This window comes from Musca autumnalis, unplaced genomic scaffold, assembly GCF_047663935.1.
Source record: "Musca autumnalis isolate F117 unplaced genomic scaffold, ASM4766393v1 scaffold_2, whole genome shotgun sequence".
Taxonomy (NCBI): Eukaryota; Metazoa; Arthropoda; class Insecta; order Diptera; family Muscidae; genus Musca; species Musca autumnalis.
In genome coordinates this window covers 152944950-153017038 of record NW_027411755.1, presented here as the reverse complement: position 1 = coordinate 153017038, position 72089 = coordinate 152944950, and the positions used below count along the sequence as shown (strand labels likewise).

The 72089-nt window shown below is 35.7% G+C and overlaps 3 protein-coding genes across 3 annotated transcripts; 1 reads left to right on the top strand and 2 right to left on the bottom strand.

Moving 5' to 3' along the window:
* Positions 1-16257: 16257 nt before the first annotated feature.
* On the bottom strand, positions 16258-20047 carry LOC141392424 (zinc carboxypeptidase-like). Its single transcript, XM_073965367.1, has 4 exons — positions 19880-20047; positions 19667-19803; positions 16624-17405; positions 16258-16547 (listed from the first exon to the last, which is right to left on the bottom strand). The coding sequence occupies exons 1-4, from the start codon at positions 20045-20047 to the stop codon at positions 16258-16260; spliced, it is 1377 nt and encodes a 458-aa protein (XP_073821468.1).
* A 30987-nt stretch (positions 20048-51034) lies between these two features.
* On the top strand, positions 51035-59838 carry LOC141393135 (zinc carboxypeptidase-like). Its single transcript, XM_073966090.1, has 6 exons — positions 51035-51295; positions 51373-51509; positions 58561-58939; positions 59012-59105; positions 59185-59481; positions 59580-59838. The coding sequence occupies exons 1-6, from the start codon at positions 51128-51130 to the stop codon at positions 59771-59773; spliced, it is 1269 nt and encodes a 422-aa protein (XP_073822191.1). The 5' UTR covers positions 51035-51127; the 3' UTR covers positions 59774-59838.
* Positions 59839-64357: 4519 nt separating this feature from the next.
* Positions 64358-69382, bottom strand: LOC141392422 (uncharacterized). The gene is made up of 4 exons (XM_073965366.1): positions 69317-69382; positions 64658-64948; positions 64476-64583; positions 64358-64399 (listed from the first exon to the last, which is right to left on the bottom strand). Exons 1-4 carry the CDS (start codon positions 69380-69382, stop codon positions 64358-64360), a joined length of 507 nt encoding a protein of 168 aa, XP_073821467.1.
* Positions 69383-72089: the final 2707 nt, after the last annotated feature.

Below are 72089 nucleotides of genomic sequence, written 5' to 3'. Positions count from 1 at the left end.
TTCGAAGAAACTTCGAAGTTCGGAAAATTTGTGCGCACTTGAAAGGAAGTAACTGATTTAGCGCATACTTTGCACATCGTGGAATTTCTACCAGACATAGATGAGGTTCCAATATGGACTCTATCGGTCCATGCCTTTGGGTACCTCCCACCGACGTAGCCAGAGGGGGCCCGGGGGGCCCGGGCCCCCCCGAAATGATTTTGTCTTGCATATGATATTAGCTTATGCTACACACTTTTTTAGTTTTTTCCTAAAATTTTATACTGTTTTAAATTTGTCGAGAAATTTGAAAAGTATTGGAGGAAGTATTACTGAGTATGTTTATTTAGCCCGAAGGACCAAATGTTTATTCGGCCCGAAGCGACCAAATGTTTAGTCCGCACTATAGGGACTTGGGGGAACAAGTGTTGCCGAGGCTCCCCAATGGAGCCAGTACGCCCAATGCGTACGTTTGGCCGTCGGTAACAATGAAAAGAAAGAAGTAAATAAATAAAATAAAGCACGATAGTTTTATGAGTAAAAAGTTTGGCTCAACTGCCGGTGTTTATTATTGGTAAACAATATTACCATTACTAATTAATGCACAACGATATGTACAAAGGCTTACGATAAAGCGCGGGAGTTGTTGCTTGCAAGTCAAGCTGTCGGTCGATCTTTTCCTTGTTTATTATGTTGTGTGTTGACATCTGCATGGATGCTTGAAGAGGGCGGTTGTCAAGTGAATATTCGTTGAAATCTCTCATACTATTACAGGGGTGTAATAAATGGGCATGAGGAGATTTCAACGAATACACCTATGCAATTCATAGGGCCAATTCAAATTATATGATCAATTCTAACTTAAACAGAGTATAATTTAACTAAATCTGTATACTTATTATCCAAAATATATGATTAATTTTCTGCACAGTTGATTTCAAGTTTAAAGTCGTTTTTGAAGGGTCTAATCGTAATTTGGACCGACTATAGTGTTACTGACTTCAGAACAATGTAATATTAATTGAACGTTCGTGGTATAAAACGTCCAATACTTTAGCTTATGAACAACATCATGGAACAACAACTAGAAAAACATTTCTTGTAATTTTTTGATTTTCTTATTTTTGATAACATCAATTCAACAATCAATGAACTCGTTTTTGTAATGAGCTATTCTGATTATTTTAAAAATTACAAACTCTTTATTGTACTTAAAATTTTTAAAAAAAATATATATTTACCATTTTTCATGATACAACTTATGTTCCACCGCAGTGATGTCTGTTAAGATTATGTTCAACTGGTCTATTTGTTTTACTTCGAATAAGTTTCAGAGATACAGCGTACGTTAGAAAATAAGCCCTATTTTGAACTCTTCTAAAATGTCTATTGAACGAAAAAGGAATTTTCTGCTGATTATTTTTTTTTTTTTAATAAAGGCAGAAGAGTTGATTTAAACCGACTGCATCTAGCATTGAAAAATAGGACGCTATGGCCGAGCCGGGTAAGGCTGTATCGCTCTAAACAGGGAGTACCTTCTGTAAAAATGTCTAAAGGATCCTCGAACAGACTGCACTTAAACAAAGATGTTGAACTTTAGTAGGGGAGTTACCCTAAGGAGCGCCCCGATATGGCGAGCTTAAAATAATTTTTCACAAAATATTACTAAATCCAAAGCTTGGACCAAATCTGTTGCTCCGTTAAAGAAATATCGTGCCTACCATTTTAGCGAAAAAGTTTGAACTTTTGTGGTGGAGGTGCCGAATGTAGTGGGCCATCTTCGAACTTTATTCAAGACTCGCTGAAATATTACAAAGTTGGACCAACGCAGAACCCGGCTCGAAAGGTGTCGTGCACAACAGCCCCTCCACAATGTGGCAGTAACGGGTTTTTATAGCGTCTACGCAGTTTTTTCGGGAAGCGTGGGCTTGCCCCTGAATAAAATATAACGTCGTAACAGGGGCCTCGAACACAACCTGTTTTAAATGGGGGGTTACCCGAAATTGATCTACTTTTGTACAAAATATTATGAGGGCCAAATTTTGGACCCAATTGGTTGATCCGATCAGGGTGGACCCCAAATTGTCTAAATCTGATTAAAAACAAACTTGGGGGCTAAGAAAATGATTTGGATGAGGCACATTTAACGCAATTTTGGCCGTGGCGTTTTAGTACACTATTTCGGGAAGATTGGATTTTCTATGAAATTTTATAGTTATGTGCTGTGGATACTCACAGCGCTACAACCGCTTTGGCTAAATTCTCTGTGCTAAAATAAAACAAAGAAACAAAGAAAACATTATTTTTAAGATATTTTCTTTCTTTTGTCATTTAACTACATTGGTCTTACCGAAGTGATATAACTGAATTGAATGATACTTAAATACTCTAGTTGTGATTTTAAGCCTACTTCTGAAGTATTTTGACGAGGATCTCCAATTTGATACATGACACCAAAAATATATACAATTATTAATATACCCATTGTTTTGAACATATTATATTATCAGTAATATAAGTCTAAAACAAGGTTTACATAGTAGATAAATAAAAAGTTTTCGCTAACATGAACTTTCAAAATTTTCGTCGGGTGGGCCCCCCCCCCCCCCCGAAATGAAATCCTGGCTACGTCCCTGGTACCTCCCACACAAAATTTCGAAAAAATTCAGTTTAGGACCTGCTCACGGATCGTTTTGATTTTTGTTGTAGCAGCTTGTATTCACTGCCCCCTATACGAAGGTGCAAGTTTCATCTGGGGCATGTCCATACTGCCTGAGAAAATAGCCGGAAAGTTGCAAAAAACCCCTATGACACCGTGTATAGTGGTTGGAGCGCATGATAACTCTCGAACGGATCCGCCGATTCAGTCCAAAATGTGGCCTTCATAATATTTTGTTTAAACTTAGTTTAAGTTCGAATATAATCCATATGGGTACACTCCTTCAGATACCTCCCCCACAAAAGTTCAAAAATGTTCGGAAAAAATGTGCGCACGATATCTCTTGAAGGGAGTAACCGATATGATCCATACTTTTCGTATCGTAATATCTCTACGGGACATAAATCAGGTGAGAATATGGCCTATATAGGTCCACTCCTTCGAGTACTTCCCACACAAAATTGTTGAAGAGTGCAGTTTAAGGTCTGCCCTCCAATCGTTTTGATTTTTGTTGTAACAAATTGTTTTCGATGCCTCCATTACGACAGTATACGTTTTTTCAACGGAAAGTCCATACTTCCTGAGAAAATAGCCCGAAAGGTTTAAAATACCATGTGTGGTGGTGGCTGGAGCACACGATAACTCTCGAACGGATCACCCGAATCGGTCCAAAATTTGGACTTCGAATCCCTTTGGTTTTTATTGTACAACTTGTAACGCTTTCCCCATTACGACGGTACATGTTTTTTTAGGTAAGTCCTTACTTTTTGAGATAATGGCCCAAAAGCTCCAAAAAAGCCTGCCGGTACCAACTAAACTGGGTAGTGCGTAAGATAACCCTCGAAGGGAGAAACCAATTTGGTCCAAACGTTGTACATCGTATTATATAGACGTCAGAAGTATTGTGTATTACTTCTTTTCTTTAGGTCCGAGGGTGAGGCTATATCTCTGTCGGCCAAGCCAACTGATACTTTTTTACTTGTTCCACAAACATCCCAGATGGGACAAGGGAGATGTCGTTCGGACTCGGCGGTAAACTTTAGGTCACATATCATTGAGCTAATATGAATCGGGGTGCACTCATTGATATAAGAGAAGTCGCCCTTTGATAGCAGGTTTTGAAGATGAAATGTAAACGATACCGTCCGATATGCAGTTTTTAAAGATTTTTCTACTAAAGTGGCTCTAACTTGACTTCTCATAGGAATAACCTTGGCGTGACGGAAAAGCTTAGTATTTTGATATACGATGTGGAACTAATTTTTCCATTTTACTTCAGTACAGTATATACAAATTTCAGCCCGGCCGTTCTTACTTGTTAGATCCATTTTTTGGCTTAATTAAGGCATTTGGTATATCTGTGGTCGAAAGACTTCTCCATCCAAAGTTGCGGACTGAAAAGGGAACTAACTGTTCCATTTTAGTTCAGAATATTTTATGGTGAAGGATGAAAAGTTCAGTCCGGATTTTTTATTGTTAATATTACAACTTGTAAACGATTCATTTTCCAGATGACAGCAGATTGATGACGTAGGAGATTCGGATCATTTCTTTGTAACACAGGCAAGGTTCACATTTTTTTGTCGAGTTCTTTGCAATTGTGGGCAGAATCTGTGCATACTTTTGACGATTCTGACTTTGCATGCAAGTCACTCGATCTTCTCTATAACGTAGCACTTGGAGACCAATGAATTACTAGGTTATAGAAAATAATCGTTATAGAGAGATTATTTTGTGTGAGAATTTCCACTTGTGCCTTAAAAACAATTTCATTATAGAGAAGTTCGACTGTATGTGAAACTGTTTCTCGAATGGGAAAAGTTCTGACGGAAGAAATTCGGAATAAACATTAGACTTCCCTTACAAATTGTTTTTATATCCTCAACTATAATGTGGAGGGTATATATAATTAAATTTGGTATTCAGTTTTTACTAAATATTCGTCGATGACCTTTTGAAGCATATATATTCTTAAACAGCATAAAATGCGAAGTCAATATGACCATGACCGTCCGCCTGTTAAAATTATGATACAGCTCTTAACATTTAAAGTAGAGCTTTATTATTTGGTATGGAAGTTTCTACTATTCCTATGATTTTTGGTATTGAAAATTAGCTATATCGATCATCGGTTTGATATAGCCCACATAGAACGGTACCGCCCAATTGTCGGTATTGGCAAGGTTTTGTCCTCATTATCACGCTGAAATGACTGAAATTTAAAATTTAGTCCTCTTAGGAACTACAAACTTTCCCAAAAAAAAAAAAAAATGTCAAGTGACCCAATTTTACACACTGAAATTCCCAGCACTTAAGGTAGAATTAATTATGACATAACCATAACGCCATAAGGCCATATCAATCAGTTGATTTAACCAAAATTATAGAAATCAATGTATTCGATTAGTAGTAAGAAAACATAATGACAGAGCCATAACCATAAGAACCAAATGGTTTTTAGTTTTCTATGATTATGGCGTTATGGGCTATGTCATGACTAATTCTACCTTTAGTCTTGTTTAGGCCTACAAAACTTTCCCCCACAAGTTTGTCAATACTGGTCCACGTTTTGATGTAGCATCCATTCGATTTATGGTATTTTGAAAGTAATAGTTTGGATATTTACAATACAGTATCCATTAATACGACCTATAACTAAACAATAACTTATGTTTAAAATAATTTCGATTGTATTGTCACCTGCTGCACTCAGATAGAAATATTTGAGATTCCCTGCAGTCACGAAACTTCTCCACCAAAAATGCTCGACATAGGCCCATGTTTTGGAATAGCTCCCATATAATGTTAGGGTTTTAACAAAAAAAAAATTACTGATCTACCCGTAATGTGACATTTGATGTTTCCTGCATTTACGAAACTCATTCACAAAAACTGTCAATAAATTTAGGTATATCGCCATATAACGGTTACTCCAGCTTTTCGATTTTTTTTTATTGATTTAGGTATAGTTCGTCCGATTTTATCTGACCGAATTAGCTAAAGTCTGGTATTTGGCTCTCACAATGCTCAAAAAAACTCCACATAAAATTGTGAAAATTAGTTATTCCATTAAAGTTCCGAATATTTCATGGTGGAGTGTATAAATTGTTTGGACCGACCGACATAATGTCGTGTCTAAGCTGGATAGAACCAAACTTGTTCACGTTTAATTTGTTGCATAATTAATATTAAATCGATATAAAACATTCAGATCATTTTATACAGTACTTTCAAATTTGTCAAGTAAAGCATATTTTTAGGCATGTTCATTCTTTACTTTTATATACTGGTAGCACTGTAAGAGCGCGTAAAGTTCACGCCGTGAACGAAGGTACAGTTATATGAGGACTATATCAAAGCGTGAACTATACGATCAATTCTTAGCAGGAATATTTTAGCCTCCCAATGAAGACCAAATATTAAATGTTAGCCATTATGGTGGGAAAATGTGGCTAAAAGCTTAAAAATATCAAACATCGAAAGGCGCCGTTCTATAGGGACTATATCAAAACGTTTAACTGCACCTACAATTCTCAGCAGGAATGTTTTAAGGGGTTATCCCTAGTTATGCTGGCCAAAAAAAAACTCAATTTTCATACTTTTTTCTGAGAAAACTTTTATTCCTATGAAAGAGGACATCTTAAACTGCCTTTGGAATTTTTGTTGTTGTAAAATATTAAACAGTTTTGTGGTAAATGGCTACCTGCGAAACCCATTTTTTGTAAAAGCATTTTGCGGTGCCAACGCTTGCTCGAAAACGAATGGGCCGATCTTCAAATATTTTGGTGCGCGTTTTAAGAACCTAATAATCTTGTCTATAAGCGAGACAGAATTTTGAAAAATCTATTTTAACAAAAATGGTGACCTGTAAATGTCAAAATTTCGATTTTAACGAAAACAAGTGAGAAAAGGCTATAGTCGGTACGGGGCCGACTATGTGATACCCTACACCACTACCTCTGTGCATAACCTTTTCACTCGAAAACATTTCTTTTATGGAGATGCGAAAGTTTTCACCTATCTGGCTTTTATATTAAATGACTTAAGGCGAACTGATCCAAAATAATTAATATTTAATTTTATATTTGATTACTATCGACATCACCAACATCAATAGGTTTCTATCTCTGTGAGAAAATTTCGTGATGATCCGATCAAAATTCCGACCTGTAGTGTGATTGCAGAAAAAGTGGAAAAAAGGGATGCATTAACGACTATTGCGATATATGTATTATTTGACTACCTATGCCAACCTACTTTGCATAATTTTAAAGATGGGATTTTCTACTTTCTTAGTCAGGCTTTGCTTTTAGAAGGTCCCCAACCATTAAAATCGCAAAAATGAAAAGTTGGGTTCTATTAGTGACTATTGCGATATCTTCGTTTTTTGACCACCTATGATAACCTACGTTACATCGTTGTAAAGGTGATATTTTCTACTTTCATTGCCAGGTTTTGCTTTTTGTATACCATTATAGACGCTGAGATATTTGCTTTGGAATAAAATGTTGACTTTTTCTCCAAATAAAGTTTTTGCTCATACCGACCGCTGAATATTATCCGACCATAACCAAAATCAATTGGCTTCTTCCTCTGTGAGACCCTCAGTAACCCTCGAAATTTCGTGACGATCCGATCAAAATTGCGACCTGTACCGATCAAAATTGCGACCTGTAGCGTGATTTCCAAAAAAATGGAAAAATGGGATGTATTACCGACTATTGCGATATCTCCGTTATTTGGTCACCTACGGTACATCGTTGTAAAGGTGATATTTTCTACTTTCATTGCCAGGTTTTGCTTTTTGTATACCCCTTATAGAAGCTTAGATATTCGCTTTGGAAAAAAACGTTGTCTTTTTATCCACATCAGTTTTTTGCCCATTCCGACCCCTAAATATTATCCGACCCCTAAATTATTATCAATAGGCTTCTTCCCCTCTGGGACCCCCATCAACACCCAAAATTTCGTGACTCTCCGATCAAAATTGCGACCTGTAGCGTGATTACAAGGTTTAGATGGACAGACGGAAGGACGGACATACATAGATCGACTCAGCTCGTCGAGACATTCATTTTGGTATATATAAACCAAAACCAACTTATAATACCCTCCCCACATAGTAGTGTAGGGTATAAAAATGGACCGTTTTTCGCCCAAAAAAATTTAAAAAAAATCTGTCTCGCTTAAAGACAAGGTTTTTATGTATTTAATAATATATAATAATATAATAATAATTGTTCCACAAACATCCCAGATGGGACAAGGGAGACTTCTCTCATATCAATGAGTGCACCCCGAGTCATATTAGCTCAATGATATGGGACCTACTGTTTATTGCCGAGTCCGAACGGCGTGTCCTAAGACACCACTTGTAGAGAAGTTTTACAAGGCTGAAATACTCAGAAAATGTCGCCAACATCACTGAGGGGAATTTGCCACCGTTGAAAAATGTTTGGTATTTAATAAGCACACCAAAATATACGAAGATCGGTCTATCCGTTTTCGAGCTATCGTTGGCACCGACTTCAAAAATGGCATTTCGAGAAAAACTCGTTTTAAGTTTTAATTTCGGTTTACATGAATAAAAAATGTATTTTTGGTATAATTACAAGGAGACATCTATTCCTGGTCCGTACAGGAGCTCTTCCGCCGACTATGCAGCTTGTAAAATGGAAATTTGGTGTTGCCTTCGCAACATTCTTCCTTCACGAGTACACTCGGACGCACGTCTCTCTTCCAGTGCAATTCATGCTTGGTCGATTTTTTAGCATATTCGTGTGCGTTTTGTACACAGCTCACTTAGATCGAGCTCAACTAAAATAACAATGATTTTTTACCTTCGTTAAAAAGACCAATCGCAATGGAAGCTGCTAAATTTACAACGAGTTCTCCACTTGAAAGAGTTTTGGGGCAAATTTTCCAAATAAGTTGATTGAAGCTTTCGTTGCTATTTTGATTGAAGCCGCCGATGCATCTTTCGAGTAAAGACTCTTTACTTAGATCGTTGTATATAGGTCTAATAGCATCCAAAACATTTGATGGAAGTGGTCTGTAATCGTGTATGAATGCCTCTTTTCTTGCCCGAGCCAGTTGATATGAACACCACGAGTCTCTCGTAACGTGGATTTGTATCGCTTGAACTGTAATGATCAAATGTCGCCCATATTGCCTCATGCATATCGTGAATTGGATTCGTGAAACTTTTTTCCTATCCATTTTGAAAAGTATAATAAAATACACTGTTTTTTGTTATGTAGAACAATCTCTTTCGTTGACACTAATTGACAAAAAATAATGAATGAGCGGCTTTATAATATGAAAACGCCCATTCACAGGTACAATACTTCTATACCTGGACCTGGAAATGAATGAATGACCGTCCACATGTTTCATTCATAGGTTACAAGGGAATTCATTTCAGGAAATTCCCAGCAGGTAGCCAGTGTGAGGTACATTAACATTATGCAAAAAGAAGTGGTATAATAAACCAATAAAATACGCCTTAACACACAAACCACTACGGGTTCTCCACTTTGAAAGGTCATATCTCAGCCAATTTTGCTCCGATCGACTTGATTGGCTTATTTTGAAGTACAAGAAGTACAAGTAGTACATACTTCAAAATAAGCCAATAAATGTTTTTTGATTTTCTGAAATTGACAAGTAGGGATAACCCCTTAAAACCCTAAAGAAGAATAAATTCAAAATTTCATCTACTTCTGTTGGATAATTTGGTTAAAAGCTAATAAATGCTAAAAATAGGTAATTACTGTTCTGTGGAAGCTATATCAAAACGTTGACCTATACCAGCAATTCTCTGTACAAATAGTCTCTAAAACTCTAAGGGCCATTTTTATATGTGTTCTTTTACTATCTGATGGATTTTAAAACGCAAAATAAACTAATTTGGATACATTAAAAATATAATTTTTACATTGAAAGTTAATGCCACGACGCTCCTCCTTGAAATTCAATCATCACTTTCAACTTTAAGTTAACCGGAACGCTATAAATCTGTTCGGTAAATCCAAACTATGACAAAAGAAGGCTCATAATAATGGGGGTAAGTCGATATAACCATGTCCGTCTGTCCGTCCGCCCGTCTGTTGAAATCAAGATACAGCTCGCAATTTTGAAGATAGAGCTTTGTAATTTGGTAAAGATGTTTCAAATGGTATTTGGTATTGCAAATGGGCTTTATCGGTCCTCGTTTTGATATGGCTCCCATATAACGGTACCACCCGATTTACGTTCTTTTGAAAGTTTTGGGCTCAATATTCCACTGAAATGACTCAAATTAGGTATTTAGTCTTCCTTGTGGGTATAAAACTTTCCCCCGGCAGTTTGTAGGTAGAGGTCTACGCCTTAATATAACACCCATCGAACGGTCCCTCCCGATTTTCGGTATTTTGAAGGTTGTGGTCACAATAATCCATCGAAATGGCTTAAATTTGGTATTTAGTGTTTGTTTGGGGTATACAACTTTCCCCCAGAAATTTCTCGGTAAAGGTCCTTGTCTATAATAGCCCCCTTAGAACGGTACCCCCGATTTTCGGTATTTTGGAAGCCTTGGCATCAATATTGCACAGAAATGACTGACATTTGGTATATAGTTTTTCCGCAAAAATTTGGCCGTACAGGTACACTCCTTAATATAGCCCCAATAGAACCTCCCGATTTTCCGGATTTTAAAGGTTGTGGCTACAATAACCCATCGAAAAAGCTGACATTTGGTATTTAGTCTTCGTCGGGGGTATTCAACTTTCCCCTCCTATAGAACGGTACCTCACGATTCTCGGCATTTCGAAGTTTGTGACACAAACAACCCACCGAAATGCCTGAAATTTTGTATTTAGTCTACGTTGGAGGTAAAAGCCTTTTCGATTGAATTCGTCGGTATAGGTATAGCTCCCCATAGAACGGTACCTCCCGATTTTCGTAATTCTGAAGGTTGTGACGTCAATATCCCACCGAAATGACTGAATTTTTTCTTAGTCTTCCATTGGGTTATAAAAATATCCCAGAAGAGAATTATCAGTCCACGTCTTTCTATATCCACCATAAAAACGTACCTTTTGATTTTCGGTATTTTTAAGGTTTTTAGTACATTATCTTACCGAAATATCGGAAATTTGGTATTTAGAACGGTACCCCCCGAATTTTGGTATTTTGAAGGTTGCTGAAATTTATTTTCATTTCATTTCATTTTATTTATGTATAATCTAAAGCCTTCTTGGCCATAGTCGATTACACAAGGCAACAGTAGAGACGTACAAAAATAATTTTACAATATAATTTACATTATTAGATATTAAGTTTACATTACATAAAAAACCAAACTTAAATCTAAATAAGTTTATATTTAACACGAATATGGATGAATATAATATACATCTAAAAGCAGTTAAAAAAAGATTGATTGGTACCAATTGATCATTAACAAACACAATGCTAGAAATTATATATATTGTTTTGCTAACTCTATAAATTTGCGGTATGAAGCTGAAAAATGTCTCATTTCATACGGTATGCTATTGTTCCAAATTCTTACTGCCCTCACGTGAAATGATCGTCGCATAATTAATGAATGGAAACGAGGAACGGGAAAAGAATGAATGCGTTCTGAGATTCCGAACTGAAATTTCGAATAAAGCTGTATCGGTGTTCGGGTTTGCATAATTTTGTACAATAAGGATAAAATTCTTAAGTTTATAAAGTTGTCGAATGTCAAACCTAAGAAATCAATGGTGCAGGGTGTTACATGATTGTTACGTTTTATGTTGTAGACATATCTTACAATACGGTTTATACACAATTTCAAACGTTTTAGACTACCTGAACATGTACCAGAATACACTTCTAAGCCATATGTGATTATTGGTAATATCAAAGATTTCCCAACAATTTTTCTCACTCTGAGAGGAAGAGGGGAGCTAGTATTGTACATTTTCCGCAAAAGAAATGTAGTTTTCATAACCACATTGTTAATGTGGTCATTGAAATCCAGCTGGTCGTCAACATGAAAGCCCAATATTTTTAAAGACCGTACATTCTGTATATTGCAGTTATTAAAGGTGAAAGTGATTGGATAATGCGACAATGGCTTAAAAATAATAGATTTTGACTTAGTAGGATTTGTACTTATATAGTTTTGCAAACACCAATGGTTTATGGTTTCTAACTCAGAGTTTACGCAAGTTTCAAAATACGACTCGGAGCCTTCACATCCATTGGCAATTAGCTGCAGGTCATCTGCGTATAAGTGGCCATCCATAAACTGTATAGTATCGAATATGTCATTGATATATATTGAGAATAGAAGGGGCCCCAAATAGATCCTTGAGGCACCCCTCTATATAAGGGACGTATTGCAGAAGTGTTTTCCTTACTTTGAACGTATTGGTATCTGTGAAACAAAAATGATTTAATTAAACGACAAGCTCCTAGTGAGAATTCAAATGACCGATGCAGCTTATTTAGTAATACTTCATGACTTATAGAATCAAAAGCGCGACTAAAGTCTAAGCTAATCAATGCCGTAATTTTCTTCTCGTCCACGGACTTCCTAATTTTGTCAACAATATCTATCATTAGAGTAGTAGTACTGTGTCCTTTCCTATATCCTGACTGCTTCTCTGAAAGTAACTTTTTCTCAGCCATGTGATCGTTGATTTGGTCCTTCATTAAAAATTCTAATATTTTTGAAAGAGCTGGAAGAATGCTCACTGGCCGAAAATCACTGGAATGTTGAGGAGTATTAACTTTTGGTATAGGTATTACCCTAGCAAAACACCATGTTTTTGGAAATGTTGATGTTGTTAATATGGTATTGAAAATATGGCATACATGATCAGCTACAACAGGAAAAATAATTTTTAAAAATTTTAAGGGTATGTCATCTGTTCCAACTGCATTTGAATTAAAACTACACAAAGCTCTGCATATTTCCATTGTGTTGGTACATCGAAATGAAAAACCATCAAACATATTTGCATTAGATAATTCAAACTCTATTGGCGGTGGATTGTCCAATCTGGGTAAGGCAAAGAATTCATTAGCTGAATTAACATCGACGTCTACATTTTCAACATTACTGCTGCAATATCCCAAATTTCGAAGTTCGGTCCACATAGCTTTTGATGATGCCAATGAAAAGAAATTACGGAAAAATATAGTTCTCTCTCTGCGCATAATACTTTTTAGCCTATTACGGTACTTAGTGTAAACTTTCCAATTAGTTTGACTTCTATTTTCTAGATAGGCACGATAAGCTAAATCTTTCAATTCTGCAGCTTTACGAATTCTTGGCTGATTTAGCCAGTTAAAATCTTTCCTCGGCTTCAAAGCTTTAATCGGAACATGAGTATCATAAGCATTACGAACAATACTATTAAATATTTCCACTTGGGCATTGCAATCATTAGTTTCATAAATAAGACTAAAATCTGATAACATTAAGTCCTCAAAACAATTATCAACATTGAGCTGAGTATAGTCCCGTATTTCTCTAATGACTGGAACTTCAGTTTTGCTTAAACCATAGGACAAAAATATTACAGCGTGATGTGAGTTTAATGACGGTAAGAGAAATTGGCCTTTAGATTTTACTAAGTTTATGTCACTGACCAAAAAATAATCAATTAGTGAAGTAGTACTTGATTGCACACAATAGTGGGTGGGAACTGAATTATGCACAATCTCCAATCCACTATGCCTAAGATGGTCTCGCATTTCAGTATTTCTTGTTAAAACATTAATATTGAAGTCCCCCATCAACACTATGTGTTGATATTGAGACGAGAGATCACAAATAACACTCTCACAACTTAAGATATTTCCATATGGAAGATACAACACACCTACAAGCACCTTTAAACCCCCATTCATTTGAATTTCAAGAAACATACCTTCAGATACGCAATAATTTGTTATTTCGCAAACAGCCTTAACTTTTAGCGTTTTTTTGATATATATGCAAACGCCTCCGCCGCGTCCTACGAGTCTATCCATTCTAAACAAGCAATACCCCTCAATATTAACAGCTTCATTTGCAGTATACGGCTTTAACCACGATTCTGACACTCCTATGACGTCAACAGAATTATCAGAAAAAACAGATCGAATTTCATCTATTTTATATGAATTTCTACCCGGAACCAAACTTTGGGCGTTTAAGTGTACGAAATTTAAATTCTCTTTATTAAGGTATTTAGTCTTCTTCATAAACGAAAAGAAACTAATTGTTCCATTTTTCTGTAATACAACTCGTGGTAGAGGGTATAACTTAACGCCGTACATACTTGTTTTATTTAAAAGAAGTAAGAAAGTATCAGTCAGCTATGCTGACGGAGATATACCCCCAGCAACTGACAAAAGAAAAGAACAAAACCAAACCAAACGTAATAATTATGCCGTATATAAAATATATTGATATTGTGTCACGAATTTGCTTCAAAATCTGTACGTAGCGTAATCTGGGGCTATAGCAAATCATTGACATATACCAAACATTTTTAGTAAACAAACATCTTCATAAAGGACTCGAAGTATTAAATTACGTTAAACTAAGTTTAGAAGCAATTTTTGAAAAAAGTTTTTGAGGTATATGTTTTGGTATATTGTTTCATTATCTCAGGAAGTATTGACTTACTCCTAGCATCTACAGAAAAAATAATCAAAATGATGCGAGAGGGGCTCTTAAACTTCACTTTATCCGAATTTTTTGTGAGAGGTAGCCGAAGGAGTCCATATTCCATTCTGATACATGACCGTAATAATTTAAATAAAAAGAACTAATTATACTACTCCTTACTGAGTACGGGGGGACAGAACGTGTGTGTCCGACTACAAATCGGAGGGTTGTGTGTTCAACGCTCATCGTCGGCTGGGTACTTTTTGTTCAAAAAAGAACAGTTGATGGTGCACATGTAAGCATTTAAGCAACCCTTAATGATCGTAAGCGATCGCATGATCAAATCCAGCAGAGAGCGAAATAAAATAAAATAAAAATAAGAATTGTGTTGAAATTGAAAACAAATTCCACTTCAAATGTTCGAAAAAGAACGTATGTTTTTTAGCTTATTTTTCAACTTCTAGTGGCCTAGAATAACTAACTTTTCAGTGCGACATGCCCTTGTTAAAATAATGGGTTAGTAGGGGGTTTTGTAAGTAGTTATGGCTACCGATAAGTACTATAAAAAACTCATTATTTAGTAAGATTTTTTTGCTGGGGTGCGTCATTTTTAGGTCAGGGCCGTTGCTTGGTATCTTTCATCCCCTACGTCAGGCATATATTATTCCCATAGATGGAGATTTCAGCCAACGAAACTTTTGAAATCTGGCATTAAGTCTCTTCATTGGGTAATAAAATATTCTGGCAGAGAGGTGTCGGCCCGATTTTTGGTTTCAATATACGGTGCTCGTTAGTTTTACCTTTTCTCCAGCGTACGTAAAAATACTTTAAATAACATTTCCAATGGTTTCGTATTTTCCATAGGAACAATACAAAACGAAACATAACCCACGTTGATAGAACTCGCTGTTTAGTTTTGTTTTGTTTACATTCGTGAGTGCGAACAAAACGAATAGCGAAAAGTTCTCAATTCCACAACAACAGATAAAACGAAAAAGTTGAAAACACATGAACGATTCAATGAATGAATCATTCGTTTGGTGGTTGAAAACATCAACCACATCAACCGTAGTATGTTCAGTATGTTGATGTTAGCGATAGGAGGGTTGTTAAGCAATCAAATGTGTGTGTGCTAAGTGTGTCGTTGATCATTTCGCACAGTAAATGTTTGCCAAAAATTCTTTTTGTTTCGGTGGTGAATGAAACAACTCGGAAAAGCATAGCCGAAGTACATTTCAGCAATCATACAGTTTTCATCTTTTTACATTGAAAAGTTTGTGGTTTTGTTTTGGTTGTGAGAATGAAACGATTCAGAGTAGCTGAAAAGTTTGTGGCCTTGTGTGATTGGCACGGGAATCGTTTTGTTTGTTTACGTTCATTGCTTTTCTCACATAAAATCAAATGAACAGAAGAATACTGTGAAAATGTCATCATATCCGTTTTCTGCTTCTAATTTTTTAAGGAACAAACAATTATTGAAAATATGTTTTTGTAGTGCAGTGTTTTACATTGCATAGATAAATATTTTTTGTTTTTTATTTTATCGAAACTGACCATTTTCTATAATCAAAAACTGTTTCAAATTTATTGATTTATGTGATTTTTTTCTACGAAGTTTTTATGGATATCAATAAAATACCGTGGCAATCTTTAAGATACAGATATCTTTATGATGTTGACAAGAATCATTTATTCGAAGCTAAAATATTTAACAATTAAATGAAATTGTTTCGATAAGGAAATTTGTATGCAGAATTTTGAAATGACATTGAAATTCATTTTTATATGGTCGAAACGAGATTTGGAGGTTTGTTTGTAACTCTCCCAGGGTTAGTAGTTACGACCATTGTACTAAGTGGCAACTGGTAAGCTTTAGTAATATTAAATAATGATAACTTTAATAATATAAGTTTAAGACATAATATAAGTTAAGACAAGGAAGATTTTTCGTTTATTTCTTTCGTTTTTTTTTATTTCTTTACTTTTATTTCAAAAGAAATTTAGTTAGGAATTTCAACAAACACAACAACATCATAACATTGACAATTGAGGTTAAATTCTTTGGTCCAGAATTACGGAAGAGTTCTTCTTTTTCAGCAGCTGCAACCATGGCAATGATGCCATCTGTAACCTCTTCGCAAACTTCTTTGATTTGATTGGGTGGCAAGAAGAAACCATATTCACCATAATCACGCAATTCAATGGTACCGGTGTAGGGTATTTTTTTGACACCATATGCCCAGTCTTTTGATGCACCAGATACATAACCAGATACTGAAAAAAATATATATAAAATATACACAACTCTCATTGTGTCCCAGTATTTGGATGTTTCGTTAGTAATACTTACAATTAATTGTTCCCGTTGAACCGTACTTGAAGACGGTGCCATATTTCACTTTAGCAGCATCAGCAAAAGCTTTAGCAATTCGCATCATTTGATCGTAATTGGGTGGGAATATATCACTTGTATGTCCATAGGGTAGCAGGATCAAATTACCATACGAATGGAGGGGAACATACATTCGAATATAATCCTCGGGGAACGAATTGATGAATGCTTGTAAATTTAAAACTTCCGGTTCGGAATCAGGTTTGGCGCCACCATACCAATGATCACAGGGTTCATTGAAATTCCAGGCCGACAAGGCACCCCATTCATAGCCAAAGTTACGATTCAAATCGGTGCCATAACATATACCTGAAGAGTTGGAAAAACCGGTGGGTTTGCGATTTTTACGCCATAATCTCTCCACAGTATGAGTGTAGACGAAACCATCCGGATTCATAATGGGAACATATATCCAATCGTAATTCATCAACAATTGACGCATATTTTTATCTTGAGAATTAAGCAATTTATTGAAGAAACAAGTACTGGTGGCCGAAGAAATCCATTCAATGGCATGCATTTGACTTTCGATAAAGATGGCTTTGTTGTTGGGCTTATAGGAAATCTTCACAGCTTTCATGGGTCTTCCCTCATACGAATAGCCAAAGGTAAAGGGTGTAATGAGATTGGGAAACGACATGGTTAGGTTGTCTACAAAATTATAAATATCATCCAAATTGTGGAATGAATCCCAAGTCATGCCGGTGCTGCGAGCTTTGGGCAGGCTGTCCTCAATAACACTGAAAGAAGGTGGATAAAAAAACAAGTAAAAAAGTATTAGTTAGCTGTGCCGACAGAGCTATACACTCAGCTTCGATCCTAAAGAAATAAGGAAACACAATACTTCTGGGGTTTTTGAGTTTTTGCCCCAAATTCTCAGGAATTATAGATTCTCCCCAAAAAAATTGTACCATTTTTGCTAGGGCCGCATACAAAACATGTTACCAACAATTTAAAAACGATCCCAGAATAGTCCTTAAACTGCACTCTTTCCAAATTTGTATGGAAGGTACCCGAAAGAGTGATCCGTTGTAGTCGATATTCGGACATAATTCGAGGCTGTAAAGAATAAAACGATGAACAACGTTTGGACCAAATCGGTTTCTCCCTTCGAGGGTTATCTTACGTAGTACCAAAGCGCCAGCAGGCTTTTTTTAGCCTTTGGGCCATTATCTCAGAAAGTATGAACTTGCCGCCGAAAAAAATGTGCCGTCGTAAAAGGGCCTGCAAGAAGCACTTTTTGGAAAAACATTTCAAAACTATCTGAGATGAGCTGTTAAACTGCACTTTACTCAAATTTATGTGGGAGGTACCCGAAGGACGGGTCCGATATAGTCCGTATTTTAACCTAATACGTGACTAGATGAAATCATACGATGTGCAAAGTTTGGACCAATCAGAAACTCCCTTCGATAGTTATGTTGGGGATTTGCCATTTTAGTTGCTGCCGTCAAAGTTTCTTTGAGCTTTTAGGCCATTATCCCAGGAAGTATGGCCGATAAAAATTGTACCATCGTAAAGGGGCACGCAAGGACAATATGATGAAAAAATTCAAAACGATCCTAGAGGAGATCTGAAACTTCAACCCTATTCGAACCCGATCTATGTCCACGCAATTCGGTTACTTTCTTCGTGAACTGTTGTGCTCACCATTTTAGCGAACAATTTTGAACTTCTGTGGAGGAGGTTCTGAAAGGCGTGGCATGTTCGGACTTAAGGGGTTATGACCACTTATTGAGGACGAAAAATTATACCATCGTAAAAGGGGACGCAAGGACAATATGCGGAAAAGAATTAAAACGATACGAGAGGAAATCTTAAACTTCATTTTTTCTGATTTTTGTGTGGGATGTACCCGAAGGAGTGGATCGATATAGTCCACACGCAGAGAAAAAAATATGATTGATCCAACAATATTCGAAGAGCAAAATATGTATTGTAAAGATATTGTTAAATTCCAAATGTAGTATTGTGATTCCAACAATTGGGTTTTGTTAAATCCAAAAATAGTTTTTGTCAACTGGACAATAGTTCTCTCTTTTCTTCGACAATTTTTTCTCTTCTCTCGCTATTCGATGCCGTGTTGAAAAAAACAATTATGGTGAGTTTTGTTTGTATGATATGATGCCTTTATCTTTGTTTTTGTGTGTATGTATACCAACAATGAGACTCTTGTTTTTATTTGTTTCTGTTTTGTTTCATTTATCTATCTTCATTGTGCTTTGAGGTTTGGTGTTATACCGGAGTTTGTTATGGTGTTTAATTATTCCTTATGTTGTGGTGGGGGCTTGTGGCTTTTTGTTTGTCTTTATTGTCAGCCAATGCAGCAAACCATGTATTGTGTTCATCAATGATTGCAATATTATACGCGACATTTATATCCAAGTTATGTGAAAAGTGTACATGAGAAGTATATGCACTCAAATCAAAAATTTCTGGGTTGACAATACTTTTTGTAAAGAAAATTAGATTTTGATAGTTCCTACAATCGGTTTTGTTAACGATTTTTACAATATTGCGGAAATTCGAAAGTTGTTTTTGTTTTCTATGTTTGGAACAAAAGATGGTATTTTTGGATTTGGATTACAATGTTTGAACAAAACAAATACATTTTTGGAACCAAAACAGATATTTTTGTTCCAACAAAAGCGAAAAATATTTTTTCTCTGCGTGCATATTCGAACCCGATGTATGTCCATGCAATTAGGTTACTTTCTTCGTGAGTTGTTGTGCTCACTATTTTAAGGAGGGTAAGGAGTAAGGAGTGGCCCGATATGGTCCATTTTCGGACTTAAGGGGGTATGGCCACTTATTAAGCACGAAAAATTAAATTTTTCGTGATTTTTTTTACAAGAAATTTGTCAAATTTGATTTCTTCTACAATATCTCTCATCTATATATGGTGATCTAAGTTTCCATGGAGTATTTTGATTCACAAACTCTGGAGGAACTTCAAATATCACCCGAGAGCCTAGCTAATGCCACTTTTATCTTAACTTACCTTTGTAAATCCTCAATGGTCACACGATATTCCATTTCATAATATTTCATTTGTTCTTCCAGCTTAGCTTGATTAACCGGATCAATTGTTACATCGTAATTTTGGTTAGCCGATGTGATTTCATTCAAGTAACGAATCTACAAAACAATAACCGAAAAAAAATTTCAATATTTCTCCATCTGTTTCACTTGCATTTATAAATTTTCAACATACCGGCAAAATATCTTTAAACTTTTTCAGTTGACTTAATTGTTGTTCATCTTTTATGTAGATTTTATAAACTTTAAAATCATCATAACGGGCCATACCAGGCCCGGCGGCCGCCACACTACAACCCAACAAGCCCACGACAAGCAGTACAACACACAACACCCTGCGCATTTTGACAACTACATAAACTAAAAATCTCTCTTTTGCTTTTTATACTCACAATGCAAGGGTACGAAAAAAACGCTTTTGAATAAGATACTATGCATTTCATACCTTCATATCTAATATCTTAATTTTGATAAGATGGCTGCTTATCACTCACATAATTTATAACTTAAAAAAAAAAAAAAAAACAAAAAAAAATCTGACTCTTTTAAACAATTACCACCAAATTCTTCGTGTGTGATGATATACATTGAGATTGGATATCTAAGAAGTTTGAACTTTACACCTTCCATTGTGCAAAAAAATGCACTCCTATAATATTTCTGGATATTAATTGCTGACAACTTTTAATACTAAGTATATGATAATATAATTATATGGTTATGATTAGATTGAGAGGTGCGATGCAAAAATCGCAACATGCCCGCATGGACATACGCTTATGATGGTGTAGGCCTGTTGTGCGTTTTAGCCTGGAATCTGGAGGATATTATATTTAACTTAAATTATTAATTTCGTAATTTTAGAAATTCTGTGCCCTTGACAAATTCCAACAACCCTGCGTTTATACATGACATGATAGTTGATTTCATGTATTGATTGTCAAAATCCCAAAACTTGCCTGTGTGACGTAGGCGTCCCGACAACTGGAAAAACAGTTGTAAAATTATGAATGAAAATAATCGATTTATTTTTGTTTTCCGTTCACATTTTTTGTTATTGTTCATGTTCGTTTGTTTTCAAAACGTTTCAATTATTATTTCACTAATTTTTACAAAAATGTCAAAAATTTTTTAACTCGACAGTCTATAAAATGATGTACAGCTGGAAGACAGTCGACAAATGTGTGTATGTGTTAGTAAATCAGAGTTGTATTTGAAGACAAACTGTCTGGTTTAAACGCCTAGTAAGTTTTTGAACTCGTTTGCCTTAATGATAGAGATTGTGTTCCAACATTTCATCGTTCTTTTCGCATGCTCTGCATTCACTGTTGTCTGCACAAGCTATTTTGTGCAGGTGCGTTTGTAGTCATACGTGCCCTGTAAGGATGTCTGTTAGTCTACTAATGTCACTTTTACTCATTGAATAGTAGGTCCTTTGTTTCGTCCTCATCTCGGTTTTCAGATAGAATTTTTCGATTTTTATGCCCTCCACCATAATATGAAATGTATAATAACCTTTGTCATTCCGTTTGTAACAAATCGAAGTATTCGTCGGAGACCCTACAAAGTAATATGTATATATGTCTGTCCGTCTGCCTCTCTCTGTCTGTCCGTCTCTCTGTTGAAATCAATGTACAGCTCGGAATATTACGAAATAACTTTATAATTTGGTACTAGCATGTGCCCGCTACAAAAGTTTACATTTATAGAAAAGAAGATGAAAACAGAATTTGTATTCAACCCACACTGAAAGACTAATGCCTCGTTGTATCAATGAACGGATTTCATTTATTATTTTTCAATTATGCTATAAAATGTTGCTTTAATACAATGAAATGTTTCGTTCATGCTATGAAACCTTACGTTACCTAAAAATTTAATGATTTTTGGTTTCATTGTATAACTCAAACGGATTTCATAGATGTAACAAAAAAATTGTATTTCTTTAAATTTAAGGAAAATATGTGAGTATTGAAATTATGCTAAATAGTACGTGCTTAAAAAACTAGTACGCAAACATCTATTAAGAAAATTGCAGAAAATTTGATATATTTGATGTTTTTGGTTGGCACCAACAATTAATAAAATAGTTCCAATAAACAAATGAAATAGTTTCATTAAATAAATGAAACAGTTTTATTAATTAAATGAAACAGTTTCATAAAACATTTTTGAAGTCTCTAATACTATTTTGCGGAATGAAAATAAGGTCTGTTGTAATGAAGCCTTATCTATATTATCACCCTTATATTGTCAATTTTCTTCTAATTACTTTTTCTTTATTAAACAAATTTTTTAAATTTCCAAAAATCATAAACAGAACACATTTATAAATTTGCCACATACATACATATGTGTGTATGGAATCAAACACATACATACCAAGCAAAATGTCCGATGCCAAAGATGCCATTCAATCATGGGTGCAAGTGATCTGGCATGCCATCTTTTTAGCATCTTCATCGATGAATTTTATATAAGCCTACATATAGCCCCCATAGAACGGTACCACCCGATTTTCGGTATTTTGAATGTTGTGGCCACAATAATCCACCGAAATGGCTGAAATTTGGTATTTAGACTTTATTTGGGATATAAAACTTCCATATAAAATTTGTCGGTATAGGTCCACGTCTTAATATAGCCCCATAGAACGGTACCCCCGACTTTCGGTATTTTGAAGGTTGTGGCCACAATAATCTACAGAAATGGCTAAAATATGGTATTCAGACCTTATTTAGGATATAAATCTTTCCATATAAAATGTGTCGGTATAGATCCACGACTTCATATAGCCCCCCAAAGAACGGCAGTTCCAGATTTCTGGAATTTTGAAGGTTTTAGCTTCATTATGACACAGAAATGTCTCATATTTGTTACTTAGTCCTCGTTGGGGGTATACAACTTTCTCCCAGAATTATGTCCACGCCTTCATATAGCCCCCATAGAACAGTACCATCCGATTTTCGGCATCAATATTCCACCGAAATTGCTGAAATGTGGTATTTAGTCTTCATTTGGGGTATAAAGCTTTCCATATGAAATTTATCGGTATACTCGTAGGTCCAGGCCTTCATAGCCTCCATAAAACAAAAACTCCTGATTTTCGGTATTTTGAAGGTTGTGGCCTCAATATTCCTCCGAAATGGCTGAAATTTCAGTCTTGGTTGGGGTATTAAACTTTCCCTCAGAATTTCATATAGGTTCATGCCTTCATATAGCCCCCACAGAAGAGTACCTTCCGATTTTCGGTATTTAGAAGGATGCGTCCAAAACAACTCGCTGAATTGGCTGAAATTTGGTATTTAGTCCCACGTATAGGTATAAGCCCACGTTTCGATAGAGCCCCCATAGAACGGTACTTTTCGATTTTCGTAATTCTGTGACGTGTTTGGTATTTAGTCTTCTTTGAAATTTATCGGTATACTCGTAGGTCCAGGCCTTCATATAGCCTCCATAGAACAATAACTCCTGATTTTCGGTATTTTGAAGGTTGTGGCCTCAATATTCCTCCGAAATGGCTGAAATTTGGTACTCAGTCTTGGTTGGGGTATTAAACTTTCCCTCAGAATTTCATATAGGTTCATGCCTTCATATAGCCCCCACAGAAGAGTACCTTCCGATTTTCGGTATTTTGAAGGTTGCGTCCACAACAACTCACTGAATTGGCTGAAATTTGGTATTTAGTCCCACGTTTCGATAGAGCCCCCATAGAACGGTACTTTTCGATTTTCGTAATTCTGTGACGTGTTTGGTATTTAGTCTTCTTTGAGTCTAAAAACTTTCCGCCAGACTTTTGTCGGTATAGATCGAAGTTTTGATATAGCCCCAATAGAAACTCCCGAATTTCTTCTTCATAAACGAAAAGAAACTAATTGTTCCATTTTACTTCAGTACAACTCGTTGTGGAAAGTATTTCAATTTTTCAATTTCAAATTTATTGAGTCTTTTCCTTTTTCAACATATACATACATGCAAAATTTTGAACAGTGTTATACAGAATCCTTGAAACTATAATATTTGATTTTAATGACTTGTGTGTTAAATACAGCACCTTGCTTGTTCATATTTTGTTCATTGTATTGAAACTACATCTTAATATATGTTAACGTGTTTGCTCCCGACACTTCAATGTTTGAGAGCATGTCACAATTTGAATTTATCTTAGAACTAAATTTAACCTAAACCTAAACTACTTAAACTAAGCAGACAAACTGTAATATCGATAGACATGTGCATTAAGTAATAAAACACATTTCCATCGACAAAACCTTTTATCTGCTCGTTACCTAGCCCCTGTGTATTCCAGGAGAGGTGCTGATATAAAACTCTGGGCACTCAATAGATTCCAAAGCCATCGTCAAATCAATACCAAGAGGTGAAATATAGTTGGTATTTTCCCAATTGAACTCATTTTCTTCTTCAACAACCCTTTGCATAAGTGAGTTTGAATGCATATGAAGTCTATTCACATAATTTTTAATTAATTGCATGGCATACACTGAAATTGGGGTAACATGAGCTGCCTCATAAATATAACGATTTGAGAAACGCTTGTTATACGATTGAAAATTTTTTCCGTCACAGAGGAGTAGTATTTTTCTTTCTAGTATTCCGAACTCTTTCATTACCGTTGGAGAAATGTCAAAGTCGGACGTTTTTTCCGACGCGTCTGACCGACTTCGGTCCGAACTCTGTCCGACTAGTCAGACGAACTTCTTCCGCCATCTCTCTCTGAAGGGATTTTTTTCTATTTTATCTTGTGCTGCTTTGGCAAAATTCAATGTAAATAAGCGCTAGCACATTGTGGACAAACTGTAAATATGTAATTGTTGATGTGCCGACGTTGATGAAGTGCGAACGAAAAAATCAGTGCTCGGGTTTTAATTTCTGTATCGGAGAACAAATTTGGTTTATTTTTTGTTATTCGTGTCGATGCATGATAGTGTTTGAAGATCATTCATAGTGAACCGTTGTATACATATTTATTTATATGAAGTTAAGAAAGTAAAGACTTTCTTCGTCAAACTTCAACACTATTCCGCGGAAAGTCATATCTTTTACATATATTGCCAAAGTTAAGTTTTTATATTAACTTTTACATGTGAATACAAATATTTTATATATTAATAACAATTGTTTTACATATTTCACAGATCCTGTTGATGAATTTGTTGTTCTTCAATGTTTCCTACCAAGTGGCGCACGAACATTTAACAGCCTAAGATGATATTAAAACCTTTAATATGTTTATAGTAGATGAACAAACATTTAAGTGCAAGGATTTTAACCTTTCATGAATTAACGTTTTAAAATAAAAAAATACAAATTCTGTTCGAATGATGGTAAATATATCAGAAATTCATAAGATAGTTTATCAGACGTCGGACCGAATTCGGTCCGAAAGTCTGCAAAAACTTCCGACTTTCATCCGAATTTCGGTCAGAGAACACGTCAACCACGCCATATGACTTTCGGTCAGAGTTCGGACCGAATTCGCATCCGAACTCGGATGTTTCTTCCGACTTTCGGATCGAATTCGGATGCTTCTTCCGATTTTGGTTTGCTGGGAGGAAAGTCGTGCATGTAAATCATAGCCGGCCAAGAAGAGCGAGCGCTTAAATTAAATTGTTTATGTGTGGGTAAAATTACACTGACAGAACAGAACAGGGTGATGATTTTCATATTGAGTATGAAATGAAAAACACAGGAAAAAAGTTGTCACGGCGTGTTAGCGTTAGCATAGTGATCTTCGACTAGAAAGGCAACATTTTCAAGTAGAAAAAATATATTGTTGGCGCGTTCGCTTTGTATGACTAAAATTAAAAATAATATACAGTGAATCACAGTCAAAAGTATCCACTTCAGTTTCTTTTATTAAAACTGCGATTGCTAAGAGTTAATTAATGATAGCGATTTCAACTTTAAAATTTCTTCAAATGCATTGAAAAAATTGTCTACGGTTCTAATATAAATAAGCATTTGACTTGTGTCCCTTATATCAGTGCTTTCATCAAAGCAAACAGATACATATACCGCATTTCGAATCCTCTCCTTTGTTTATATACATTTTTTATTGTTGCATTGCAGACGAGGCATTCTGCGCCATTAAAAATATTAATACAAAACAAAAAATCATTTTCAAATTCTTCCCTCCACATATTTGCTGTACAACTGCAAAATCTTTTCAGTGTACCAAAAAAAAAAAAAAAACAAATAAAGCGGCATCAACCTGCTTGCATGACATTCAGTACAAGACTGAAGTAAAAAAATCAAAACATTTGCTCTCTTACTTTGCGTTCGGGTCGCGTGTGTGTGATTTGCCGAAAAACTTCGTAACCATATCAATACCTACGAACGGGTTTGATGTAAATATTAAACATATCGCTCATTTACTCAAAGAGTGACACATCTCGAAAAACCAAGTTTCAAGAAAAACGCGTTTTAAGTTGGCGATTGAAATTTGACTTCCCAACTTAAAAAGATTATTACACAAAAATTAAAACAACTACTTGGACCATATTTTGCAAACAGATAGCCAGCTACCAGTGCTAAATTGCTGTGCATGATCGATCATGATTTGATGTGTTTTAATACTTCATAAACTCAAAAGCTCTTGTGTTGAATTTTGCGAAACTCGTAGTAAATGAGCTGTAGCTCGTCGAGCTTTAAAGATATCAGCATGAAAATTTGACACAAGATAAAGTAGAAGTGGCAGAAAAAATATAAATTGCTAACTCAGAAAATGAATTTTTTGAGTTATGTCACTCTTTGAGTAAATGAGCGATATGTGGCGATAAAATAGACCCCTGAGGTAACCCACAAGATACACTATTTATATCGGATTTAACATTTCCAAGTTGAATGTAAAATTTCCTATCAGTGAAAAAGCTTTTGAACATATTAACTATATGAGGGTCAAAACCTAAACGGGTCATTTTATACACGATTCCATTGTGATACGTCCTATCAAAGGTTTTTTCTACGTCCAGCGAAATTGCAACGGTGCATTTTCTTTCTCTCAAATTAGAAATGATGTCGTTATTGAATTTGGTTAATGTATCCACCGTAGAATGTTCCTTTTTAAAGCCGAATTGAAAATCTGAAATATAGTCACTTGGTAAACCTTCATCCATTTTTTCCCTCAAAATTTTTTCAAATAACTTGCCCAAATTTGAAAGCATTGAAATCGGTCTTAAATTGTTAATATCTGTTGAGTTTTGTTTCTTTTTGATAGGTATGATCTTTCCTATCTTCCATAATTTAGGAAAATATGAATTGTTTAAACAATTGTTAAATAGTACAACGAGGTACTGTATTGCTTTTAATGGAAACTTTCGTATCAGGAAATTTGAAATATTGTCCATACCACATGACTTTTTATTATTTAGACTTGACAATGTTAGACGAACGGATTCTACAGTTGTGAACCTGTTGTCGAGTTCGTTATTAAACGACGTAGACGCAGCATTGAATTGAATTCTGTGATTAGGAACATCAGTCAAATAATCACTTATTGAATGTTCTATATGAGACAAATTTCTATTAGGAGGTGGGCCATTATAAATTTGAGCAAAATGATCTTTCAAGATATTCAATTTTTCATTTTCATTAATAACGGTCACACCATTTACCGATAAATCTTTGACTACTGACTTCCTGTCACTTCCTATTAATCCGTGAATTTGCTATGTGCAAACATTTGTGCCTGCTCTATTTCAACCTTCTCTTTGATTATAATTTTGAGTAGTTGGATTTGCTTTGACAGTAATAAGTACTGTTGACTTTGTCTATTCATATTTCTGTGAAATAATCGTTTCAGTTGCTTTTGCCACTCGTGTTTTAATTTATAGAGATTTTCAACTTCCCTAGAGACCTTATATTTCCGATTCTTCATTTGTATTCTTTCTGAATGCAGTGAAGACACAAAATTCACTGTAGTAGTAAATTCGTCAATATATGTATCAATATCTCTGTCTGAAAGATTTGTATCATGAGAAGGAAAATGAGCCTCCAATTCTGCAGTCAAGTCAGCTTGAAATTGACTCCAATTAGTGTTTTCAAAAGACATATATTCTTGAGGTTGTCTTACGATAAACTCCAGACCTCCAAACGTAATTTGCAATTTCAAACCAAAATGATCGGAAAATGTAGATAAACTTTCTATACGATAATTTGGCTGTAGAACATTCACTAAAGTTGGGCTTACTATGAAATGGTCTAAAAAAGACGACCCATTAGGAAATGATGGTACCGAATCGCACAATCTAACAAGCGAGTTATTATTTAACCAACGTAAAAGTGCTCTTCCATTTATGTTTGTAAAGGTGTCACCCCATGAAGTGTTTCTACTATTCAAATCGCCTCCTATGAGAATCCCATCATAGTTTTGTGCAAAATTGTTTATGTTGGATAAACTGTCATTAATGAAAGAATCACCTAAGTTCGAGGCAAAATACACAGTTCCCAACAGAATTGTTTTTAACTGTCCGTCAATTGTCATATTAATAGAAACAAACACGTGTGGCACTTACATATGTGGAATTTCCACTCTAGTAAAATCAATGTTATCACGAAGTATAAGTGCTACTCCAACACCAATTTTACTTTCCAAAAATACATAATCTTTTAAAGATACTCTATGCATTTCCTTCAGATGTGTTTCCTGAATAAATGCACAGTGTATCCTGTTAGCAGTTAAAACATTTAATAAATCAATTCGGCGGCTGACATCAATCAGCGACCTAACGTTAACGGTTATGAAATTAATAGTTTTACGGATCATAAGAATGCTTAATTTCGTTTAACAACCTTAAGCATTCTTCCTTAGCCTCACTGGCTGACATTTCTTTATGCCTTTTAATAAAGCGTTCCATTTTTATACCCTACGCCACTATGTGGAGAGGGTATTATAAGTTGGTTTTGGCCAAAAAGTTTGTAACGCATCCAAATAATGGTCGCAGACCCATACTTGTATATACCAAAATGAATGTCTCGACGAGCTGAGTCGATCTGGCTATGTGTGTCCGTCCGTCTGTCCGTCTGTCCATCTAAACCTTGTAATCACGCTACAGGTCGCAATTTTGATCGGATCGTCACGAAATTTTGCATGTTGATAGGGGTCCCGGAGGGGAAGAAGCCTATAGATTTTGGTGATGGTCGGATAATATTTAGGGGTCGGAAAGGGCAAAAAACTTAGGTGGATAAAATGACAACGTTTTTTTCCAAAGCGAATATCTCAGCTTCTATATGGGGTATACCAAAAGCAAAACCCGACAATGAAAGTAGAAAATATCACCTTTCTAATGATGTAAAGCAGGTGCTCGTAGGTGATCAAACAACGAAGATATTACAATAGTAGCAAATAAAACCCAAATTTTCATTTTTGCTATTTTAATTATACTGACGAATATCACAGCTTTGGTTGGGGACTTTCCAAAAGCAAAGTCCGATTCTAAAAGTAGAAGATCCCGTCTTTACAATGATAGTCGGTAATACATCCCTTTTTTCTATTTTTTTGGAAATCACGCTACAGGTCGCAATTTTGATCGGATCGTCACGAAATCTTGAGGGTTGATGGGGGTCTCATAGATGAAGAAGCCTATTGATTTTGGTGATGGTCAGATAATATTTAGGGGTCGGAATGGGCAAACACTTATTTGGAGAAAAGTCAACATTTTATTTCAAAGCCAATATCTCTGTTTCTTTAAGAGGTACATCAAAAGCAAGACCTGGCAAGGAAAGTAGAAAATATCACCTTTACAGCGATGTAAAGTAGGTAGTCGTAGGTGGTCAAATAGCAGAGATATGGCAATTGTCGATAATGTATCCCATTTTCCGATTTTTTTGTAATCACGCTACAGGTCGCAATTTTGATCGGATCGTCACGAAATGTTGGGGGTTAATGGGGGTCCCAAAGAGAAAGAAGCCTATTGATTTTGATGATGGTCGGATAATATTCAGGGGTCTGAATGGGCAAACACTTATTTGGGGAAAGGCCAACGTTTTATTTCAAAGCCAATATCTCTGTTCTTTTAAGAGGTATATCTAAAGCAAAATCTGGCAAGGAAAGTAGAAAATATCACCTTTACAAGGATGTAAAGCAAGTTGTCGTAGGTGGTTAAATAGCAGAGATATGGCAATAGTAGATAATGCATCCCATTTTCCGATTTTTTTTATAATCACGCTACAGGTCGCAATTTTGATCGGATCGTCACGAATTTTTTGAGAGTTGATGCGGGTCCCACAGAGGAAGAAGCCTATTTAGTTTGGTGATGGTCGGATAATATTCAGGAGTCGGACTAAGCGAAAAGCTTATGTGGAGAAAGTCAACGTTTTTTTATGGGAATATCTCCGCTTCTGGTTCTAGTATTCCAAAAGGAATACCCGTCAATGGAAGAAGAAAATATCTCGTTTATATTGATGCAAAGTTTGTTGGCGTAAGTGAGCAAACCGAGATATTGCAAAATTCAGTAATATACAAAATATTTCCATTTTTTGTAATCACGTGACGAAATTTTTGGCGGTAGATGGGGGCCCCACAGAGGAAGAAGCCTATTGATTTTGGTGATAGTCGGATAATATGTAGGGGTCGGAATGGGGAAAAACTCATTTGGAGGCAAATTCAAAGTTTTATTCTTTGTGAATATATCGGCTTCTAGTAGGGGTATTCCAACGGCAAACCCTGTCAATTGAAGAAGAAAATATTACCTTTACATTGGTGTAAAGCAGGTTAACGAAGGTGGTCAAACAAGGGAGATACCACAATAGTCGGTAATGCATCCAATTCTTCCATTTTTTTCAATCAAGCTACAGGTCGTAATTTTAATCGGATGATCACGAAATTTTGGTTGCTTATGGGGGTCCCAGAGAGAAAGAGACATATTATTTTTGGTGGTAGTCGGACTATATTCCCTAAAAGAAATGTTTACCAGTGAAAAGTTTATGCACAGGGTAGTGGTGTAGGGTATCACATGGTCGCCCGTCCCGACTATAGCCTTTGCTTACTTGTTTCCTCTAAAGAAAGGGTTTCTGGTTCACATAGAATTCTTGCGATTTTAAGGAATTCCTGGACTGTGTTGGATGGATGATTTCGAGAGTTATTGAGACAGTTAGCAAATGATTTACCAGGCCGGAACCATATTAACTCCATTAACTGCGGAAAAAACGGCTCTCGAAACCTGAAATTTACTTTGTTGTGATGATACTCTAGATTTTTCTTTGAATTCCACGTATTTTAAGTAAGAGGGACATTTCCTGTATCTGGATGGGTGACCAATTTCTTTACAGTTCACACAGAATGGTTTGCTATTTTCTGATTGCACATACTCACATTGACCTGGTTCATGGGATTTATCACACTTAACACATGCACGTTTCCTACAGCAATTTGCTGGCATATGGTCCCGTTGTTGGCAACGCAAACATTGTGGAACCTTCCTATTAGCTTTTGGTGATTCAAACCAAGCCCTTTGCTTTAATACGTACCTAATGTGTGAAATGTCAGAAATAGTTTTCCCGGAAGTAGCGATACTAAGAATAGACCTGTTTCATAGTTGTTCTTTTTAGAGTGTTGAGTACTAAATTTTGTGACTTTATGTACGGTATTTGGTGCCTGAGCATGTAAACATAACTCCATATCGTTAATTGCTGAAGCATGATATACGCCTCGTAGGACAACATTTATATGTCTTAATTGTTTGGGTGTATAAGTATAAGCCTCGAATTTACCGTCACGTAAAATCACCATAATTTCGGCGTGTACTAAGGATCCTGTACGTACAGTTTTCTTTTATGCCTTTTTTGTTTACTCTTTTGTACACAATATTTTTAGCATTCAACTCACTTACCAAACGTCCGATATTTATATCGATTAGGAAAATAGGTGGGCAAAACTTTTTTTGTTTTGGTGCCAATACTCTGCGTCCATGATTTGAGTTTGTGGAAAGTATAAGAAGTTCGGCCCGGGCGAACTTAACTCCGTTCTTACTTGTTTATGTTTACATATTATGCCTGGCCTTTTCCCAGTGATTTAGTACATTTTCAGGAGTACGCATTTTCCAGATATATTTCTTCACCGAATACTAAATATAGTACCATTAATTATTCCTCCTCATAGATTTTGTAACAAATTTAGTAATAATTGTAACAAATATAGTACTTTTCGTACGCTTAAAGCCCCTTTTTCCAAAGGAAACTCCTTATCCCAACCCTTTACATCAACAGTGACCCTCATACCAAATTTCAGAATCCCAATACCAAAGTGTACCACATTTAGTGCTTTTTGTATAATATAATACCTTGAATCTATAATACCATCAGTGGCCCTAATAACAAAATTCTATCTTTATCCTTTCACCCAACCAAATTGTACAAAATTTAGTTCAATTTATTACATTCTATATGCTTCAAATTTCGGAATTCCACATTAATTCCTTAATTCGGTACCAAATTTAGTACCATAAAACAATATTTGGTTGTTTACACATCATCATCATCGTGAAAGATCCGATCTTTTCATCATCCATCGATCCAATAGAGATCAATTTTGTGTTTTTATTTATACACATTTTGTCATTGCAAAGGGTTGGTGAAAGTGACATGCCAAAGCATTGGAGGAAATGACATGCGAAAGCATTGGTGAAAATGGTGTAAATGACATGCTTTGGATCCAAAAATGATAGCATCTTTTGGGGTCCACGCTCATATAAATTCATCGATGAAGATGCTAAAGGATGACATGCCAGATCACTTTCACCCATGATTGAGTGACATCTTTGGCATTGAACATTTTGCTGGGTTTATAGGCGTACTTTATAACCAACCATTTTGTTTTTCGACAACAAACTAAAATGAAACCAACCCCTTGCTGTTAGATATATACCAGAGGTGGCTGTTGTGTGAAGGAAATTTGTTTCCGACATATCGATCCGAATTCGTACCGAGATCGCAAGAAAAACATTGGTATATTCGAAGGAAAATTTACTTTCGATATTCCTCCGAAATCGGAACGAAATCTGAACGAATTGCCCTACGAAAAATCGTGTAGAAATTTGGAACGAATTCTGAACGAATTTGCTTCCGAAATTGTTCGGAACAACTTTTGACACAAACATAATAGATTTTACATTATTGTGAGTTGAGTTTCTTTGTATTTTAAATCACAATAATTTTTTTGACAACAAACATAACAATCAGCTGGGCTTAGTGTCCGACTGTTAGACTGTGCTGGGTATGCTGGGTATATAATTGATTTATCAGTGTAGATATTTTGTTTCACTATTTGGGAAGATATATCAATAAATTTTTGTTTTATGCCTAAAAGTATGCTGCTTTGAATACTAATTGCTATGTATAACGGTTTATCCACTTAAAATTCTTGAATTTTCATGTTTGTCGGCAGCAAATACCCAAATATCCCCTGTTAACACGGTGGGGATGGAAATATTCGCACTAGGTCAAGTTTCTGAGTTATGGCCTGATGATTTTTTTTATTGTCCCCTATAATGCTTGGGAAAATTGCTTTACATCTCTGTTTGGCGCAATTGTAGCTTCGTTTTGAGCTTACACGTCTGAACACAAATCGAAATTCGAATATATTTGTAAAATATGTCATCATTCTAATCCATTTTTCCACGGGGATTTTCGTCCTTTATTTCTTCATGCAATTCAACATACAAATATTCTGCAAAAATTTTGCTCCGAAGATTTTAGGTACGGTTCTCAAGGTCAACTAATTAATATTGTCACGTTTCGATGTTTAAGTTTTAATCAACGAATTATTTTCACGTGATTGACAATTCTACAATGTTTTTAATGGGTATACATCAAATATAGATAACCGGATCTATCCTCCAAAAATATTTATCATTAACGTGTTCGGCATTACTACAGATATTTATGGTAAATATTTGCGATGCACAACAAATGTTTATATAACAAATACGTTATACATACCACGTACCAATAAAAATATACCGAAAAACAAGTAAAACGGAGTTATACACTCCACCACGAGTTGTATTGAAGTAAAATGGAACAATTAGTTTCCTTTCGTTTATGAAGAAGACTAAATACCAAATTTCGGTCATTTCGGTGGAATATTGAGGACACAACCTTCAAAATACCGGAAATAGGGAGGTACCGTTCTATGGGGGTTATACTAAGGCGTGGACCTGTACCGACAAGTTTCTGGGGGAAAGTTTTATACCCTCAACGTAAACTAAGCCATTTCAGTAATTTCGGTGTGATAATGAGGCTAAAACTTCAAATACCGAAAGTCGGGTGGTACCGTTCTATGGGGCGTATATCAAAAACCTCGATCGATATAGCCCATTTGCAATACCAACGTCCTGGGAGTAATAGAATTTTCTATACCAAATTACAGATTTCTATCTTAAAATTGGGAGCTGTATCTTTATTTCAACAGACAGACGGACATGGTTGTATCGACTTAGAATTTTACTTTATAGGGTCTCCGATGAATATTTCGAAGTGTTACAAACGGAATGACAAATTTGGAGGGTATACCATATATGGTGGAGCGTATAACAAGTAAAAAAGCATCGTCGACTTTGCTGACAAAGATGTACCCTCTGCCTGTGAAAATAAGCAATCCATAGAAAATCTTTCACTACTGGGGCCTAATTACGACATTCGATTCGATCGAGAATTTGCTCGTGAATGAAAAAATCGAGCTATGAACACCTTTGTGCTCTCCAAGAACACTAAGAAGGTAAATGGTAAAAATGTGTTTATTTTAAAGCAAAAACTAAAAAACAAAATTATTAACGAAAAAAATATATATTTTTCCAATTTTATATACACGCAAAAAAAATCGCCCTCTCTAACATATGTCCCAAACATATTTTTGCAGCAAACATATATATGTTTGCAACAGTCCAAACATAATATATGTTTGGGTCTGCAAACATATATATGTTTGGGTGGAACGAATATATGTTTGGGTGCAAAGATATTTATGTTTTGGGTGCAAAAAAATACAAACCCAAAAGGCACAAAAAAAAAACAAACACATGCACCAGTGGGCGCTTACTGAGAGCAAGGGAGCGTAAAATTCAATGTAAAACACTTTAAAATGTGTGCTCACTTGCTCTCAGTAAGAGCTCACTGGCTATCTCTATAGTATACCACAAATGTTGTGGTTTTTTATTAAAAGGCAAAAGAACAACAAAAACATAGGTACATACAAAATTCCAAAGAAATACATAACACACTTTAATAAAGAAAAACTGATTGAAATAATTTGTAGTCACACTTTTAAAAAGGAAAAATATATAGAAACGTAGTTGAACGCTTCTCCTTAGTTGTGAAATAAAACAAATTGTCCTCTTAGTTGAAATCATCAGCGGGGAATCGGCATCTAGAATCAAATGATTATGTAATGTTATAAATAAATATGGATATGCCATATTTCAAATATACATAAGTATGTATGTAATTACCAATATTAAATGCGATTTCTTCCTTGTCCAATAAAATAATTCCATTCAACTTTCCGATTCAATATAAAATGTATTGGGCATTTAATTTACTAAAACACAATTTCTTCAAGAAAACACAAAACACTGATTTATTCACTCACTTTACCGTCTTGACTCTACAAAGGCAACTAAAACACTGAAGAAAGAAAAGAAATATAATTCATATCATTTCTTCTTTGTTGGTTAACAACAACAAAACAAGAAACACACGAGTTTGACGCATACATGCCACCAAAGCCCCCTTCTTCGCTTCTACGTCTTCTATTATACAATACACACAACTCTTTATTATAAAGCAGAATTCCACAGCCGTGAGAGCACTGTTATTACTCTCGTTGACAAACATCCTCTCTCCACCCACGAAAAAAATGTTCTAACATAACAAATATGTTTTACCCAAACATATCACATTAAGATATGTTACAAAATGTTGCAAACATATATTTGTTTGGACCCAAACATATTATGTTTGTATCCAAACATATATTTGTTTGCAACCGGTCCCAAACATATATTTGTTTGGATCCAACATATTTTCTAACATAAATTTTTCTACGTGTACATATACTTAAGCCCACTATATGAATAACACTGTGACACAAAATGGAGGTGAAAATCTATATATATATATATATATATATATATATATATATATATATATATATATATATATATATATATATATATATATATATATATAATTGTTCCACAAACATCCCAGAAGGGACAAGGAAGACTTCTCTCATATCAATGAGTGCACCCCGATTCATATTAGCTCAATGATATGGGACCTAATGTTTATCGCCGAGTCCAAACGGCATGTCTTAAGACACCACCTGTAGACAAGTTTTACAAGGCTGAAATAATCAGAAAATGTCGCCAACATTACTGAGGGGTATCTGGCCACCGTTGAAAAGTGTTTTAATGTTGCCTGGCCGGGGAATCGAACCCACGACCTTTAGCGTGCAAGGCGGGTGTGCATACCATTGCACCACGGTGGCACCCGGAAGTGAAAATCCGGGGGAGAGATAATTCCTCTGGAGATAAAAGCCAATGGTGAGTATATTAAGAATCCCGAAGGACAGATCCGCCGTGAGTAGAACTTCCGAGTTATGGCATCTGAATAATCAAACTTATTTTTGTAACAGTTTGTTTGGAAAAGTGGTTTTTGGACACTATGCCATATGGCATAGAATGTATTTAAAGAAACAAAAAAAAAAAAAAAAAACAAAACTAAAATATTTAAGTTTTTAATTCAATTTCATCTTATAGAAGACCAGGGGGACTTATAGAAGAGGAGCAGGACGAAGAAGGTTCTCTCATAGAAGGGCAGGATGCCTTGTAATAGAAGACTAGGACGTCTTCTCATTCAAGAGCTGGACGTTGCAGGACGGGCAGGACGTATTTTATAGAAGAGCAGAAGATCTTCTTAGAGAAGAGCAGGACGTCCTTCTCATAAAAGGGCAGGATGTCTTTTCATAGAAGAGCAGAAGGTCCTCTCATAGTAGGGCAGGTTGCCCTTCTCAAAGAAGAGCTGGGGATCTTTTTATAGAAAAGCAGGAGATCTTCCCATAGAGAAGCAAGAGACCTCCTAATAAAAAAGACTAAAGGTCTTCTCATAGAAGAGCAGGACCCCTTCTAATAGAAAAACATAAGGTCTTCTCTTTGAGGAGTAGACCAGGAAGTCTACTTATAAAAGATTTGGAGGCCGGAGTTCTTCTTTTAGAACATTGAAAGCTTCTTATAGAAGATGTGAGACTCTCTTATAGAAAAACTGGAGGACTTCTTATAGAAGACCTGAATGTCTTCTTATAGCAGATCTGAAGTACTTCTTATAGAATACCTAAATGTCTTTCTATAAAAGGCCTGGAGGTCATCATGTAGAAGACCTGGATGCCTTATGGAAGATCTAGAAGATTTGAGAAAGTCTGCAGGAATTATTATACAAGATCTTGAGGTCTTCTTATGGAAGACCTGGAGTTCTTCTTATAGAAGACCTGGAGGTCTACTTATAGAAGACCTGGAGGTCTTCTTATAGAAGACCTGGAGGTCTTTGTATAGAATGCCTGAAGGTCTACTTATAGAAAATCTGGAGGTTTTCTTATAGAAGATCTGGGAGTCAAACAAAGTGAAACATTTCCGTTGCAAAAAATTTATGGCATATGGCATAGTATGAAATATAACAAAAATCTGTCAGCTCTATTGAACTATGTTTCGGATCTTTTTTACATTTTAATAATAAGGCAATGATTATCTACTAAATTAATTAGAAAATGTTAACCAAAAAATAATTGTTGTTAAAAAATATATAAAGATGGCATTTTCTTGCAAATTTTAAATCACACGAGGAACGCTCGCTCTTTGAGTCACAACAAAGCATAGAGTCCACCCATCAAAATTTTTAGTTGATTTATTTTTACATAACACTCCAAGCAAAAATACAAGATTATTAAAAAAGGGTACCCATAATTTTGGTTGAAAATCGCAAGTCCTATGGAAATGAGACTAAAAAAATGTTGTAGCAGTGCAAATTCTATATAAGATTGACCTTCATGATATTTTCGTAGGTTTTGCCGTTTTTGAGATATAGAAGTTGAAATTGGGACAATGCACTTACTGTATCGCCTCCTTACAAAACAATACCATGACTACAATTTCCCAACTTAAACATATATATCTCAAAATTGGTACAACCTAGGAAAAATTACAAAAGTCAATCTTGTAGAGAATGAGATTTTCTCTGGTCCTATTTCGATAAGACTTGCCGTTCCCAAGCAATATCGTGAAACCTAACAAAAAACCTAAAAAATGTGACCTAAACTTAAATATCTCAAAAATGGTAAAACCTACGAACACATCATAAGAGTCAATCCTCTAGAGAATTCTTACAGCTACAATATTTCTTTAGCCCCTTTTCGATAGGATGTTCCGTACCCAATGAAATGAAAAGATGGATTCTATTAGTGGCTATTGCGATATATTCGTTGTTTGACCACCTACGACAACCTACGTTACATCGTTGCAAAGGTCATATTATCTACTTTCATTAGCAGGTTTTGTTTTTGATATACCCCATATAGAAGCGGAGATATTCGCTTTGAAATAAAATGTTGACTATTTCTCCAAATAAGTTTTTTGCCCATTTTGACCCCTGAATATTATCCGACCATCACCAAAATCAATAGGCTTCTTCCCCTTCGGGACCTTCACAGACACCCAAAATTTGGTGATTAAAATCGTAGGGGGGATTACAATGTTTAGATGGACAGACGGGCGAACGGACGGACACACATAGCCAGATCGACTCAGCTCGTGGAGACATTCATTTTGGTACACTTACATTTTGACATCACAAACAATAAGGAGACGGTCTGACTTGTATTGAAAGGAGTGCCAAAAATTGTTCTAATCGAACTAACGCCTCGAAATTTTAAACAAAGTTTTACAACGAGGCAAGATGATAGACAAGGAAGGTATAGCACCCATATAAAGGTGTATTTTTTAAAAAACACGGAGTCTCCCAAATACTCCCAACATTAGTAAAACTCAACATAAATTTATAGTACTGATTTTAAAAGTACCAGAAAATTTATTTACGAAGAATTTATTTTTAAGGAAGTTAAAAAACTCTGTATGAATATCTTTTTACGGTAAAAACATTGTCAATGCTATCAACTATAAGTTTAAATCTTGAAATTGTACATTTAACTCTTTATTTTTTTATAATTTCACTCATAAGCTGCGAATGCTTTTTGACTTTACTTGACATATTACCGCTGTAAATTGGCAAGAATTGTACTGGATATTAACAATTTCATGTGTTTAGGTAATATTTATTTCAATCGGAATTAATTTGTTGCCATAAATTTTCGATTTTTGTCCACAGGCCGAACCACATTGCGATTTGGACCTCTATTCTATGGTGGAGGGTATAAAAATTGCATAATAATAATAATTGTTCCACAAACATCCCAGAAGGGACAAGGGAGACTTTTCTCATATCAGTGAGTGCACCCCGATTCAAGTTTAGCTCAATGATATGGGACCTACAGTTTATACAGTTTCAGTAGAGAAGTTTTAAATTAAAAATTTCATGTATTTTTAAACAGAATTGAAAGTTTACTTACAAATAATAACTTATGTTTGGTATCTTCTAAGCAGCCTAGAGCAGGAGGAAAAGCATTTTCCTATTTTTAATGCGTTTTTACCTTTTTATGACTATAAACCAAACATTTGTTAACCGCTTTTAAAAAAATATAGCTTATTCGAAAGATATTAGTCGTCCATTTGCCGTTATTAAATTTAAAAAATAGTATATCAGAACAATAATATTTCAAACTTTTTTGGCGACTCTAGGGATGGCAGCTGCCCCCCACCCCTGCCCATAGCTGGCTACGCCCATGTTGAGTTTGCATTAAGATTACGAATAATAACTTCCTTCGTTTCGTTTGTTTCTTTTTATGTTTTCCCTTTTTTTGTTCAAAACAAGGCATATTGAATAGGTAATAGATTCGATATATTGGGATATGCTATGTAAAAATGTTCTTTATGAGAAAATACTGTTATTACAATGGTGGTTGACACTTCACAGTGATCCAAAAAATAGACAAAACTCATTACATTACGAAGGCATCACTTATGGGTACTTTACACGATATGTTATTTTACATATGTGCAGTCACTTTGAATATGCATTTTGTATATAAAAAGTGACAATCCATATGTAAAAACCAGAGCCAAAAATACCTCGACTCCGACTCCGACTCCAGGCGAATTTTTTTCACGACTCCGGCTCCGACTCCGGGTCGACTCCGAATGAATTCCTGTACCACTAAAAATGAATAAAATGTGCACAATTTTTTAATTTTTTTTCCTATATTTTGGCCTATATAGGCTAATGTGTTAGTTTTTCCTTACATATTCATTAGAAAGGACATTCGTTCGAATACATTCGATCATATCAATATCGTTTCGGCCGAATTTTACGAATGTTTCTGTCGGGTTTCCTTTATTTGGACGAGTATATTCTGGACGGAATTCTTCCGCGTGAGAAAATCTTAAAGCCTTCAAAATATGTGAAAATGAAGGGGCAATACAAATCATAAGGACTGTGTACATGAAACAAAAATTATAAGCAATTCATGACCAAGTTTCAAACTGGATGTAAACCAACAATTTAGTGTGCTTAGTCTTAAAAGGAGAAACTCAGTTGTAAAGCTCAATAAAAGCAATTTTTTTTCGAGAACACTACGTAACTTTTTGGCAGATTTTTTTCTCCATCTGAAAGAGAAAAATATTACGAAATTTTGAGGCAGTCTACGAAACCCAGCTTTTATTAAAGCATTTTGCGGTGCCTACTCTAGCTCGAAAACTAATAAACCAATTGTCATATATTTTTGTGACCGATTTCGAGAAAAACACAGTTTATATGCTGCATACGAAATAAAATAAATTGTTCCTATCCAACTCTCGTACTAAGGCACTATTGTTCCGATCGACTTAAAAATTTGAAATTTATAAGTAGGGATCACCCCTTAAACTAAAGTTCAGCGCTCACATTTTGAACTTTGGTGTGGAGTGGATAATTTTATTGAAATATTTGAGATATATTGTGGACACCACCCAGCACGTAGGCAGATGGATGTCTTCTGGAACTGAAAAATTAGCACACTGAGATTTCGTGCATGAAAATATTCTACAAATATGTTGATAGGAAAATTTTATGTATGGTCGGTCTAGGACAAGTAATCGATATTGTCATATTTTCATTGTCCTTTATCACTTTTACCCGATCCTTTTTCATGAAAAACTATATGATTATGCATTCTATTGAATTTCGTACTATATCTGTTCCTGGCGGACGGATCCGGTTATTTAAATGTCTATACCTAAAGCCCTCATTGAGTATATAATGAATCCTAGAAGAAAGATTCGCCGTTTGTCTGAGTTATGGCGGGATGAATCTATCGTTGACCAACAACGAATGTATGATGCCCTGATTCAGAAGCGTAACCCTCCGAATTTCATATATAGTTAATAGATTATGCGAACTTTACCGAAATACATAAACATACGATTTTTTTTTTGAGAAAGTAATAGGTGAAACTGATAAAGGACAATGAAAACTTGACAATATGGATTTCTTGGATATGGGAAACCTACATATAATTTTCGATGGAACATTTTTGTCAAAAATTTCATTTTGTTCAAGAACAAAAAGGACATCGAAGGAACTAAGGTAGAAGGACAGCATATTCGACAGAAAGGTTCCTCATTCCATTTAATTGAAAACATGTCATCTAAAAATGATGAAACAATATCTCGAAACAGAGATAAAAAGCTATTTTCTCAATGATTGATAGGGGTCAATCAAAAAATTCATTATGTCATAACTCAGAATTTTGAGCTATGGGATCCTTTGGGGTTTTCAATTAGGTTTTTTATCCCGAAAAGGAATTTTTCCACACCCAGATCTTAACTTCCATTTTGTGCCACATGGTATTTAGTAAGATTTCCCATAGAGACCACAATGTCTTTAATAGAAGACAAGGATAACTTCTCATAAAAACAAGATGAGAATACCAATAGAACTTTATGAGAATACCAGTAAGACTTCTGACGAAAGAAGTTAAAGGTCCTATCTTAATTCGATTGTCATAGAACTTTGCTTTTGTTTGAAAAATGTAAAAAATCAATTAAATCAACAAAATAGGAATGAATAGACTACACTTCAGAGGATAGTAAATATCCTGTGAATTTTCCTTTAAAAAAAAAATAAGTTAAAATTTTTTTTTTTGTTCCAAATTTAATGCTATATTTCTATAACGTGGAAAAATGTTGCCCGGAGTCGAGTTATTTTTTTTTTTGACTCAGACCCCGACTCCAGCAAAATTGCTCGACTCCGACTCGTAGACTCCGACTCCGAAACCCTGGTAAAAACATATCGTGTAAAGTACCCATTATTAGCACAGAAGACGGCGTCACTTTATTCATATGTGAATGACATGTAAACTAGGAACTAGATTGTGAATCGTTCGTTCGTTGATCGTTCTTCGTGGATCTTTCGGTCGGCGCTTAGTGAGTTATTGAACTATAATGAACTATATCGACTGTATCAGTTACCAAATTACCTTGCTGGTCTCTACAGGAGGAGGTGCCTGTACCAAAGCCATCAGTTTGATGCTTCACTCTTTGGTAGAATTTTCGGACTTCATTCTGGTTCCTGTACATCTCGATTTTTTCACACTCCCGCTTTTCCATTTCTCTCTTTTTCCTGCGTAAAAACGTTTCTCCTCTCTTCTTTTCTCCCAATATCTATCCCGTGCGCTACGCGTTGCTACACGCAGAAAAAATTATGTTAGAAATATGTTTGGATCCAAACAAATATATGTTTGGATCCAAACATAATATGTTTGGGTCCAAACAAATATATGTTTGCAACATTTTGTAACATATCTCAATTTGATATGTTTAGGTAAAACATATTTTTTATGTTATAACATTTTTTTCATGGGTGGAGAGAGGATGTTTGTCAACGAGAGTAATAACAGTGCTCTCGCGGCTGTGGGTTTTGTATAATAGAAGACGTAGAAGCGAAGAAGGGGGCTTTGGTGGCATGTATGCGTCAAACTCCTGTGTTTCTTGTTTTGTTGTTGTTAACCAACTTAGCTGGCGAAGAAGAAAAGATGAAATGATATGAATTATATTTTTTTATACCCTCTACCATAGGATGAGGGTATATTAAGTTTGTCACTACGTTTGTAACTACTCGAAATAATAATTGTAGACCCCACATACTATATATATTCTTGATCAGGGTGCAATTCTACATCGATATAGCCATGTCCGTCCGTCTGCCTGTCTGTCCGTCTGTGGAAATCACTCTAGCGTCCGAACGGATTGACGTAGGTGGATGAAATTTTGGGAAAATCTAATATTTGTACGTAGGACTTTTGGTATTGAAAGTGGGCTACGTAGGTCCACGCTTTCGTATAGCCCCCATACAAAATGGCGCGTCGTCGTTTTAAGGAATTTTTAAGATATTTGTCCCATTTAACCACCGAATTGGTTGTAATTTGGTATTTTGTGTCTCCAGAGGTCAAAAAACATTCCTACCAAAGTTGGTTTATATAGGTCCACTTTTTGGTATAGCCCCCATATAACGCCCCATATAAAGTACGCGTCATTTTAATATATGTTGAATGTATTAGTCCCATGTGACAACAGAATCGGTTGCAACTTTGTATTTTGTTTCCAGAGGCTAAGAAACATTTCGACCATAAAATGTTTATATGAGTCCACGTTTTGATATAGCCCCCATAGGACGATATTTCCCGATTTTTGGTATTTTGAAGGTTTTGGCCTCATTATCACACCGAGATGGCTGAAATTTGGTCTTCGTTGGGGATATAAAACTCTACCGAAATGGCTGAAATTTGTGGTGGAGGGTATAAAAAGTTCGGCCCGACCGAACTTAACGCTTTTCCCACTTGTTTTTCTTTCTTCAGTGTTTTAGTTGCCTTTGTAGAGTCAAGATGGTAAAGTGAGTGAATAAATCAGTGTTTTGTGTTTTCGAAAAGAAATTGTGATTTTTAGTAAATTAAATGCCTAATACATTTTATAATAGAAATTTTATAATTGAATCAATAAGGTGAATGGAAATATTTTATTGGACAATATGAAATATGGCATATCCATATTTATTTATAACATTACATAATCATTTGATTGTAGATGCCGATTCCCCGCTGATGATTTCAACTATGAGGATAATTTGTTTTATTTCACAACTAAAGAGAAGCGTTCAACTACGTATCTATATATTTTTCCTTTTTAAAAGTGTGACTATTTACAAATTATTTCAATCAGTTTTTCTTTTATTAAAGTGTGTTATGTATTTCTTTGGAATTTTGTATGTGCCTATGTGTTTGTTGTTCTTTTGCCTTTCAATAAAAAAACCACAACATTTGTGTGTATAGTATAGAGATAGTCAGTGAGTTCTTACTGAGAGCAAGTGAGCACACATTTTACATTGAATTTTACGCTCCCTTGCTCTCAGAAAGCGCCCACTGGTGCATGTGTTTGTTTTTTTGTGCCTTTTGGGTTTGTATTTTTTTGCACCCAAACATAAAATTGTTTCCACCCAAACATATCTTTGTTTGCACCCAAACATATATATTTTTGCACCCAAACATAAATATCTTTGCACCCAAACATATATATGTTTGCACCCAAACATATATTTGTTTCCACCCAAACATATATTATGTTTGGGACTGTTGCAAACATATATATGTTTGCTGCAAAATATGTTTGGGATATATGTTAGAGAGGGCTTTTTTCTCTTCGCATTTTTCTCTTCGGTAGCAGCACGACACTCCTGGTCATACCATGGATTCCTTGGTGAAGGTCTCTGGTATCCAAGTATGGATTTTGCGACTGTTTGCATGGAGTGGACAATACTTTGGCATTGCGCTGATATGTTATCGGGATGAGAAGTGCTTTGATTAAGCAATTGTGCTAGTTGAGTGGAATATGCTGTGGCTATCTGTTGTGATTGCAGCTTACCGATATCTACCTTTCGTGTTGTGTCTGTTCGTACTTTGTTTGCTACGATTAACCGGGTGCGTACCTTTGCTGCAGCTAGGCAGTGGTCCGAGTCTATGTTTGCTCCTCGGAACGAGCGCACATCCAACACGCTCGATGAATGTCTTCCATCTATCACAACGTGATCAATTTGATTTCTTGGTTTCTGATCTGGAGACAGCCTGGTGCCCTTATGGATGTCGAGATGTTTAAATCTGGTGTTCCTAACTACCATGTTTTTTGCCGCTGCGAAGTCTATCAGCCTCATGCCATTGTGAGATGTTTCATTGTGGAAACTGCATTTTCCGACTGTTGGGCCAAAGATATTTTCCTTTCCGATTTTGGCATTAAAATCGCCTAGAATAATTTTAATGTCATGTGCAGGACAACCGTCGTTGCAACAATAAAAATCAAAACGATTCGAGAGGAGGTAGTAAACTGCACTTTTCGGAAATTTTGTATGGGAGGTACCCGCAGGAGGGGATCGTATACTCCATATTCGAACTTGATCTATGCCTGGTAGAAATATTACGAAGGGAATAACCAATATGACCCATCTTGGAACTTAAACTAAGTTTGGACAACAAATTACGAAAGGCAAATTTTGGACCAAATCAGTTCATCCGTTCGAGACTTATCGTGCGCTCCTACCAGCCAGACAGACGGACATTGCTAAATGGACTCCAGCTTGTCTAAAACGGATTTCGTCCAAAAATACTTGGGGTCTAAAACCGTTATTTCGATTAGGCACATTTTGGCCGTATGAAAGTCATCCTCGTCTTTGGTTGGGCCGGCGGTGCAAATAAGACTGGTGTTTAGGAATGTATTTTCTATCCAAATTGTCATTCATCGATAGAGTTAATCTGAAGACGAGATAAGCTTTCTTCTGACCTTAATCCCACAGGTATACTCATTTGTTGTATTTTTGTGGCATCTTTCACGTTCCATGGCACTTCCTCTTACGCGGTAATTCCAAACGCATGCGCCAAAATGTAAACTGCAACTTGTTTTCAAAGAAGACGACCGTACCTAGTGCACCTTCAATTCCAGGAAAAATCCAATTACCAAATAACGGACTTTTTACATAATTTTGGGTAGTCGTAACTACTTACAAAACATCCTACTATGGCTACTTTACACGTTATGTTATTATACATATGTCTTGTCACTTTGCATATAAATTTTGTATATAAAAAGTGGCAACGCACATGTAAAAAAACATATGGTGTAAACTACCCATAACTCATTATTTAAACAAGTAAAAAAGTATCAGTCGGCTTTGCCGACAGAGATATACCCTCAGCCTATGTATATTGAAACAATTTTTTCCCAAAATACGTATGTATTTAGGGGGTTTTAAAAATTTTGGGCATTTGAACCGACAAAAAGTTGATTAGGACTAAAGATCAAAAGTTTTGCGGAGGAGATACTACAAGGAATGGATCGTCATTGACCGTTGTGGAAGTGAATCTCCAGCCAAAAGAAGTATGGGATTGCCCCTAAAAAAAACTTTTACCATCGTAATTGAGGCAGCGAATGCAAGTTGCTTCAACAAAAATCAAAGTGATTCGATACTAGGTCTTAAAGTGAACTTATCCGCAATTTTGTGTGGGAGGTACCGGAAGGGTTGGACAAATATAGTCCATATTTGAACCTGAATTATATCTGGTAGATGTATTAGGATGTGTAAGGTATAGACCAATTCGGCCACTCCTTTCAAGAGTTACCGTACGAACAATTTTTCCGAACATTTTTGAACTTTTGTGGGGGAGGTACCTGAAGGAGGGGACCGATATGGCTTATATTCAAACTTAAACTATGTTTTGACAAAATATTACTAAGGTCATATTTTAGACCGAATCGGCAGATCCGTTCAAGAGTTATCTTGCGCTCCAACCACCTCACACGGTGTCATAGGGGTTTTTTTGCAACTTTCATGCTATTTTCTCAGGAAGTATGGACTTGCCCCTGATGAAACTTGTACCGTCGTATGGAGGGCAGTGAATACAAGTTGCTGAAACAAAAATCAAAGCGATTCGAGAGATGGCCCTAAACTGAACTTTTCCGAAATTTTGTGTGGGAGGTACCTGAAGGAGTGGACCTATTGAGACCATATTGGAACCTCATCTATGTCTGGTAAAAAGTTCACGATGTGTAAAGTATGGAGCAGATCGGTTACTTACTTCAAGAGTTATCGTTAGCACAATTTTTCCGAACATTTTAGAACTTATGTGGGGGAGGTACCGGAAGGAGTGGACCGATATAACTCATCTTCGAACTTAAACTAAGTTTCGACAAAATATTACGAAAGCCAAAATTTGAACCGAATCGGTTCATCCGCTCAAGAGTTATCGTGCGCTCCAGCCAGCAGGACAGACAGACAGACAGACAGACGGACGGACATGGCTAGATCGACTCCAAATTGTCTGAAACACATTTCGTCCAAACATACTTGGGGTCTAAAACCATTATTTCGATGAGGCACATTTTCATCGTATCAAAGTGTATATACCCTCCTTAGCCTAAAGGCTGAGGGTATAACAAGAGCATGTCGCACTAACTAGTTATTCTATGGTCACTAAAAATAGAAAAATAAGCTAAAAAACATATCGCTCATTTATTCAAGGAGTGACACATCTCAAAAATCAAGTTTCGAGAAAAACGCATTTGCTGATTAAAATTGGACCTCCCAACTTAAAAAGGCTATTACAGAAAAAATGAAATAACTATTTGGATCATCCTTTGAAAAAACCTAGGCAGATATCAGTGCTAAATTTCTGTGCAAGAATAAGCATGATTTGTACTGTTTTAGTACTTCATAAACTCATAAAACTCTTTTGATGATTTACACGCAGAGAAAAAATATTGTTGGAACAATCATATTCTAAGAGCAAAATAGTGTATTTTAAAATTTTTAAAATATGTATTGTTGGCGCAACAATATATTTTGTGTCATCATGTTTGGTAATAAAAAATATATGGTTGAAACAACAATATATATTTTCAGATTTTTAAAATACACTATTTTGCTCTTAGAATATGATTGTTCCAACAATATCTCTTCTCTGTGTGTATGCCAAACTCCTAGAAAATAAGCTGTAACTCGCTGAGATTTAGAGATATCAACTTGAAAATTTTACACAAGATGAAGTAGAAGTCGTAGAAAAAAAAACAAAAATTGCTAACTCCAAAACCCCATTTTTTGAGTTATGCCACTCTTTGAGTAAATGAGCGATATGTTATATTTTTAGAATAGTTAAGGTGAAGTTATGTCCAATTTCAACAGACTCCATATTTTTTATACTCTGCACCATAGTATGGATGGTATATTAAGTTTGTTTTTCTCTTTCTAACGTATTGAAATATACATTCCCTACCCTATAAAGTATATGTATCCTTGATCAGGATAAAATCCTGAGTCGGTATAGCCATGGCCTGTCCGTCCGTGTGTTGTAATCACTCTAGCGTCCGCTAGAGCGCTGTATTTTTGCACCCGAGTGTCTTTTCTCCATGGACAGGTCAAGTTCAAAGATGGGCTATATCGGCAGACGTTTTGGTTTAACGCCCATATAAAGGTACCTGCCGATTTTCAGTATTTTGAGGATTTTAGCTACAATTTCTAACCGAACTACCTGTAAAGTGACAGTTGAGGTTCCCAGTGGTCATAAAACTTCTCCACCAAAAATCGTCAACATAGGTCCATGTCTTGTTATAGCCCCCATATGACGGTACCTCCCCATTTTCGGTATTTTCAGGATTTTAGCTACAATTGTTAACCGTACTTGCAGTAATATAATATTTAGGGTTCGCAGTGGTTACAAAACATCTCCGCCAAAAACCATCATCATAGGTCCATGTTTTGGTATAGCCCCCATATAACTATACCTCCCGATTTTCGGTATTTTGAAGATTTTAGCTACAATTTTTAACTGAACTACCTGTAATTTGACACTTGAGGTTCCCAGTGGTCACAAAAATCCTTCACTAAAAATTGTCAACATAGTTTCACGGTTTGGTATAGCCCCCATATAAAGGTACCTGCCGATTTTCAGTAGTTTGAGGATTTTAGCTACAATTTTTAACCGAACTACCTGTAAAGTGACAGTTGAGGTTCCCAGCGGTCATAAAACTTCTCCACCAAAAATCGTCAACATACGTCCATGTTTTGTTATAGCCCCCATATGACGGTACCTCCCCATTTTCGGTATTTTGAGGATTTTAGCTACAATTGTTAACCGTACTAGCAGTAATATAATATTTAAGGTTCGCAGTGGTTACAAAACATCTCCACCAAAAACCATCATCATAGATCCATGTTTTGGTATAGCCCCGATATTACTATACCTCCCGATTTTCGGTGTTTCGAGGATTTTAGTTACAATTTTTAACCGAAATACCTGTAATTTGACAGTTGAAACTTCTCCACTAAAAATCGTCAACATAGGTTCACGGTTTGGTATAGTTCCCATTGAACGGCACCTCCTGATTTTCGGTATTTTGAGGGTCTTAGCTACATTGTTTGACGGAACTATCCGTAATTTGACTTTAGAGGTTCCCTGCATTTATACATTTTTTCCACCAAAAATTTTAAAGATAGGTAGACATTTGATAAAGCTGCATAGGCGGTAACTTTCAACTGGCTGAACACATTTTTTAGATTAGATTAGATAATTTAGGCATTTGGGGTATTCATGGTCTAAAAATGTTTCCACTATTTTATGCTGGAAGGTATAAAAACTTCGGCCCGGCCGAACTTAACGTTTTTTACTTTTTTCTCTGTTGGATTTGAACTTGTGAACTTTTTATTTCTAGCCAAACACACTATACACTGTATCACACGTACGGACATTAAAGGTTGTTTAAACACTTACATCTGCACCATCAACCTTTCGCAATTTTGCTAACAAAAGAATTGTTTGCCGACGGTATGCGCTGAACACACAACTCTAGGCTTTGTAATCGAATACAAACGCTATAGCCACCGGACTTCAGCTACCTTTTTGACCGAAATACCTGTAATTTTACATTTGAGTTTCCCAGATTTGGTATAGCCCACATATATCGGTACCTCCCGATAATCGGTATTTTAAGAATTTTAGGTACCTTTTCGACCGAACTACCTGTAATTTAATATTTGAGATTCCCAGTGGTCACAAAACATCTACACCATCAATTGTTAACATAGGTCCATGTTTTGGTGTAGCCTCCTTATAACGGTACTTCCCGATTTTCGGTATTTCGAGGATTTTAGCTACAATATTTAACCGAACTACCTGTAATTTGACGTTTGAGTTTCCCAGTGGTCACAACAACTCTCTACTAAACATTCTCAACATAGGTCCATGATTTGGTATAACCCCCATATACCGGTACCCCCGGATTCTATGTGTTTCGACCGAATCATCTGTAATTAAACATATGAGTTTACCAGTAATCACAAAACTTCTCATCGTATGCCCATATTTAGCCCTCCTATCCTATCTAAAAAATGACATTTGAGGTTCCCTGTGGTCACAAAACTTCTCCACCAAAAAATGTCAACATAGGTCCACACTTTGATATAAATCCCACATTTTCAGATACATTTGCTAACCTCATTTAAACAACTTGGGTATCCGTGGTCATAAAATATTTATTCCTTTTTAGTTCAGAAAATTTTATGCTGGGGGTTATAAAATGTTCGGCCCTGCCGAATTTAACGCTTTCCTAATTGTTTTACTCCAGGTTGTGGAAGATGAAAATGCATATGATCCAAAATAAACAATAAGTAATTTGGCTTCTTTTACAAATTTTGTGAAAACTTGTTCATTATGCACCAGACTGAAAAAAAAACAAATTTAACAAGCATTTCCGCCTTTTCCTTAACATTTTATTTTGTCAACCAGAAAACGGTTGGATACGGTACGTGAGATGACTTTATAATTATTATTGTGAACATTTATCATGGCAAGAGGTGAACAAATGGATCACCCTCTTAATGCAAACAAATTTATCAATGGCATTTCTCACAAACCGAAGAAGAATGGTGGTGGTGGTGGTGATATGACTTATATTGAATTGCGACTGCTTCGACCCTTTTTAATCTAAATTAGGTTAATTTCGAGCACTTTATTGGCAAATAATGGACGGCGTAAGTGGCGGTGTTGTGGTAAAAGATTAAACAGTGTTGTTGCTACTGTAATAAAAACAACATATTTTTGGCCAGTAAAAGTCATACAGTCTTGGTCTGAAAGGCCGAGAAGAATCAGTCAATATTTTAACGTAGCTGGGTGTACATCATTGAAGAGAATTTTTTTTCGGGAAAAATAAGTTCTTTAAAAAACCCCAAAAACAAAATGAAAAGTCTTGGGGGATTAATTGTTTTCCTTGGCGTACTACATTTAATTGCTGGTGCTTCGGTGACACCACAAAAAGTCCGCTATGATAATTATAAAGTTTACGAAGCAACCATTGAAAATCGGGAGCAATATCAACTTTTGCAGTCTTTGGATGATGAGTTTGCGGTAATAATATTTAAAGAAATGGAAAAAAGTGTAAATGATGCTAATGTGTTTTTTGTTTTCATATAAATCGATTATAGCTTGATTTTTGGAATGACATTCATCAATTTGGTGAACACTATGATGTAATGGTGAAACCCTCTGAACAGTCGCCTTTTGAAGAACGTTTACAGCAACACAACATTAAGTATAAAGTCAAAATTGAGAATGTTCAAAGGTAAGTGTAACACTTTTTATCAGTGAACCCATGCACAACAGACGAATAAATATTACGTCAAAATTATCTTTATCTTTATTAAATTGAATTTCTCACAGTAAGGGAATAACTAGAGCTGGCAAACTATCGAAAGTCGGACTATCGTTTTGATCACTGTCGTAAAGTTTTGTTTATATCGTTTGAAACGGATAACGGATTTTGTAGCCCTTTTAGAAATTTGCCGACAAAACATATATTTGGTTTGAAGCACAAATGTGTTGCGGAGGATGTACTTGAATGAATGGACCAACATAGTCCATTTTCGAAGTGGATCTTATTTTGGGATTCATTCCTTTTGATAGATTTTGTGTCCACCAGTCATTTCAGTTGCTCACCGAATAGCTTAGAGGCTATGGGTCACGATGTCTGGAAGCATGGACTTACCCACGAAAAAAATAATACCGCATAAAAAGGACCACGTGGAATAGGATCGTTATAATATTTCAAAGATTCTTCGAACAGATCCTAAGCAGCCATTAAATAAAAATGTTGAACTTTTGTGTGGGAGGTACCCTAAGCAGAAGACCGATTTCTGAAGTAAAACTACATTTGGACAAAATATTAGGAGATCCAAGGTTTGAACAGTTGCTCCGTTCAGCAGATATATCGCGTATTATTTTAGTGACAGCACCGCCAGTGCCAATCTTCAAACATAAACTTAGTTTGGACTAAATATTACTAAGCCTAAATTTTGGGCGGAATCGGCCGATCCGTTCGTTATCGTACGCATAGTGCCATACGGATTTTTACAGCTTTCGGGTTATTTTCTTAGGAAGTATGGACTTGCCCCTGAAAAAAAAACTTGCACCGTCATCATGGGGTCGATGTCTCCTGGAAATATTACTATGTGCAAAGTATGGACCAAATCCGTTACTGCCTTCAGGAGTTATCGTGGGAAAAAATTTTCCGAACATTATCGAACTTTTGTGGGAGAGGTACCCAAAGCAATGGACCAATATGGGTCACCTTCGGACTTAAACTAAGTTCAGACAAAATATTACGATGTCCCAATTTTAGACCGAATCGGCAGATCCGTTCGAGAGTTATCGTGCGCCCCAACCACTACACATTGTGCTATAGGGTAGTTTACAACGTTCTGACTATTTTCTCAGGAAGTATGAACTTGCCCCTGATAAAACTTGTACCTTCGTAATGGGGGCAGCGAACACAAGTTGCTACAATAAAAACCAAAATGATCCGATTGCAGGTCCTAAACTGAACTTTTCCGAAGTGTTGTGTGGGGGGTACCCGAAGGAGTGGGCCGAAATTTTATTATGTGAAAAGTATGGACCAAATTGGTTACTCCCTTCAAGAGTTATCGTGCGCACAAATTTTCCGAACATTTTCGAACTTTTGTGGGGGAGGTACCTGAAGGAGTAGACCGATATGGTCCATCTTCGAACTTAAACTAAGTTTGGACAAAATATTACGGATCTTATTTCCAAACGATCTTCGAACAGACCCTAATCTGCACTTAGACACAAATGTTGAACTTTTGTGTGGGAGGTGACCTAAGGAGAAGATCAATATCGGCCATTTTAGAAATTAAACTAAATTTGGAGAAAATATTAGGAGATGCAAAGTTTGGACAAAATTGGTTAACTCGTACAAGAGATATCGTGAATACCATTTTAGTGACATTTTTTAAATATTTGGGGGAAGTACCGGAAGGTGTTGCCCATCTACGAACTGAAACTAAGTTTGAACAAAATATGACGAAGGCCAAAGTTTGATCAGTTTGAGAGTTTTCGTGCTCTCCAGCGACTACATATGGTGCCATAGGGCTTTCTTTCACCTTTCGGGCTGTTTTCTCAAGAAGTATGGACTTGACCATGAAAAAACATTAACTGTGGTAATTGAGGTCTTAAAGTGAACTTATCCGATATTTTATGTGGAAGGTACCCGAAAGAGTAAACGAATATAGTCCATATTCAAACCTGATCTATATTTGGTAGATATATTAGGATGTGTAAGGTATGGGCCAAATTGGCCACTCCCTTCAAGAGTTATCGTGCGCACAATGTTTCAGGACATTTTGAACTTTTGTGGGGGAGATACCAGATGGAGTGGACCGATATGGATTATTTTCGAACTTAAACTAAGTTTGGAGAAAATATTACGAAGTCCAACTTTTGGACCGAATCGGTTGATCCGTTCGAGAGTTATCTTGCGCTCCAACCACTACACACGGTGCCATAGGGTTTTTGCACCTTTCAGGTTATTTTCTTAGGAAGTATTGACTTGCTCCAGATGAAACTTGTACTGTCGTATAGGTTGCGGTGAATACAAGTTGCTACAACAAAAATCAAAGCGATCCGAGAGCAGGTCCTAAGTCGAACTTTTCCGATATTTTGTGTTGGAGGTACCAGAGGGAGTGCACCGATTGAGTCCATATTGGAACCTCATCTATGTCTGGTAGACATTTTACGATATGCAAAGTATGGTCCAAATCAGTTACTCCTTTCAAGAGTTATCGTGCACACAAATTTTCCGAACATTTTCGAACTTTTGTGGGGGAGGTACCGGAAGGAGTGGACCGATCTCCATCTTCGAACTTAAACTAATTTTGGACAAAATATTCCGAAAGCAAATTTTGGACCGACTCGGTTGATTCGTTCGAGAGTTATCGTGCGCTCTAGCCAGCCAGACAGACGGACGGACATGGCTAAATCAACTCCAAATTGTCTGAAATGGATTTCGTCAAAACATACTTCGAGTCTAAAACCATTATTTCGATGAGGCACATTTTGCCCGTATGTGTATATGGCGAAAACCAAAAATGTTTTACAATCGATGAATCCGAGTTTCACCCATTTAGAATTCGCGAACTGTTAACATATTCTATATAGTATGATTGAAATTCTTTAAAATGAAGTGTTTTAGGAGGAATTCCATAAGATCGACCAATAAAATTAATTTACGTGGAAGCTGTGTTGGCATCAATGTAGAAAAATAGCTAAAAATGGGTTGAAGCCAACAAATTTTTTATGCTCCCTTTCCATTTCTGGCTTAACCTTACATTTTATAGAGATATGGCCAAAAAAAAAAAAGACTCAAAGAATACTTCCTGAGCAATATGATACTAGTGTATCATTTTTCGATATATCCGCTGCATCCAGAACTCGTCATTTTACGTCGTTTAATGCATATCTCATGAGTGTGCTCCTTACAGCATCCTAGTAATTGGAGTCTAAAGTCTACGCGAAGGATCTAATGAGACCTTCCGCGATCGAATCCATCCACTAAATCCGCGGATATAGATACCTTGGAAATACGAAAATCGGCAAAAATGTATTTTGCCAAATTGGCGTATTAAACCGCGATTTTCTTTAACATTTTTTACATAAATGGAATGCGAATATCGCGATTTTACCCACTTTAAGGTTTTTTACATTGTGTGATCCAACTGGCGGCACACTTTGTCCGCTGAGTGAAACATCGAAATATGGATAAATATTGAAAGAGATTGATTCGCTGTATCCAAAAACGGATGCGCATCAACTGATTTTAACTAATTCGCGAATAAAAGGCTTCTTAATTTTCACATTTTTTTAAGGATTGTAATTTCAGTATTACTATTAATTTCCTATCCTTTTAAGTTATCACAGTAAGCAAATAAGCTTTCAGGATGGTAAACCATATTTCTTGATGAAGTTTTAGCAGTACACATTAATTATTGTATGGGATTTTAGTGAAATAGTTGGAGAACTCCCAAATATTTTTTTCGAATCAAACCAAAGTGCTATAATATGCAATTTATGTACCCAATCTCTATAAATTTGGTATCATATTCTTCTACGGATTGTCTAGATTCCGCATATATTTTTTAATTTATTTTTTTGAGAGTTTGTACGGACTCTGGGATAGAATAATTTGGATTTACTTCAAAATTTTTTTATTATTTGTTAATTTTCCGCGAAAATAATAATAATAAATTTAATAACTATTTAAACATCTACGAATAGATATGGAATGCTTTTAACGATTTAAGCATACATTTTCTCATAACAACAAATAAGATATTTTTAAATATTTTTTCTTTATATGAGAATAAAACCCGCTATAACTTTTGCGCGCATCGTCCAATTTTGTGAACGCGAACAGATTTGAAACCAGAATTAAATGCTGAGGGTACACGCATACATTCCAACGAATATTTTTCAAAAGAAAGTGTTAAGAAAAATTTAACAGTTTTGGAGATATGGTGTGAAATGTATACAAAATTTAAGGCAATAAATGTCGTTTTTCGAGTTCAGCATTTCACAAACTCAGAATTATCTACAAATTTGCTTCAGATGTTAGAAGAAGATTCGCATTTAACAGTTTTGGAGATATGGTGTGAAATGTATGCAAAATTTAAGGCAATAAATGTCTTTTCAAGTTCAGCATTTCACAAACTCAGCAATATCTACAAATTTGCTTCAGATGTTAGAAAAAGATTCGCATTGGTTTCAGATATATAGCCCCGAATTGCCTTAAAAAGTCAATATTTAACCATGTTTAGAGGGGGCTATAAAATCCAAACTGGATCTGACACAACAAAAATTTCAAAAATTCATAAGCTCAAATTGTTTGCACAAGATTTCCTTAAAAATGTTGCACAGTGTAATAGTTCTTTGTTTCGTAAACACGCTTTTCTTCAAATTAGTCATTTTTGTAAGGCTTTTACTCCTTAAGAACCCCTAAAAATGGCAAAACAAAACTTTAGTTTCGAAAATTTTGGAAAGTTTAGAAGCAATTTGCATCTTTAAATTTTGAAAATGATGACATATTTTATTGTAGTTATTTTTGTTGGGCGCATCCGCTGTGCATAGTGGTGTAATGTGTAAAAATGTGCTCCAGGCAGCGTTACCGACAGTTTTTGATCGGAAATCGTCAAATCGTCAACAAAATTTGGAAAATCGTCTTCTTCTTTATTTACTCATCCGTTATCCGGATATAAGTGATCGTACAATTCATCTTTTTTTAATATTTATCGCATTTTAATTATTATCTTATTGTATAATGGTTGTCAGCTCTCTGTGTTTTGCAGCATTCAGCAGATCGGTTTCGTTGGTATAACCTGTCCAGTCCATGATATTTTTGAGCCAGGATGTTTCTTTCCTTCCTCTAGCTGGCCTTCCTTCAATTTTTCCCTTCAGAATTGCTTGTAAAATTATGTAATTGCCGGCTTATATTCATCCTTCTTAGTACTTCGTCATTAGAAATTTTCGCAGTCCATGGTATTTTCAGTACTCGCCGGTAAATCCATATTTCAAAGGATTCCAATTTTCTTTCATCAGAGGATTTGAGCGTCCAAACTTCTGTTCCATATAACAGCACCGACCAAACATAACATTTTATAAAACGTATTTTTGTTGTTATATTTATGTCGTGACTTTTCAGGGTTTTACTATATTTACAGAAAGCATCTCGCGCCATCTCTAATCGACTTTTTATTTCTTTCGAGGGATCCCATTTGTCGTTTATTAACATCCCAAGATATTTAAAGGTTCTCACTCTTTCTATTTGTGTACCTTGTACTTTTAAAAAAATCGTCAACAATTGCAATTTTTCGCTGATATTTTTGTGAATGAGACTGACAACATAAGATATACAACATTCAGCAATAAATCTAACCCAATATCACTTAAATACCGCTAAAAAAACAGCTGTCAGGAGATGATGGTATTCCTATGTTTATCGAGTTTGCAGTAATGCAGCATGGTAAAGCTGGGTACACATTAGGTCTATACGATAACCCAAAAGTTTGCACAAATTTGCACAAACTTTTACAAAATGCTGTTCGATAACAAACTTGTTCAGTAAAAGAGAATTGAGAAGTCTTGCATGTAGTTGCAAGAACTTGCAAAAACTTTTTACTTGCATAGTTATCGAACAGGCATATTGTCATTTTGAATAACAGCTTAGCTAAAATATCGCTTGCTTGACAGTGTGACCGTCCATGTTTGTCTGTATACGTACATTTTAGTTGTTGGGCAGTCGTAAATCGATAAAAATTTTCATTCAAAACTGGCTGACAGCTTAAAGAGGGCATTAGTAGGAAGTTAATAAAGCTGGATTCATATTTTTTACAACAAAATATATATAATTAATATTTTATCACGTAAACTTTTTAAGGATGATTTTCATCCATTAACAAAACTAAACGAAAATTTTCGGCTGATGTAATTTGAATGTGGGGGCAAAAGCTATGAAAATACCTGTATTCCAGATATGTGCCTAAATATAGCTAATCCGTCTAGAAATTGCTACAAAACATTAAAACAGCTCAAAAATCGAGTTTGGAACAGTGTTTTCCTCAATATATTTCGTAAAATTTGTATCAAAATGTAGTCATCGTCTTATATTTCATGCATTTCTGGCTTAAGTGAAAAATCGTCATTTTGGACCATAAAATCGTCAAATCGTCATTTTTCAATTTTGGGGCAAAAAACGTCAAAATGACGATAAATCGTCAAATTCGGCAACACTGGCTCCAGGTCTATTTCAGCGCTACAATGTTATTCTCGGGAAGTTAATACTTCCCTATAAAGTGAACCAAAAGTTTCGAAAAAAAAACAAGAAGAAAAAACTCTTGGATCGTTTAGAAGAGCCTGTTGGATCGGTCTATTCTTTCTAAAACCTGTCTTACAACCGCATAAAATATGACCTTGAGTCGTTTTGAAAATTTCTACCGCTTGTAGGCCTTGTGTTCTCAATTGTGAAACATATTTTTTTTATTGGAGCATTTATCCGTGTCGATACTTTGCAGTTTTTACCACAGTTACCTAATGTTAATAAGTCCTGAAAATCAGAAAAGTTCTATGCTTAACGAAAAATCGGGTTTTAAGTAAATTAATTCACTACACGTGGTATTCCTCTCTTATTTTTGATATATAGCTGTTGACAAAATCGAATGCTGTGTTTTATTACTTAAAGAATCTCAACAATATATATGATTTTCATCCTATATGGGCAAATAAAGACCCTCATCTCATATACGAAATTTTCCATTTTATTTTCGTTTTAGTTTAATTGACAACGAACAGCCCAAAACCCGATCATATGGATTTGATTGGGAAAATTTCCATACACTTGATGAAATTTACAAATGGTTAGATGAAATTATTGAACGTTATCCTGATATTGTGACACCATTCGAAATTGGCTATTCTTATGAAGGACGTTTGATTAGGGGCATTAAAATTTCACGTAAACCTGGTAATAAGGCAGTTTTCATTGAATCGAACATTCATGCCCGCGAATGGATAACATCGGCAACCATTACATACATTATTGATGAATTGCTGGCTTCACGTAATCCTGGTGTACAAAAGATGGCCGAAAGTGTTGACTGGTGGATAATACCGGTTTTGAATGTTGATGGATTTGTGTATTCACATGAAGTGGTGGGTGGAAGAAGAAACAAAAACTTATGAAATATGATTTCTTTGGAATTAATGTTTAACTTTGAATTGTAGAATCGCATGTGGCGTAAATCCCGACTACTTTCTGATCCAAGTGGCAAATGTATTGGTACCGATTTGAATCGCAACTTTGATTTCCTCTGGATGTGTAAGTAATTTCAAATAGGATTTTAAATAAGTTTTAAATTTATATGTTTATTTATTTATATGTTGATTTTGTCCAACAGTAACTGGGGCATCTGATGATCCCTGCTCCGAGACTTATGCTGGCCCCTATGCTGAATCGGATCCCGAAATCAATCAAATGACCAAATTCATTAACACCAGCATTCCTGAGGATACAATTAAAATTTACATCTCTTTGCATTCGTATGGTCAATATGTTTTGTCACCCTGGGGCCACACTGATACCGAATTCCCCGAACACTATGATGAAATGATGCATGTGGCCAAGGGCTTTGCTGATGCCTTATATCGTCGTTATAATACTGTTTTCACTTATGGTTCAAGTGCCACAACACTTTGTAAGTGAGAAAATTCCTTGAGACTAAGATGGCTTAAATGACAATTCGCTGAAATAGTTCATATTTAAAATTGCTTTGTTCTTGCTTATTTTTTACAGATCAAGTATCAGGTTCTGGCAAGGAATGGGCCTATGGCGTTAAAGGTATTCCAATTCCATATACTATTGAATTGCGTGACAAAGGTGAATATGGTTTCATTTTGCCACCGGAAATGATTCTACCAGTAGCTAAGGAAGTTTTAGATGGTTTTGTTGGTATGATTGCAGCTGCTAAGGAGATTGACATAATTTAAACTTCAAGTTAAATTGAGACTTCTTAATAAGTAAAAAGAAAAACCTTTAAATTAAAATACATAAAAAATCATAATATAAATATTGCTCAACTATAATTTGGTTTTTAATTTTTTTATTCATATATTTCTTTAAATGTCTCTGTGTTATGAAGCTTTGCAGGGGTTAAAAGCTATATGTATAGGTTATCCGTACTAAAATAGTTTGCCAATCGCACAGATTCTGTTCAGGCATGTACAGGTCATCATGTATGATATATCTTATGTAAATACTCCTTTTTTCCACAGCGGATCCCAAAATATGCAATTAATTTTTCAGATCACTACTTTCTCATAGAAGACAACTTGGCCTACTAAGAGAACACCTGGTTTTCGCATGGCAGACCACTAGGTCTTCTCATATAATACCACTAAGTCTTCTATTATAAGACCAGTTGGTATTATTATGTGAGGCAATTTGGCCTTCTAAAAGAAGGTGCCGTCATCTTCCAATAATACACCTCATGGTATAACCGCAAAAGATCTTCTCATAGAAAATTACTAGACCTTCTTAGAAAAATCACTTGGTCTTCTTATAGTAGATCACTAGTTCCTCCTATAGCGGACCAAGTGATCTTCTAATAGAAGTCATCTTGGCCTTTGTTATAAAGGACCACTTGATTTTGTCATTATAGAATACGATTGGTCTTCTCGCAGAGGATAACTTGATCTTCTCATAGAAGTTCCCCTGATCTTCTTGTAGAAGATCCCTTGTATTTGCCATAGAAGATCACGTGATCTTCTAATAGAAAATAAATTTATCTTCTCATAGAAAATACCTTGATCTTCTATTAGAAAATCACTTGATCTTTTCATAGGAAGAGCACTTGGTCTTCTCATAGTATATCGCTTGGTCTTCCTATAGAGGATCTAGTGATCTTCTCATAGAAGTCCACTTGACCGTTTTTATAAAAGACCACTTGATCTTGTGATAGAAAACTACTTGGCCTTCTTATAGAATACGTCTTGGTCTTCTCATAGAGAATTACTTGATCTTCTCATAGGTAACCACTTGACATTCTCATTGGAGACCACTTGTGTGCACTCTCCTTTCCACAGAAAACTATTTTGTTTAAGACGACCACTTGTCTAATCATAGAAGAACTTCTCATAGAAAACGACTGAACCTCCCATAGAAGACGGCATGGAACTCTTAAAGATCTCTTGATCTTCTCATAGAAACGTGATCTTGTCATAGAGAATCCCTTGACCTTCTTATAGAAGATCACATCATGTTCTCATAGTAGTTCACTTGATATTCCCATACAAGACCACTTGACCTTCTCTTAGAAGATCACTTGTGCTTCTAATAAAAGATCACTTAATCTTCTGATAGGAGATATTTATCTTTATCTTCTCATTAAAGATCTTGATCTTGTCATAGAAGATCACTTTATCTTCTCTTATAAAAGATCAAATGATCTTCTCATAGAAGATCACTTGAGCTTCTCATAGAAGATCATTTCATCTTCTCATAGAAGATCATTTGATCTTCTCTTCTCATACTATCCGATTAAAAATTGGGGAACATCATTTTTAGCCATAGTAAGAACGCTATTGCTTTTGGTGAAAATCGGTTTAGATTTGGATATAGCTGCCATGTATATGTTCGCCCGCGTTGAGGTGCACCAAACACGCAAATTCTGTCCAATTTCGGAAAATTGGGAAAATGATACTGATTTTGGGCTAAAAATAAGTTTGCCAAATTATATTGGAATCGGTTCAGATTTGGATATAGATCCCATATAAATTTTTGTTCGATTTGAGGTATTTGGTGAACCAAACACAAAATTGGACAGCCATTTTGATGAAATTTAGAAAATGTGACGCAGACTTTTCTTGGAAAAATTTCTCCAAATTGTATTGAAATCGTGATGGTGTAGGGTATTATATAGTCAGGCCCGCCAGGCTTTGATCCTTTCCTTACTCGTTGTAATTGTATTAGTTTATGACATGGGATCCTCTACGACCACGTAGAACCTCTGCGTTCACTCGTCATTACACACCAGTCGATCAACCTTTGAAGAGTCAACTTTTCGTGTATTAACCAATCGTCTCGCTTTAATACTGACCGGCTCACTTGATCTTCTTGGCGATTTTCTAATAGAAGATCAGTTGGTACCACTTATAGAAGACGACTTGATCTTGTTAGAGAAGATCACATGAGCTTCTGATAGAGGATTACTTAATGTTCTCATCTAGATTATGTCGAACAAATATTGGCCGAGGCTACGTCCCAGACGGTCCATCCGTTGAGTCCAATTTTCAATGACTCGTTCAAGCTTTTCGACTGGTAACTGGCGAATGGCATGTCTGATGTTTTCCCCCAAGACCGGAATCGAAGCGGCTTTATCCGCATACAATTTTGAGTTTACGTATTCTCACAGGAAAAAGTCTAACGGAGTGATATGAGACTATCTTGGTGCCCAATCGACTAGTCCAAAACGTGCTCACCGAAGTGTTCTTTCAATTAAATCCATTGATTGATGCGATGTGTGGGAAGTGGCGCCGTTTTGTTAAAACCAAACATCACCGAAATTACGAGCTTCAATTTCAGACATGAAATAGTCGGTCATCACGGCGTAATAACGGTCGACATTGACGATGAAGTCATAACCGGAATCATCTTGAAGAAACCTTTATTTTTTCTGAATGAAGTGGCAGCTCTTGAATCTCTTATTCCAAATGTGGCAATTTTGTTTTTTTACATACCTATAAAGCTAGAAATGTGCCTCACCGCTGAACAAAATTAGGCTCGAAACACACTCCCCACATAACGCGAATTTTCGTAAAAAAGTTGAACGATTTGTAAACGTTGTAGAGGCGTAAGTTTTTCCATGATAAAATGCCAAACAGTACTAAGCAAAAATAACATGAACACGTGACACGACTCACGCGTGATCTGTCAAAAAAGGCTGTTGAAAAAAGTACCTTCTGTTGGATCACCTGTTAGAAAATCACTTGATGTTCTCATAGAAGATCATTTGATATTCTCATAGAAGGTAACTGTATTTTCTAGTAGAATATCACTTGATCTTCTCATGGAAGATCACTAGATCTTCTTATGGAAAATCACTGGAAAATCACTACTAAAACAGGGGGTAAGTAAAACCACAATAAATTGAATGAAGAAAGATAAACTACTCCATTGCGCTCATCATCCAAGCACCAACCCCAACATACCATAAAACCATAACAAATATGAAAAGAAAACACAAATTACGACCAAAACGCTTCTCAGATTGTGATGTAACTCAACTATCAATATAAAAAGAAGAGTGAGAAAGATGAAACAAATAAAAAAAACTCTCATGGTGTACAACAGCCAAGATCACCCATATACGTTAACGTACCTACAACAACAACATTTGTACTCTTTATTCTCATCTGTCGTAGTTTAGCAAAGGAAGGACTTTCTCAGAGAGACTAATGCACAAAATATTTTGAGCACCACAGGTGTACATACACAAAAAATAACAAAGATAAAATAAAAAACAAAGATAAGAGGAACTCATACAAACAGAACTCACGAAAAATTGTTTTTTTTTCACCACGGCATCGACCAGAAGAGAGAAGAAAATATTTATCAAAGAAAAGAGATATTGTACAGCAGACAAAAACTATTGTTGGATACGACAACAACAATTGTAGTAATTAACAAAAACGATTGTAGGAGTCACAATACAATATACGGATATTCGAATTGTTGGATCAATCATATTTTTTCTCTGCGTATACTTGCTTATAAAAATTGGAACCTGGAGTAAAAGAAAACATATCGAATCTTTGTGTAGGAATATAGAAGATCAACATTCAATTGGAAGATGTCACAAACGGTGTAGGCGATGGTTCACAAACCGAACTTTTCAAGGGATTATATCCACTTATTGAGCACCAAAAAATCATTTTTCATGAATTTTTGCAAGAAATCTGCCAAACTTTTTAGAATATTTTTTTCATCTGAAAGGTCACACCTTGAGGTACATTCGGTATTGTTGTTGTTGAAAAAGATTGCATTGTTTTCTGACAAATGCCAGCCTACGAAACACTGTTTTTACTAAAGAAGTTTGCGGTGTCCACTGTAGCTGGAAAACGATCAAGCCGATCATATATATTTTTGTGGGATCATCAAGAACATAATAATATTGTCCTTAAGCGAATTAAAAAGTATCCTCACTGCATTTCAAGGATCAAAGTTCGATGGCAATGCTTAGTATACTAATTACTATAGCTTCGGTATAAGTATAAGTTTCGAAGCATTGTTAGAATAGCCGGTTTTCCTTTGTCACTTAAGCTCAACACCAACGAGAAAATAATAAAAAATATCCATTTAAAAAAATGTGAACTGTCAAAATTTCGATTTTAACGAAAAAAAATTGTAGCATTTTTCTAATAGCAAGTGCCTGTAACCACTTAAGTTTGGTTATATTAAGTTGCATTTTATCAATTTGTAAGCTTTTAATATTTTGAATTTTATTAACTCAATAACATAACATACACATATAACATACAACATATCGGTTATATCTGCATCACAAATGAAAATTATTACTTAGAGACTTCAAATTCGACATTTATACACGATTTACCCTAGAAAGAGAATCAAATATTTATAATGTTTATTATATAGAAGAGTCATTGCCAGTCATACAAATTATCTACTTACAGTATCATGTGTTAGTTCTGTGTGCACAGCAATAACCCCGCGAGCAAGACCCAATAGGGATTTGAATGGAGTTATGTCAATTTTTCTGTCCTCGGCACAAATTTTTGCCTAAAAATACACAGATATTAGTTACGATATACATATGTATATTCATATTTACAAACATATTTTCGATTTATTACCTCTTTGACAGGACACGATGTTGGTGCACCAAAAACTTCCGCATATTTTATAATATTATCTGGAACCTTGTCAGCCATGCCGCAGACATCGACTTTGCCTTCTTTAACAAGAATTCCATCTTTAGTAACTTTATATTTGGCAATGGATGTTTTGAAGGCTTTATTAACAACACAACCAGTCGGTATGAGCTCACATTTCTTATTCAGTTTAATAGTAAATTCCGGATCGGCAGTTATAACCGGGTCTTCTACACAGTTTTCTGTTTTCAAAATTTTGACTTTGTAACCATTCTGAAATGAAATGTTAATATAATAATATGATATAGATAAATCATTTAGAATCTTATGTTATAGCTGGAATATAAAGGCAAGAACCGGACAGGGTCCAAAACGATTTTTGGAGTTATGTCCGTCTTGATTTGCGGTCATAACATCCAAATTTTTTGGAAGCTAACTTTAAGTTCATATACATTTTTCATTTCATAATATAATTTATAATTGATTTAAAGTTTTTAAGAAAATTAAGTACAAATTGAGTAGTAGCCAATTCATATCGAATTATATTCAAAATTTGCCGTCAATCCTATTTTAAATGAAAAATTCTGCCTGCAGGAAAATAAAAAGGTTTTGTTAAAATTTGCAAGTACTTTCTGAAAAACGAAAAGCGTCGCAGGCGGAAATATTTAAAAACATCCGGGATTTTTTACAAAAAAAGTTTTGTTAAGATTTGCAAACACTTTCTGGAAGACGAAAAGCAGGTAAAAATAAAAAGTTTTGTCAAAATTTGCAAACACTTTCTGAAAAACAAAAAGCGCCGCAGCCGAAAATATTTTTGAAAAAATCGCGGTATTATTATTACAAATGCCAAAATTAAGCAAAGAAATAATTTTGAAATTAAGAAAAAAATCGTTGGGAGTTATGTCCGCAAACCCTAACGACATAACGCCCAAAAGCATTTTGGGAGCTATGTACGGGCACCCATGGGGCTATACAATAACGTGAACCTATACTGTCTGATTTTTTGCAAAGGATCTTTTGTACCTGTAGAAATGTCTTGTATATTTGGCGAAAACTAAATACCAAATTTCAGGTATTCCGGTTGTAAAGGCGCCGAAATTGCGTTTCGAAAAAGAGAAATAAAAACACGATCGTTTTAGTTTCAAAGAATATAAAAGCAGACGCTTTATTGAGTAAATAAATAAATATAATTAAATAAAGGGAAAGTAGCAAGGCGAACAGATTACCTGTGTTACGGATGGCGATCGAAAACGAAGTGTCAATAATAATGCCGAAAGGTCGCGTAGGCGCAAAAACAACACTCGTTAGAAAACTCCTAGATGACATATCAATGTTGTTACAAAAAAGGAGTAGGCAGTTTTCTAGCGATTGAGTGAATCAAACACAATGAAAGTAAAGCGACAAACGAGCATTTCCAAACAATGCAAATTAAACTGAAATATATTAATTCTTACTTAAACACCGGTTGTATAAAGTGGTTAAAACTTTCAAAACACCGAAAATCGGAGGGTACTGTTCTTTAGGGGCTACATGAAGACGTTTCTGTGGGATATTGAGGCCACACTCTTCAAAATACATACTGAATATCGGGAGGAACCGTTCTATTGGGGCTATATGAAGATGAGCGCCTATACATATAGAAAAATTTCAGGTGGAAAGTTGTATACCACCAACGAAAACTAAATATATACGGGCATTTCGTGGGATATTGAGGCCACAACCTTCAAAACAACGAACATCGGGAGGTACTGTTCTATGGGGGCTATACGAAAACGTGGCCACATACCAACAGGTGGAAAGTTTTACACCATCAACGAAGACTAAATACCAAATTTCAGCTCTTTTGGCGTGTTAATGAGGCCATAACCTTCAAAATACCGAAAATCGGCAGGTATCGTTCTATGGGGGTTATATGAAGACGTGGATCTATACCGACAAATTTTAGGAGGAAATTTTTTCACTCCCAACGAAGACTTACTACCAAATTTCAGTAATTTCGGTGGGGTGTAAAGGACACACCCTTCAAAATACCGAAAATCGGGAGGTACCATTCTATGGGGGCTATATGAAGACGTGGACCTATACCGACAAATTTCAGGTGGAAAGTTTTAAACCCCCAACAAAGCCTTAATACCATTTCGGTGGGATATTGAGGACACAACCTTGAAAATACCGAAAATCAGGATGTACCGTTCTAAGGGGCCTATATGAAGACGTGGACCTTAACCAACAAATTTTAGGAGGAAATTTTTTCACTCCCAACGAAGACTTACTACCAAATTTCAGTAATTTCGGTGGGGTGAAAAGGACACACCCTTCAAAATACTGAAAATCGGGAGGTACCGATGATCGGAGGTACTATACCATAACTTTTAACCCCATTTCGGTAAAATAAACTGTTTTAGCCCGATTCACCGAGGGGTTTCTTAAAATAATAATTTGAGCGGAAGCTTTGGTCGTGCTAATGTAAAAAAAAAATCGGAAAAAATCGTTGAAGAAAACAAGTTTCATTATGTTATTTTTCAATTGGTGGTTTTACAACACAATGTAGAGCTTACTGCTCAAAAGAGAAGTTAAAGAGTACACTTCAGAGTTGAAGTTTCTAATGTATGATTTTTTAATATATCCACTGTATCTACCTCAAACGGATGCCGACATTTTGAAGACTGAAAAATTGGGTTTTTTGAATTTTTTCTATAATCGGGACGCCCACGGATTTCCCTAAAAGCTTATTATTTGATTGTACTACTCACAATTTCGCATTTTTATACCCTACACCACTATATGGGGAGGGTATTATAAGTTGGTTTTGGCCAAAAAGATTGTAACGCATCGACCGTCCGTCAGTCCGTCCGTCCGTCCGTCTGTCAGTCTGTCCATCTAAAACTTGTAATCACGCTACAGGTCGCAATTTTGATCGGATCGTCACGAAATTTTGGATATAGATGGGGTCCCGGAGGGGAAGAAGCCTAATGATTTTGGTGATGGTCGGATAATATTTAGGGGTCGGAATGGACAAAAAACGTATGTGGAAAAAAAACACAACGTTTTTTTTCCAAAGCGAATATCTCAGCTTCTATACGGGGTATACGAAAAGCAAAACCTGACAATAAAAGTAGAAAATATCACCTTTCTAACCCAAATTTTCATTTTTGCGATTTTAATTATAATGACGAATATCACAGCTTTGGTTGGGGACTTTCCAAAAGCAAAGCCTGGCTATGAAAGTAGAAGATCCCATCTGTACAATGATGTAAACTAGGTCGGCGCAGGTGACCAAATAACGGAGATATTGCAATAGTCGATAATACATCCCATTTCTCCACTTTTTTTTGAAAATCACGCTACAGGTCGCAATTTTGATCGGATCGTCACGAAATTTTGAGGGTTAATGGGGGTCACACAGATGAAGAAGCCTATTGATTTTGGTGATGGTCGGATAATATATAGGGTTCGTAATGGGAGAAAAAGACAACGTTTTTTTCCTAAGCGAATATCTCAGCTTCAATATGGGGTATACCAAAAACATGGCCTGGCCATGAAAGTAGAAAATATCGTCTTTCGAATGATGCAAAGTAGGCTCTCGTAGGTGATCAAACAACGAATATATCGCAATAGCCGCTAATAGAACCCAACTTTTTATTTTTGCGATTTTAATAATAATGACGAATATCACAGCTTCGGCTTGGGATCTTCCAAACACAAAGTCTGACTGTGAAAGTAAAAAATCCCATCTTTTACAGTGATGCAAAGTTGGTTAGCGTAGGTGGCCACATAACGGAGATATGTAGGAGGTATATCGAAAGCAAAACCTGGCAAGGAAAGAAGAAAATATCAACTTTACAACGATGTGAAGTATGTTGTCATAGGTGGTCAAACAAAAGAGATATCGCAATAGTCGGTAATCCATCCCTCTTTCCATTTTTGTGCAATCACACTGCGAAATTTTGATCGGATCCTCACGATGGGGGTTGATGGGGGTCTAACAGAGAAAGAAGCCTATTGATGGTTGGCATACATCCCACTTTTCCATTTTTTATTTGGGTTGTACTGTTGATGCACTTAAATGCGTTTCAAAAAAATTGACCTGTGTTAATGAAGACATTCAGAGCAAAAGCGCTAAGCTATGCCAATTTTAATATTTTGAATTTTAGTAGTCAAAAGCTTATGAACAGGGGTAGTGGTGTAGGGTATCACATAGTCGGCCCCGACCCGACTATAGCCTTGGCTCACTTGTTTAATGTATAACATGAGGGTGTAGCCCTCACAGGATCACAGTAATCTGCACCCAAACACGAAATTTTGGTGCGTAATTTTTTTTCAAAAACAGAGGAAGAAGCCTTTTGATTTTGGTGATAAGTGGATAATATTTAGGGGTCGGAATGCGGAAAAACTTATGTGTAGACAAATTCAAAGTTTTATTCTTTGTGAATATCTCGGCTTCTAGTAGGGATATTCCAACGGCAAAGCCTGTCAATGGAATAAGAAAATATTACCTTTACATTGGTGTAAAGTAGGTTGGCGAAGGTGGTCAAACAAGGGAGATACCACAATAGTCGGTAATGCATCCAATTTCTCAATTTTTTTGCAATCACGCTACAGGTTGCAATTTTTTTTACTTGTTATTAAGTGAAAACTTACACAGGCCAAGGTTACTTCCAATACCATTGCAAGTAGAAAAACACTAAGGACTTCTTTCGATAACATGTTCACTTTTATATCAAAAACAATGATGTTAATTAAACGACACTTTCACTGAAGAACTGATAAACGTTTGCGCATTATTATTTTGGCGATGAACTTTTTATACCAAAATTTGTCAATATCATCATAATTAAAATAGGAAACGATATCTATAATTTTGTCAAAAAATTATTTTAATCATTACATTTAATTAATACCATTAAAGAATACAAATCAAACAAACACCAAATAATGACAATGGGCTTTATACATACATTTTTTGGTGTGTTAAATGTACCATGAAATGATGACAATTACTCATATCTTACCAAAAATAACTGTTGTATAATGATAGGTTTTTTTTTACGATTGCCTGCACTCGATGCGGTAATTGATTCTAGCCATCGCCCCTGACCGGCCGTTCATTCATCACTTCACACATCCCTCGAAATGTTGGCATTTCTACGAATCCCGCTCTCTTTTGCCAATAACAACTTCAGAGAGACAACAAAAACCTAAAATGTAAATTTAACCGCGATTTAATTAAAAATCCCTCCGGCGGCATTGCAGGTATGATGATGTCTGGCGTGGGTGATTTAAAGGGTATGAAGGTGTTTATTGCCCATGCAATTTATGGCCGACATTTATTCCCGACGACAACTGATATGGTACGTCCATATAGTTCGGGAAATGAGTATTGGCTAGAAGTTTCAGAGACTCTAGACCAGAGTTTGACCATGTCGAATATCCAGTTTGATATTACCGATGGTTTTGGAATCCTTCGATCCTTAACTCCCTCTATCGATCCGCGTTTAGCTTACTCAATTTCGCTGTTGCACTTATTGAAATACACCTTACAGTTCTCCCAATCTGTGGACTTTGTTGTAAGGCCTTCTACTGATCTTCCGGAGAATAGCAAAATCCATTGAGCACCAAACCTGCTGACTTCTCCTACCAGGAAGAGTTAGTGGACAGGGGGCTCTTGACTATCCACAAGAATCTGTCTAATATGCTTCTCATGCATTATCAACCTCTGCTACCGTTGTAGGACAGTGCAATGTGTCCTGCTTTTAGTTTGCTAATTTAGTGAATTTGTCCCGGTCAGTTTCCCTTGGATTCCTATGTGGTGATTGCCGAATGGCTTCGACTTGGAACAGTATTTGGCGGTGCACAGTGCGAAATATGAGCACTTTAGCGGAACTTTACTAATAACTTTTAAAGTAAAGGGCGTAGATTCCTAAAATTTTGCAAAAACATTTCTTTTATTAGTGGGTAGTATGGGGCTCAAATTGGGCCACATAGGACCGCGGTTTCCCGTAGCGTTCATGTAACGGCGGCTGTCGTTTTTACGTTTTACATTCAATTTTCAATCATTTTGCTGCAAATTGGTATATTGAGTTTTCAGCGGATAGAAATCTTATGTACAAAATATTTTCAATATAGGTTCGCGTTTTGGTATAGACCCTATTGAACGGTACCGGTCGATGGGACATATTTTAAATCTTACAGACACATTTTCCAAAATTTTTGGTTGTATTTTGGCATTTTATGTTCTTCGTAGATAGAAAACCTCTGTGCGAAATATTAACATTGTAGGTACGCGTTTTTGGCATAGCACCCATATGACGGGTTCCCTCATATTAGGTATTTTAAATGTTGAAGACACAAATTGCAACAGATTTTGATGCAAATTAAGATGCAGTTTTAAGATGTTAGCGAATAAAAATCCTCCTCACATAAAACCCTGCACATCCATTAAGGAGTAAAATGTCAATAATTTTTTGTTTTCATTTGTATCTAATGGCTATTTAGCAGGTCTGTACCATTAATTTTTTTTAATAATGTCTCTCAGATCAAGTTCAGGTTGGAACTGCGTTACAATTTTTAACGTATATTGGTATTTGCACCACAGCATTCAAAAATGTTGCACTATATATAAATTACCAACATTTACAGGTCAAAACTATGAACAATTTCGAGAAGACTCTTAATTTGACAGAAATCATAATTTGTTAAAATTAGTGAGTCCATTTCTTCAAAACGTAGTCAATAACGGCGTTCATCGCCGCGTTTACCTTCAACTTTAGCAAATGCAATTAAATGAAATTTCTCCGAAGACCGCACGTTACCGCAGCTGTTTTATGGCTTTGCAAACAGAGGAGACCCCAATCTTTCAGATCATATATATCTTAAAACGGGAATGTACGGGACTCACTTTTGAAATATCCACGGAAAATAAAAAAAAAAAATTTTGAATATTTCAAAAAAGCACTTCTTTCCGATTAAAATTGCACGAAAACAATAAGAGTTTTTGCATTTTTTTAAAGAGTAAACTATTATAATTGTTTTGTAAAATATTAAGAAAACTAAATTATGGCATACTGACTAGGGTGGGGCGATTTGTGTGGAAGGAAAAAAACTTTAATGAGCCCTTCGCGTTTCTGATTCCTGGGATTGAACTGAGCAAAAAAGTCCACTGGACCATATATCTACCGTGAAAATCGAGCCTCCCGATTTTGACTTTAAATTTTTTACTGACGTTTTTTGGATATTTTGGCATACAACAGCCAAACCATTGAGATTTTCGATCCAACACAAAGACAAACATTGTAGCCAAGACAGTAGTTAAGAACTCTCTAATACATCGCAAAAGCATTGGAACGCTCCTTCAGGCAGTTTTGGCCTTAAGAATGTGCAAACTTTTCGGAAAATGTCGATAAATGACATTGTG

Coding starts and splice junctions, on each gene's coding strand:
- LOC141392424 (XM_073965367.1), bottom strand. CDS start 20,047: ATGCGCAGGGTGTTGTGTGTTGTACTGCTTGTCGTGGGCTTGTTGGGT. Junction 19,804..19,879: donor AGTTTAAAGATATTTTGCCG/GTATGTTGAAAA, acceptor ATTGTTTTGTAG/ATTCGTTACTTGAATGAAAT. Junction 16,548..16,623: donor TTCAACGGGAACAATTAATT/GTAAGTATTACT, acceptor TATTTTTTTCAG/TATCTGGTTATGTATCTGGT.
- LOC141393135 (XM_073966090.1), top strand. CDS start 51,128: ATGAAAAGTCTTGGGGGATTAATTGTTTTCCTTGGCGTACTACATTTA. Junction 51,510..58,560: donor AAAATTGAGAATGTTCAAAG/GTAAGTGTAACA, acceptor TTTTCGTTTTAG/TTTAATTGACAACGAACAGC. Junction 58,940..59,011: donor TTGTGTATTCACATGAAGTG/GTGGGTGGAAGA, acceptor TTTGAATTGTAG/AATCGCATGTGGCGTAAATC.
- LOC141392422 (XM_073965366.1), bottom strand. CDS start 69,382: ATGTTATCGAAAGAAGTCCTTAGTGTTTTTCTACTTGCAATGGTATTG. Junction 64,584..64,657: donor CATCGTGTCCTGTCAAAGAG/GTAATAAATCGA, acceptor GTGTATTTTTAG/GCAAAAATTTGTGCCGAGGA. Junction 64,400..64,475: donor CAGAACTAACACATGATACT/GTAAGTAGATAA, acceptor TTCTCTTTCTAG/GGTAAATCGTGTATAAATGT.